Source organism: Xenopus laevis, chromosome 9_10L, assembly GCF_017654675.1.
Source record: "Xenopus laevis strain J_2021 chromosome 9_10L, Xenopus_laevis_v10.1, whole genome shotgun sequence".
NCBI classification, from domain to species: domain Eukaryota; kingdom Metazoa; phylum Chordata; class Amphibia; order Anura; family Pipidae; genus Xenopus; species Xenopus laevis.
Window position 1 is genome coordinate 112,546,001 of NC_054387.1, and position 72,089 is coordinate 112,618,089.

At 38.6% G+C, this 72,089-nt stretch overlaps 1 protein-coding gene across 2 annotated transcripts; it reads left to right on the forward strand.

The window, feature by feature from the left end:
• The first annotated feature begins 18,606 nt into the window (after positions 1-18,606).
• Positions 18,607-47,030, forward strand: LOC108701898 (uromodulin). 2 transcript variants are annotated; one of them, XM_041575895.1, is made up of 18 exons: positions 18,607-18,761; positions 20,514-20,537; positions 22,104-22,277; positions 24,498-24,736; positions 24,841-24,963; positions 26,240-26,414; positions 29,244-29,381; positions 30,263-30,277; positions 32,194-32,988; positions 33,569-33,673; positions 35,698-35,906; positions 37,481-37,635; positions 39,171-39,416; positions 41,162-41,324; positions 42,564-42,642; positions 43,295-43,312; positions 45,572-45,601; positions 46,655-47,030. In XM_041575895.1, the coding sequence occupies exons 1-18, from the start codon at positions 18,680-18,682 to the stop codon at positions 46,729-46,731; spliced, it is 2,847 nt and encodes a 948-aa protein (XP_041431829.1). In that variant the 5' UTR covers positions 18,607-18,679; the 3' UTR covers positions 46,732-47,030. The 2 variants fall into 2 exon arrangements, with proteins under 2 accessions (XP_041431829.1, XP_041431830.1); XM_041575896.1 differs by lacking the exon at positions 43,295-43,312.
• Positions 47,031-72,089: the final 25,059 nt, after the last annotated feature.

Sequence of the window (72,089 nt, forward strand, 5' to 3'; positions counted from 1 at the left end):
TGTGACGATGTTCAGAAATTTGATAAAAACCGTTACGTTCAGCATTGCTTTGCAGTTTGACAGTTTGCAGTAGAAACACTTATTTACCCATATTGGATTCGTCAGAATGTGTACTTTCTGAAAATATATGGTTTTCTGGGGTCTCTGTACTGTTAGGGGGGTCTAATGTCGCATATTACACACACCAGGTGCTTGTATTGCAGCAGCCAGCGCGCATCAGCCGTGAAAATGTATACACCATTGTCATTTGGGGGTCTCTGTGCGCCACATAGTTTGGTAAATCTATGCATATTGGGCATCAAAGTGTTTAGTAGACCCCTGGCGTTCATATTCAGGATGTTTTATGCTGATAAGTTACGAAATGTGGGGCATATAATGGGGTAAAATTCAAGCTTTGTGACGATTTTCAGAAATTTGATAAAAACCGTTATGTTCAGCATTGCTTTGCAGTTTGGCAGTTTGCAGTAGAAACACTTATTTACCCATATTGGATTCGTCAGAATGTGTACTTTCTGAAAATATATGGTTTTCTGGGGTCTCTGTACTGTTAGGTGGTCTAATGTCGCATAATACACACACACCGGGTGGTTATATTGCTGCAGCCAGCGTGTCAGCCGTGAAAATGTCTATACATATTGTCATTTGGGGGTCTCTGTGCGCCACATAGTTTGGTATATCTATGCATATTGGGCATCAAAGTGTTTAGTAGACCCCTGGCGTTCATATTCAGGATGATTTATGCTGATAAGTTACGAAATGTGGGGCATATAATGGGGTAAAATTCAAGCTTTGTGATGATTTTCAGAAATTTGATAAAAACCGTTACGTTCAGCATTGCTTTGCAGTTTGACAGTTTGCAGTAGGAACACATATTTACCCATATTGGATTCGTCAGAATGTGTACTTTCCGAAAATATATGGTTTTCTGGGGTTTCTGTACTGTTAGGGGGGTCTAATGTCGCATATTACACACACCGGGTGCTTATATTGCAGCAGCCAGCGCGCGTCAGCCGTAAAAATGTATACACTATTGTCATTTGGGGGTCTCTGTGCGCCACATAGTTTGGTAAATCTATGCATATTGGGCATCAAAGTGTTTAGTAGACCCCTGGCGTTCATATTCAGGATGTTTTAGGCTGATAAGTTACGAAATGTGGGGCATATAATGGGGTAAAATTCAAGCTTTGTGACGATTTTCAGAAATTTGATAAAAACCGTTATGTTCAGCATTGCTTTGCAGTTTGGCAGTTTGCAGTAGAAACGCTTATTTACCCATATTGGATTCGTCAGAATGTGTTCTTTCGGAAAATATATGGTTTTCTGGGGTCTCTGTACTGTTAGGTGGTCTAATGTCGCATAATACACACACCGGGTGGTTATATTGCAGCAGCCAGCGCGTCAGCCGTGAAAATGTCTATACATATTGTCATTTGGGGGTCTCTGTGCGCCACATAGTTTGGTATATCTATGCACATTGGGCATCAAACTGTTTAGTAGACCCCTATGTTTATATTTAGGATGCTTTATGCTGGTAATGATACATGGACAATACGATGCTGGAAAGTTGAAGCTTTGAGGCAATTTTCAGAATATTTTACCAAAACCGCCAAATTTGGCAAAGCCTTGCGACTCAGTAGTTTGGGGCAGAAAGGCATGGGTACCCATTTTAGATTCTGTATAATGTGTACTTTCCAAAAATATATGGGTTTGGGGGTAAACATATATTTCTGTGTTTTTACCCCACAAAAATGCAGTCAATGTGTTTATTTTTCATTAGCTGAAGTTACCCACAGGACTATTTGTATGCGCTAACTTCATTTTGGGGCCTCTAACTGCCATATACTTTGGTAAACCTATGCACAGTGGGCACCAAACTGTTTGGAGGACCCCTGGCAATCATATTTAGGGTGTTTTTTTTTGGTGCGTAACGATACATGGGTGATATGGTGCTGAGAAGTTGAAGCTTTGAGGCAATTTTCAGATATTTCACCAAAACCGACAATTGTGGGAAAGCCTTGCGACTCAGTAGTTTGGAGCAGAAAGGCATGGGTATCCATTTTAGATTCTGTAGAATGTGTACTTTCCAAAAATATAAGGGTTTGGGGGGTAAACATATATTTCTGTGTTTTTACCCCACAAAAATGCAGTCAATGTGTTGATTTTTCATTAGATGAAGTTACCCACAGGACTATTTGTATGCGCTAACTTCATTTTGAGGCCTCTAAATGCCAGATACTTTGGTAAACCTATGAACAATGGCCACCAAACTGTTTGGAGGAACCCTGGCAATCATATTTAGGGTGCTTTTTCTTGGTGCGTAACGATACATGGGTGATATGAGGCTGAGAAGTTGAAGCTTTGAGGCAATTTTCAGATATTTCACCAAAACCGACAATTGTGGGAAAGCCTTGCGACTCAGTAGTTTGGAGCAGAAAGGCATGGGTACCCATTTTAGATCCGGTAGAATGTGTACTTTCCAAAAATATATGGGTTTTGGGGGGTAAACATATATTTCTGTGTTTTTACCCCACAAAAATGCAGTCAATGTGTTGATTTTTCATTAGCTGATATATTATTCAAATTGCAGGTGAGTGATTGCTCACCAAAGTTAATCACATCTCAAAGGAGATAATTAACTGATTAAAATACAACTGTCACTTAAATTAAAGTGCACTTAAATATGGAGTGTGAGAATTGTCTGAACAGAAACCAGGTCTGGGGATACTGAGCAAAGTACCCCATCTATTGCCCACTGGTCAGCAAATTCTTTCAACCGACCAGTAAACACTGCTTGGGTGTACTCTGCTCGGATGCGGGAACGCACCAGCACTCGGAACAAGACCTCTGCTGGCAGAGGATTCCCACCTTCCAAACATTGCTTTCTAGATTTATGGATGACTAATTTAGCTAAAGCCAGGAGCAAGTTGGAGAGAAGGTCTTTCTCTTTATTGTCCCGGGATACTGGACGTCCAAAAATATAAACATGAGGGGAAAAGTGTAACCAGAACTGCAGGTAAAGCTTCCTCAAAAGAGCCAATAGAGGTTGCAGTCTGGCACACGTAAAATAAGCATGAAACACAGACTCTCCTTTGCCACAGAATGGACAAGCAGCTGGGGAGTCTGTAAAACGAGCTAAATACTCTCCCGTGCTCAATGCACCATGCAGCACTTTCCAACTCAAGTCTCCAGTTGGTCTAGGCACCAAACTGGAATAAAGAGCTTGCCACTGAGGTCTTTCACCCTCATTAAGCACACGTCTCCAGATGGTATCATATCGGGAGATGAGGGCAAGGAAGTGTACAGTGTGAAGCATTAGAGAGTACAACAGCTTTCTTGTTATATCATGAAAGCATGTCAATGGAAAATTCTCCAACTGGCTCAAGTTGGGGGAAGGAGGTGCTTGGGGGGATTGACGGGTTTTAGGTGCTATTATTATGTCTGGAGGTGAGGAGTTCCAAGGTGGACGTGGCTCTCCAGCATGTAAAACTCCATCAATGAAGGTGTGAGAATCAGGAGAGATTGTGTCCTTGATTTCCTTGAGAAGACGGTGTGGAACCCTAGTGGTGAGGAATCCCATGCGTTGCATAACTGCTTGACAGTCCACCCAATCTGATTTCTCAAAATCCAGGAGATCTCCAACTCTGGTTAACCGAGCCTGGCAAAGGCGACGTCGGATGCTGATTGATTCTAACATCCTAGTCTTAAAAGATGGATTGTAAAGTAGGGGCTCATTTAGGATGTCTTCCCCTTCAATGGCTCCTTGCCTTAACATGGATACCATGCTCCAGGTTTTTAGCGTGTCTTGGTAGTAAGCCGGCAGGGTTGAAATGTTTCTTAGGAAACCCTCAGGTTCAATTATAAACAATTGCCGGTCATATCCCATATTTCGTACCTGGCGATAAAAACTCGATGCTAGAGAACACCACTGTGGAGAAGGATCTGCATACAAGTATCTCTGTATTTGCTGGAGACGGAAGGTGTGCACTTGAGAACGTATACACACGACTCCCTGCCCTCCCTCTTTCAACGGGAGGCTTGAGACACCTGCAGAAACCCAATGCTTTCCTATCCAGAGAAAGTCCAGTAACCTTCTCTGGATCTTAGCAATGAATTCTTGGGTTGGGCTAAGACATATCAGCCGGTACCAGATCTGAGAGGCCACCAGCTGATTAATCACCAAAGCTCTCCCCCTCATAGAAAGTACTTTAGCAAAACCCTTCCACTTTCCAAGGCGCGTTAGAACACACTCCTCAAGTTCAATGAAATTCTGTGAGACAGGATACTCCTCAGCTGATAGGTAGACGCCTAAATATTTAATGATTTTACTCTCCCACGAGATGTCACGAAAAGCAGGAGGCAGGAAATCTACCTTTAGAGAACCCTCCAGAAGGCCTGAGCTCTTGGACCAGTTGATCCGGGCAGATGAGGCAGCAGCGTAGACTTCTTGACACTCTTGTGCCCGCTCAAGATCAACTAGGTCCTGGGCCACAAGAATTACATCATCAGCGTAGGCTGAGAGAACCACCCTCATGTCAGGTTCTTTGAGCACCAGTCCCGTGAGCCTTTTCCTTAAGAGACACAGGAAGGGCTCAATGGCCAGCGAGTACAGTTGTCCCGACAAGGGGCATCCTTGCCGAACTCCTCGTCTAAAGGCCAGAGGTGCAGTCAGAGACCAGTGGATTTTAACTAAACACTCTGCAGAGGCATACATTGTTTTCAGGTAGCCCACAAACTGTGGGCCAAAGCTATAGGCTTGCAGAGTGCCTATAAGATATTGGTGATCCACCCTGTCAAATGCCTTCTCTTGATCCAGAGAGAGAAAAGCAAGAGATAGACCAGTCCTTCTCGCAAAATGTAGTAAGTCTCGGATTAAAAAGACATTATCAAAAATTGTCTGACCGGGGACTGTATAGGACTGGTCAGGATGAATCACCTCTGCCAGCACAGATTTGAGCCTAAGTGAGATAGCTTTGGCCACGATCTTATAGTCTGTGCTAAGCAGTGAGACTGGTCTCCAGTTCTTAATAAGACGGAGATCCCCCTTCTTAGGAAGTAGTGATAACACTGCTCGACGACACGAAAGTAGCAACTCACCTTTCTTGAAGGCCTCAGTTAGGACCCTATGGAAATCAGGGCCCAGAGTATCCCAAAAGAACTGGAAGAACTCTATGGTCAGTCCGTCAAGCCCAGGAGATTTATTGTGGGGCATTAAACGGAGTGCTTGAGAGAGTTCATCTAGAGTGATTGGTGTTTCCAACCTCTCTTTTCTCCTCTCACTGACCACTGGAAGCCTATCCCATAGCTCCTCACAGGCATCTGGAGAGATGGGATCTGGAGAAAAAAGGTTTTGATAGAAGGACCGGGCTCTGTCCCGGATAGCCTCCGAATCCTCAAGGGGGGTTCCATCCTCCGCAAAAAGGCATGTAATTTGTTTTCGGTTCCCCTTCTTCTTCTCCAGAGCATAGAAGAATCGGGAACGGCGATCCATATCACAAAGTAACTGCATCCGGCTTCGCACAAAGGCACCACGAGCCTGTCGTTGTTCCATGTTACGCAGCGCTTCTTTCTTTTCTAGATATTCACACTGAAGGGCTTGGTCTTCAGAGCCTGATAGCCTTTGCTCAAGATCAAGCACCTCCCCATTCAGTGCCTCAATCTCTGCATTGCGCTGCCCGCTCACACTTTTGGTATACTCTTGACACAAGAGCTTTAGGTGAACCTTGCCTACATCCCACCACTGGTTCAATGTGGCAAATTCATCCTGAAAGGCCCTCCAGCCTCTCCATGTATCCCGGACTGACTTTGCAAAACCCTCATCTTCTAATAAACTGTTGTTAAAGTGCCAGTAAGCAGCTTTTGGCAGAGATGGTGCGATTGACATTCTCAGGGATACACAATTGTGGTCTGAGAATGGTGCCAATCTAATGGTGCTCGACTGGGCTCGTGACATGAGATGGCTCGATATATATATCCTATCAATCCGGGATTGAGAAACATGACCATCTCTCACCCTGACATAGGTAAAAGCAACCGTCTCTGGGTTCTGTTCTCTCCAGACATCAACCAAGGAGAAATGAGCAATTAGTTCTCGCAAAACGGACTCAGACGAGTCTCTTTTCTTGGGTACATTGCGATCTCGAGCATCAAGGGTGTAATTAAAATCACCCCCTATAATCAAGGCTTCATCAGAGTCAATTGTCTCCATGTAGGCTGACAAACTTTCAAAGAACCGTGCCCTCTCTGGTCCGGTAGTAGGAGCATACACATTCATTAGATTATATGTTCTACCTGACTCCCGGACCCGAAGATGCAATAGACGGCCAGGGATGACAGAGGTAGCATTCAGGACCTCTGGCTGGAAGGAATCTGAGAAAAGGGTCACCACCCCGCATGATGTCCAAGTGAGGTGATTAAAAAAGACCCTTCCCTTCCACTCCAGATTCCAGCTTGCTTCAAGCTCTGGAGTGGTGTGGGTCTCTTGGAGGAAACTCACAGAGTACCCTCCTTGACGAAGAAAGGAGAGTACCTGAAACATTCGGAAAGGATTCCGACAGCCATTAGTATTAAGTGTGCTTATACTCAAGGCCATTACTGAGTCTTAGGAAGTGCTTTAACCTTCATCAAGGTCTGATGAGACAAACATTTTTTGTGAAACTTCATTATACGGAGATATTCCGCTGTTCCATAGTTCTTGGCCTCTTTTATGACCTTAATGTATTGTCTCACAGAATTGATAACTAAAGGCAAATCATGCCACTTCTCCAGAGCCATGTGCATCTTCTTCTCTAATTTAACACCAAGGGTGCTCTCAAGAAACTTTTTGAGTTCCTCAGCAGGGATGATTGGGGTAGAAGGATTTGCCACTCCTATGTCAACCTCCTCTTCGATGTTCCCCTCATCCATGAGCTCTTCCTGGCTAAGGGATTGATAATCTCCCCTCTCCACTAGAGCTTTGAGAATCTCTCCACAAGTTGTTACAGGAAAAGTATCAGAATCACTTTTCTGGAGACCCTGCAATGGCTCAGGTGTTCCCTCAACTTCACTTGAAACACATTTGGAAGTGTTTGACACAGGAGCAACAGAACTAATTAGCTCCCCAGCAACAGGTAGAGCTTTGGAGGCTCGATGGTTAGCCTCTGCCCTCTCTACTACCTCCTGTGCTTTCTGGATGGCAATAACATTTGGGTCAGTTGAAGACAAGGGAGGAGAGATTTTAGCATGAACAGTAGAGGTTGTCTGGCTACCCTCCACCATATTTACAACTCCACCCTCACCATCCTTCCCAGCAGTTTTATCTGCAGGGTCCTGTATGGGGGTTAGCCCAATATTCTCCCCCACCTGGAGTGAAATACCCTGAGGCACTAAAAACTGAGGCTGGTTGCAGTTGCCAAATCTCAGCACCTCAGGAACACTGACTGCCCACTCTGCAGGAGTCTCATTAGGTGTCTCTTTACACTCCAAGGGAAGATCTTCCAAATGATTTTGAGGCAGATACTGCACCCCTGACTCTGTGGGGAAACCAACACTGCCATGTTCAAGGCCATGCAGACCATTAACCTCATTATTCCCCACCTGGTCTGGAGGCAAGAGTGCATGGTCTGACACCGGTTGATCGTGACCAACAGTTGGGCCAGACAATGTCACCACATGAGGAGCAGAAGTCTTGCTGCCCTTTTTACCCTTGGATGGGGGTGCCCCATCATTAACCACTGATGCCCATTCCTCAGGTACCAGCCAGTTTGATTTAAATTTCCTCTTTTTCTTGGCATCTGAAGAGGAAAGGCCACTATCTGCCCCAACCCCAACAGGTGTTGCAATCATGGGTACCCCCACACCTTCAGGGGTGCCCATAACAGGGGTACACTTTTTTGTGGTAGGAACAACTGTGACCCTGGGGGAAGCTTTGACATGTTTTCCCCCCTTCTCTTTTGCCACAATTGTAAGACATGCTGCAGCCTTAGATGTCTTCAGCGAAGAAGGAGGAGGTTTGGATGTTGTAGAGGTGGGTTGTGTAACAGCCACCTTGAGGTTCTTTAGTGAAGGAGATATCCCCTTTGAGGACCCTGCTGAAATAGTCCCAGCAGGATAAGATGTTTTATTTGAGGCACTGGGAGCAGGAACAGGGGCTGTGGTCTTAATTTGCCCTTTGGGGCAACTCTGGCGAGTGTGCCCCAGGTTCTTGCAAAGGAAGCACCTCACTTCCTCTGTGCTGTAAAAAATTTTATACAGCACCCCTTCAAACGGAACCCCGAAAGACCCCTCAATAGTGTCTTGCCCCCGAGGTAAAAGTAGTTGCACCTGCCTTTTAAAGGAAAGGACGTGCCTCAGTCTGCTCTCCTTACATCCCAGGGGAATTCTAGACATATTTGATTTTAACTCCCCAAGGGCTTGCAGGTGGGGGTACAATAAGTGGTCTTGCAGGAAGGGGGGCACATTAGATAAAACCACCCTTGTGCCCAATCCTTCTAGGGGTTCTACAGGGACATAACTCCCTCCCACTGTGATACCCCTCTGTACCAGAGTATGCACTGCAGTTAGAGTACGGGCAAAGATTATGGCTTTCCCATACATTTTACTTGCTGCCACTACTGCAGAGTGGCCCACCACTTCAGCTGCAGCCTTTATATAAGCCTCTATGCCATGAGTGCTTGACATTAGGCATCTGACCCCATGCTTCCTTGTAAGCTTCTCTACCCCAGCAGTGACTTGGCTAGGGTTGCTGCCAGTAGCTACCGCGTGTGCAAATGTTTTAGCAGGGGTCACATTGGCTGCAGCAGCAGAAGTAGAGGCAATGGGGCTTTTTGACATGGGCTCTGACTGGTGTTTCCTTGCAGAGCTACAGCTGGGTTTTTCAGGTCCTTTTGCTTTAGAACCAAGAGATGTTTTTTTATAACTTTCCTTTTTATTCCCTCCCATTATTTTACACAACACCACACAAAAAGAAAGCTTTATACTATTGATTAACAAAAAAGTAAGTTTTAAGTTGAGAAGCTGTGGCAGGGAGAGGGTTAATGTGAGCAGGTGCCTGGGAGCTGCACTGCTGCTGCTGGAAAAGATTTTATATTTATACTTATATTAAATCCTTCTCCCTTTAGCTTTCTCTCCTCACAGAACTGAGTGCAAAATCAAAATATCCACTCAATCTGTACAAAAATTAAACAATTTGTGCTGAAACAAGAGAAAAATGCAAATGAAACTGACACCCAGGTGCGGGGGAGGGGTAGGGGATCTAACAGTGAGTTTGTAGCCCAGAGCAAGTGAAAGGAACTGGGCTAGGAATCACTCACCTTCAGGGTCAAAAGAAAAATCGATTTTTAGTAAAGAAAATCAACTCAAAACTTCCCAAATTTCACCCACCAAGTGGACAACACATTCACACACCAAGTGATAACAAAAAATCCTGTCTCAAACAGGAATTTCAATGCTTAATTCAGCACTAAACAGAGAGCTTTCTCCTGTGTGTTGATCTTTCATTAGCTGAAGTTACACACTGGACTTTTTGTATGCACTAACTTCATTTTGGGGCCTCTAACTGCCATATACTTTGGTAAACCTATGCACAGTGGGCACCAAACTGTTTGGAGGACCCCTGGCAATCATATTTAGGGTGTTTTTTTTTGGTGCGTAACGATACATGGGTGATATGGTGCTGAGAATTTGAAGCTTTGAGGCAATTTTCAGATATTTCACCAAAACCGACAATTGTGGGAAAGCCTTGCGACTCAGTAGTTTGGAGCAGAAAGGCATGGGTATCCATTTTAGATTCTGTAGAATGTGTACTTTCCAAAAATATATGAGTTTGGGGGGTAAACATATATTTCTGTGTTTTTACCCCACAAAAATGCAGTCAAAGTGTTGATTTTTCATTAGATGAAGTTACCCACAGGACTATTTGTATGCGCTAACTTCATTTTGAGGCCTCTAACTGCCAGATACTTTGGTAAACCTATGAACAATGGCCCCCAAACTGTTTGGAGGAACCCTGGCAATCATATTTAGGGTGTTTTTTCTTGGTGCGTAACGATACATGGGTGATATGGTGCTGAGAAGTTGAAGCTTTGAGGCAATTTTCAGATATTTCACCAAAACCGACAATTGTGGGAAAGCCTTGCGACTCAGTAGTTTGGAGCAGAAAGGCATGGGTACCCATTTTAGATTCAGTAGAATGTGTACTTTCCAAAAATATATGGGTTTTGGGGGGTAAACATATATTTCTGTGTTTTTACCCCACAAAAATGCAGTCAATGTGTTGATTTTTCATTAGCTGAAGTTACCCACGGGACTGTTTGTATGCGCTAACTTCATTTTGGGGCCTCTAAATGCCAGATAATTTGGTAAACTTATGAACAATGGCCACCAAAATGTTCAGAGGAACCCTGGCAATCATATTTAGGGTGCTTTTTCTTAGTACGTAATGATACATGGGTGATATGGTGCTGGGAAGTTGAAGCTTTGAGGCAATTTTCAGATATTTCACCAAAACCGACAATTTTGGGAAAGCCTTGCGACTCAGTAGTTTGGAGCAGAAAGGCATGGGTACCCATTTTAGATTCTGTAGAATGTGTTCTTTCCAAAAATATATGGGTTTGGGGGGTAAACATATATTTCTGTGTTTTTACCCCACAAAAATGCAGTCAATGTGTTGATTTCTCATTAGATGAAGTTACCCACAGGACTATTTGTATGCGCTAACTTCATTTTGAGGCCTCTAACTGCCAGATACTTTGGTAAACCTATGAACAATGGCCACCAAAATGTTCAGAGGAACCCTGGCAATCATATTTAGGGTGCTTTTTCTTAGTACGTAATGATACATGGGTGATATGGTGCTGGGAAGTTGAAGCTTTGAGGCAATTTTCAGATATTTCACCAAAACCGACAATTTTGGGAAAGCCTTGCGACTCAGTAGTTTGGAGCAGAAAGGCATGGGTACCCATTTTAGATTCTGTAGAATGTGTTCTTTCCAAAAATATATGGGTTTGGGGGGTAAACATATATTTCTGTGTTTTTACCCCACAAAAAATGCAGTCAATGTTTTGATTTCTCAGTAGCTGAAGTAAAGTCCTGAACAATTTGGATGCGCTAACTTCATATTTGTGTCTCTAAATGCCAGATACTTTGGTAAACCTATGCATAATGGGTATCAAACTGTTCAGTGGACCCCTGGCAATCATATTTCAGGTGCTTTTTCTTGGTACGTAATATAGTTTGGGATATGCGGAGCAGCAAAATAAAACCTTTGAAATGATTTTTCAAAATTTTGAATTTTATTTTGAAAAACCGCTATGTTCAGACAAGCTTTTCTGTTTGGTAGTTGGGAGTAGAGAGACATAGTTACCCATTTTGTAATCGGCAGAATGTGTAATTTTCAAAAATGTATGGTTTTCTGGGGTAAACCTATGGTTTCAGGATTTTTTGCCTTGGAATCTAAAGCATGCCGTTTTCTGCCTTAGTGCTTTCAAAATTCAGTAATATACTGCCGGGAGTTTTTGCTGTACAGAAATCCTAAATCTCCCTAAAACTATACATATCTGGTATTGGCACGTTCGAGAGACATAAGGCTTTCCAAATACGTTGGATTTTCATCTGTAAAATGAAATATTTTTCTGGTATAAATTGATATACGATGAAAAATGGTAATTTTTCATTTTTTTTTGTTATTTAGCACTATAAATTTTTTTGCACAGGTGGAAATACATGAAAACTCAGGCAGATTTAGAAAGCTCAGTTTCTACCGAAAAAAACAATGTATAGTTTTCCTAGGTAAACTATAGGTTTCCCCTCAGAAAATGCCCCTAAAGTGAGAGAGCACAAAATGCTTAAAAACGGCTGGCATTTCGCGTAACCAAAATGTGAAATTCTGCTGGCACTTAAAGGGTTAATCTAACAAATTATTGTTAACATCGATTTCCCTGTAAAGGTTGATAGTAAACACAATTGCAATTATGCTCCTCAGTTTATGAAACATAGTTCACGGAGACCACAGAGAACATAAACGCCACACCTCACTAGAAATAGAAAGAGAACATATAATACTGGAGGTCAACAAAGCAGATTTAGATAAAGCAACAAGAAGTTGCGATGCTTTGTTCTATTGTTGACTGTGGATTCTGATAAAATCATAACAAAAAAATGCCGCAATTTGTGTTTACAATATGTAACAAAACGTACTTTGAAGAGAACTGGTATGAAGCCAGTTGAATGGAGATTTAAGCAGAGTGAACTAGACATGGGATGGGTAGAGGACAACATTGAACATGTGTATAGGGAAAATACTATTCTACTGTAGGTACAGGAAATCCTTTAAAAAAAACACCACATTCCTTCCCAGAAATGCTGTTTCTTTCATTAATATTATTTTTAGAATTATAACTAACTCTGAACTATAAACACATTTCCACAGTTCAGAGTTAGTTCTCTCTTTATAATAAGGAGGTATGCATGAATTCACACTGAAGTTGGTGAGCAAATTCTAACTGGAAAAAAAATTCTACTAAAGCAAATTTTCGTGTTTATTATACATTGTCTTGGGTTCTGATTTATCACCATACAACAGATTGCAGCAATGACATGTGAATAGAGGGCCAAAGGTTCTTAGAAGGGCTGTGGTTTTAATGGACACGCACAAGATTGTGCCTGGTTACAGTAGCTTAAAGGTAAACTGCAGGTATGGGATCTGTCTGGAAACCCGTTAACCAGAAAGCTCCAAATGGAAAGACCATCTCCCATAGACTCCAAAATTCCAACTTCCAAATAATAAATTTTTTTAAAATGACTCCCTTTTCTCTGTAATAATAAAACTTTACCATGTGCTTGATCCAAAGTAAGATATAATTAATCTTTATTTTAAGCAAAAGCAGCCTATTTAATGTTTGCATGATTTTCACTTAGAGGCAGATTTATCAAAAGTCGAGTTGAATTTTCGAAAGAAAAAAATTCGAATTTTGAGCTATTTTTTGTGTACTGCAACTAGGGAATAGTCCAAACTAGATTTGAATTTGAAAAAAAAATCAAAAATTCGAATATCGAAATTTATCATGTACTGTCTCTTTAAAAATTCGACTTTGACCATTCGCCATCTAAAACCTGGCAAATTGCTGTTTTAGCCTATTCAATTGTAATTCAATCGATTGCGCTATTCCTTAGATTTCTACGATTCGAATTCGGGGTGAATACGGACCTATTCGATTGAAAATGGACCTATTCGACCAAAAAAAACTTCGGTTGGTCTTTTTGAATTCGAATTTCAAAGTTTTTTCAATTCAAAATTCGACCCTTGATAAATATGCCCCTTAAGGTATGAAGATCCAAATTACGGAGAGAGTCGTTATCTGGAAAACCCCAAGTCCTGAGCATTCTAGGTAACAGGTCCCATACCTGTATAACAATACTTCATGATAGCCCTGCTTTATTTTTAGCAGTGCAAGTTAAACTGCAACTGCCTGACCCTTTCTTAAAGGGACACTAAACCCAGCTGCACCGCACTGCTCAACCACAATGTTGCTGGACTACAAATGGCAGCATACTTTAAGATATTATATTATTATAGGTTAAGGCATGCTGGGTAGGGATGCACCGAATCCACTTTTTTGGATTCGGCCGAACCCCCGAATCCTTCGTGAAAGATTCGGCCGAATACCGAACCGAATCCGAACCCTAATTTGCATATGCAAATTAGGGGTGGGAAGGGGAAAACATTTTTTACTTCCTTTTTTCTGGCAAAAAGTCATGCAATTTCCCTCCCGCCCCTAATTTGCATATGCAAATTAGGATTCAGATTCGGTTCGGCTGGGCAGAAGGATTCGGCCGAATCTGAATCCTGCTCAAAAAGGCTGAATCCTGGCCGAATCCCGAACCGAATCCTGGATTCGGTGCATCCCTAATGCTGGGAGCTGTAGTCCAGTAACATTAGGGTTGTATTCTTAAAGCAATATTGCACAATAAAACTTTTCCCCAGCTCTCCAGGGCCCATAGCAGCATTTAAATACAAAATGAAAATCCCAACTGGTGGAGCCTGACTTCTCAAACCAGTAAAACATATCTCAATAACACTTCAGGGATATAATAATTATAAGATCAGCTTTCTCATCAAATTGAATTGAGCCCAGTATGTAGTTTAGGGAATAGTTTATAAAGTAAATGTGTGTATTTAAAAAAGACGTAAATCCAGCCATAATGCCGTCCCACAGCACCCCCTAGTTTCCCATAGACGTTGCAGAAATATGTAATTATACAGTAGCTTAAATGAAAGTTGTACTGATCAAAGACTTCATTATAAATGCAAAAGAACTGACCAATGAGAATGCCCATGTCAGGCATCTTGCTGTTATCTTACATAGAGAGATGATTATGTCATTTTTTTCTTCATTGTATTACACTGGAATCAAACCTTTGGATCAAAGACAGACTTGTTCAGTGCTGGGGTGGAGGGCTGTATTGGGCTTGGGGCTGGGGTGAGGGGGCTCCTGAGGCAGCAACCCTGGTTGGCCTTAGACCCCCCAGTCTTATGCTATTTGTGTTACCGTACAGTTCATATAAATTGTGTTTCTAGAGTGTGGAGCTTAATGGAGGAGCACTCAGTTGGGTTAATGGGCTCTCCATTATATATAATCTCAATCTGTAGTCAGAAATATCTTATTTTTGACATTATTATTCGTGTCTTCATTAAGACAATTTGTCCCTTTTTTTGTTGTGCAACTTTTTTTGTCACGCGTCATTTTTGTTTTGCTGTGCAAAGCTAAACGAGCGGTGGGGCAAATCTTTTACACGGTTTTCCAAAAATTTTCACCGTCGACCTAACGCGGAATTTCACTGCGACTCTGTACATGGCAAATGTTTTCTCTCATCACTAGTTAGAACATATAAAACAAAGAAAGCTGGAACCAAGCAGGATAACTGCTTGGTTCCTTCATTTTATATGTGCTAGCCAGTGATAAGTGAGAGAGAGAGAGAGAGAGAGAGACACAGACAGACAGACAGATAATAGATAGATGCCACCCAAATTCCAGCAAGATTTTTAGCGAAATACTACTTCTCTTTCTTTCTTTCTTTCTTTCTTTCTTTCTTTCTTTCTTTCTTTCTTTCTTTCTTTCTTTCTTTCTTTCTTTCTTTCTTTCTTTCTTTCTTTCTTCTTTCTTTCTTTCTTTCTTTCTTTTCTTTCTTTTTCTCATTCGTTCTTTCTTTCTTTTTCTCATTCGTTCTTTCTTTCTTTCTTTTTCTCGTTCTTTCTTTCTTTCTTTTTCTCGTTCTCTTTCTTTCTTTCTTTCTTTTCTTTCTTTTTCTCGTTCGTTCTTTCTTCCTTTTTCTCGTTCTTTCTTTCTTTCTTTCTTTCTTTCTTTCTTTCTTTCTTTCTTTCTATTTTTCTTTCAGCAGTTTCAGATTTCTATCATTTCAACAGAAAAGTACCTTCTTACAAGACCATGAGATGTGCTATGACAAAGCAAAACAAACCTTTGTTTACAAAACATTGCTTCTTTCATACAATAACATGTCAGTCGAGTGAGTATTTATGCACAGCCCATTAGCCGAGAGGAATGGAAAAAATTGTTAAAGAATGTATATAAGCAAAACAATATCCTATGTATAGGGAAATTATTGAAAAAAAACTACTATGTTCCTTACTGGAAATGGTGTTCTCACTGGTGCGCTTGAGCTCTCTCTATAAATGTGTATAAATCTTTCCTCTGTTATTTAAAAAGTAATTATATTAAATTAAATTTAAAAAAATATTAAAATCATACCAAATAAATTGCTTTTTTAAAATAAAGCCCTTACTGCAACTAATCTCTGGATTGCTGTATTAAATTATGAGCCTATGATTATGTATATGAGAGATATGAAACGCTTAAGGAGGTGAGTAGTGATGGGCAAATTTGTGGCGTCTCTCTTAGTCGAAAAATTTGCGAATTTCCAGCGAAATTCGTAAAACTTCGAAAAAATCACGAAACGGCGCTGGCGTCTTGTTTTTGACACCGGCGAAATGGTTCCGGCGTCCAAAAAACCAGACGCTGACGTTTTTTTGGACGCCCATCACTAGCAGTGAGGTTGTATCGCAACACTTCGCCAGGCGTAAATTCGCATGGCCAACGCTAACTCACAAAGATCCGAAGTTGAGCACAGGGTACCGAATGCTTGCGAAATTACGCAGTGAAATTACGCCAGTGAAATTACGCTCAGCAGTTCGAAGTTATGCTACTGTTGGCTAATAATCATACGGCGTGCAGTTAAGTACAATGGCCCTATATGTTGCAGCAAATACATTACACTACACAAGGCCAGGGAACCTTAGTAAAATTATATAAAGTTGTTATAATGCCCTACACATGTGCTCACAGTATAGTTTAGGTGCCATAACTTGGCTAATGTAGGGGGGATGGAGGGTACCCCAAAAAAAAATTACTATCTTTTTCAGTCTATCACCCTTTAAATAGGAAAAAATGCCAGCGGTGGCGAAGGCAAGTCTGGCGATAGAGGTAAAATCAAAAACTTAGTGAATTTGCGTAGTAACGCTCTTTCGCCAGACCGAAAATTCGCCTGGCGTTAGAGTGCGAAGTTGCGCCAGTGTCTATCTCCTTGGGAAAATGACGCCAGCGAATTTATGCCAGCTACCGTAAATCGGCGGAGTGCCAAAATGACGTCACGCTGGCAAATTTTCGCCAGCGTTAGCCACTTTGCCTTTAGTAGATTTCCCCCTATATGTTTTGACAAGCCTGCCTGGAAGACTGGTCTCTGCTAGTTCCTGCCCTTTTTCTTTATACAGTGGTGCTCCCTAAGCTGAGGGTTCAGGGCGGTGCACCTGGACCTCCCTTCATAACCGGTGAGTTCTACAAGCACCTAAGGTTTGTTCTGTATTAAATTAACCTGAAGTTAGAATGTTATTTGTATTCATCATTACAAAAAGTTAATAGTGTGAATCATAGTGCTAAAACAAGTTGAGATTAGACCACATATAGGGGGTTATTTACTAAACTCTGAACGCAAAAATTAATAAAATCAGACTTTTAAAAAAATCACAATTTTTTTGGAATTTATTAAACCCTGAGGAATCCAAATCAGAAAATCCAGCATCTCAGACCTGTCAAAGTTGCAGTCAATAGGAGAAGTCCCAATGATTTTTTGATGTGTGCTGGGTTTCCTTCAATGTCCCAACGTTTTCAGAGTTTAAGGGCAAAAATCTGAGTTTTCAGGTTAAAAATCCATGAAAATTGGATAAAAAAAACGAAAAAAAAATTGAAAATCTGATTTTTTCCCGCAAAGCAAATTTTCAGGAAAATGTAATAATAAATCAGCGTAAAAAACCCGAGCGGATTTGAACGGATTTTGTAGCAGAAAATATTGAGATAAATTCAGACTTTGATAAATAACCCCCATAAAGTGATGCTTTCATTTATTTCTTGATGCAACAGATTAATTAAAAAATACATATCATTAGATTAAAAAAATAAGCAGGAATTGGTACTCCCAAAATGTAACTGCGAAAATTTGCCCAAAAAAAATCGACATTTCGCGAATTTTTCAGCGTTTCACGAATTTCGCTCGAAATGGCGAAAAATTCACGAAACGGCGCATATTTCGTTGAAGCAAAACGGCGCAAATTCGCCCATCACTAGTAGTTAATTCCAATTAAAAAGTCTCGGGCAGATTTACTAAGCTCGAGTGAATAATTAGAATAAAAAAAAAAAATGTGAATTTCGAAATAATTTTTTTGGGTACTTCGACCATCGAATTGGTCAAATTTGATCGAATTCGATTGGATCGAATGATTCAAACGTTTCAAAGTAAAAACCGTTCGACTACTCGACCATTCGATAATCTAAGTACTTCGACTTCATACTTCGCCACTTTAAACCTACCGATGCGCAATGTTAGCCTATGGGGACCTTCCAGAGCACTTTTCTATGTTTTTTTTGATCGAATAAAAATCATTCGAAAAAATCGTTCAAATCGTTCGATTCGAAGGATTTAATCGTTTTTATTCGATTGTTCAATCAAACATTTTGAGCTACAATCCTTCAAATTCAATATTTGAATTCGAAGTATTTTACTTCGAGGGTCGAATTCAAAGGTTTTTTAACCCTCGAAATTTGACCCTTGATAAATCTGCCCCTCTGTGTTGCTGATTAAATTAAACATAGGTTTAAATAGAAGCTAGAAGCACAGAGTGGATGCACATTTACAATGTACTAAAACCCCCAAATGTACCTCAGCGACACCATTTTTTTAGAAAATTATTGCTAATATATTGCAGAAATTGTCTTGCCCCGCGTTTTTGCCAAAGCTTTTTCAAAAGGCCTTTTGGGAATTCATTAACGATAATCAAAATAATTAATAATACATTGTGAATTGTGTCAAATACCAGTGTCTACATGAATGTAAAAATTAACTTAAAGGAGAAAGCCCTCTTTAGTTACACAAACTTGAGGAAGTAAAAGTACCATAAAATGATGCTTAGACTTCAAACATTTCACCCAGTTACTTCCTTCTCTGTTACCTTACTGGAAAATGAAATCACCTTTTGTGCTTTTCACAACAAAATAAGCAAAAAAGAATTCCATTATGACACCTCATAATGGTCCCCTCCTTTAAAAACCCATATAAATGGGCACCTACTCAAGGTGCAGAACACCTGAAAGCTGCTTTGTTATGTGCAACTAACTTGTGTTTTTGTTTCAGGGTAAAAATGTTGATGCATATGTTGCCAGCATTGCTGATTTTATTTTTGGCATCTGATAGGTCCCATGCCCAGACAAGCTATGTTACAGGTAAGTGACCAGCTATAAAACCAACATTTTATATAATTTTTATTTGTCTTCAAACTAATTTGCTCTATTAATAATTTTCGGGGCAGATTTACTAAGGTTCGAGTGAATTTTCGAAGTACAAAAAGTTTGAATTTCTAAGTAATTTTTTGAATACTTCGACCATCGAATAGGATACTACAGGGCAGATTTACTAAGCTCGAATGAAGAAGTAGAATAAAAAAAAATTAGAATTTCAAAGTATTTTTTGGGGTACTTCGACCATTGAATGGGTCAAATTAGATCGAATTGAATGATTCGAAGTAAAAATCGTTCGACTATTCGACCATTCGATAGTCGAAGTACTGTCTCTTTAAAAAATATGTCGACTTCATACTTCTCTACTTTAAACCTACCGAGCTGCAATGTTAGCCTATGGGGACCTTCCCCACCACAAGTTTTTTTTGATCGAATAAAAATCCTTCAATCGATCACTTAAAATCGTTTGAATCAAAAGTATAAAATCCTTCAAATTTGATATTCGAAGGATTTTACTTCGAGGGTCGAATTCGAGGGTTTATTAACCCTCGAAATTCGACCCTTGATAAATCTGCCCCTACGAATTCAAATTTACTTCCACTTCGATTCGAAGTAAAAATCGTTCGACTAGTCAACCATTCGATAATCGAAGTCTCTTTAAAAAAACTTTGACTTCAATACTTCGCCAACGTAAACCTGCCGAAGTGCTATGTTAGTCTATGGGGACCTTCCAGAGCAATTTTCTACGTTTTTTATATCCGAAGGAAAATCGTACGATCGGTACGATAAAATCGTTCGAATCGTACGAAGAATAAAATCCTCCGACTTTGAATTCGAATGTCGGAGGATTCTATTTGATGGTCGAATTTTAAAGTATTTTCCACTTCGAAATTCGACCCTTAATAAATCTTCCCCTTCATATTGATATTTTTATTAAGCAACCATGTCATTAGAATTACATTTTTTTCATTACGCAAAAAACAGTTATTGGTTGAAGATCTTCATGAAGATTACATGAGTATTTGTAGAAGTGACATTTAGGGGCCAATGTATGAATGTTTCTATTTTGTTAATTTCCCCAAATCCAACTTTTTAGCTCTACAAATCATGTATTAGACAAATTACTCAAACCACAAAAAAATTAGAATTTAAGTGTAAAAACCACAACAAAACTCTAATACAAAATTTCGCCATCGCCAGTTGGGAAGGTCATGTAGAATTTAACAGACACTGTCTTTTTGTAATTATAAAATCTTTCTTTGCTTAGAGCCCTTAGAGGTTTACTGGGTTTGTTTCATTTGTAATTGTGAGAAAATGTCTACAACAATGAGGATTTCCAGGTTTTCATGTTTTTATTATGATTCATTGCATGTTTTTGTTTGCTCTTTTCATACTTGAACATTTTAATAAATAAGTAGACATTTGTTTTTTTTTATGTGCGTTTTTTAGTGGATAAACATCTAAAACTACACAAATTTGAATTTTGATAAATAGGTCTCCCTGGGAGAGAGCAGGGGGACATTTTGGGCCTTTTTCAACCAGGCAATGGTTGCAGTGGACCATATGCTGTCCTCACAAGCTAAGCTCCCCCTGTTGCCCCAGACTTCACTATGGTCTTTATCAGTAAATGCTTGCAGTCAATAATATCTAGATCTTTGCGCAGAATACTGCTTGTAAATAATATTAAAAATCCAAATGCCTCTGTAAGGTAAAACTTATATTCTTCTATTTTTTCAGGATATACATCCAAAGTAAGCACAGGTAAGTGCTCAAAGATATTTTAAATACAATCCAATTTCCGATATCAAGGGTGTAATTCAGTAACAGGTTACGATACTGTTGCAGGTCTTGTTATGTACAACCATAGAGAAGTTTGCAAAGAAATAGCACTAAATAGGATGCCGTAAACCAGGGATCCCCAACCTTTAGAACCCATGAGCAACATTCAGAAGTAAAAGGAGTTGGAGAGCAAAACTAGCGTGAAACATGTTCCTGGGGTGCCAAATATGGTTGGCCATTTAGCAGTCCCTATATGGATTGTCAACCTACATTGAGACTCTGTTTGGCAGTGCATCTGGTTCTTATGCAACTAAAACTTGCCTAAGCACCTGCTTTGAGGCCACTGAGGGGTTGGAGAGCAACATGTTGCTCATGAGCCACTGGTTGGGGATCACTGCCGTAAACGTTTCCACGTTTCCTGCTGCAAATAACATACAGATGCTACATGATATGATTTAGTTGTTTTCAGCAGGAATGACATGTTGGGTCGATCCACTAATAACACTTACAAACATAAATATATATATATATATATATATATATATATATATATATATATATAACCGAAGGCCAAGTCGTTTTATAGGACAAGTCCTTCTATTCCCACACAATCCTCCAAAAGACTTAATAGTCTGACTCTTCAACAGGTTGGTGGAGTAGTCATCTCCACTGCAGTAACATGAAGTATAATGGAAACTGGAGAGTCTTCAAATGTGAATAAAGTGGTTTTTTTGACGCACAATTGTGCGTCAATAAAACCCGCTTTATTCACATTTGAAGACTCTCTGGTTTCCATTATACTTCAGGTCATGGAACTCAAAGGTGACTTCTAATATCCTCATATTTTCCAAAAGGGTACTTTATTTATTATAATACACAGGTTTTATTGAGTCATGTAAAAAAAATGACATCACTAAGCTCTGTTTAAAACTGATGATATTACTATTAGCAATTTATAAGGAAATAATTGACAGTATATTCATGGCCTTTGAGTCTAACTAGAGCAAACAAAGGAGGACTTGTACTGAAAATGGATTCTACTTATACATTTCATTTAAAAATATCAATATTCTTATTATAAAACATGCATCACTGTAATCAGGAGAATGTTTTTGAAATAGAGATGAGTTCTGTGTATTCATGTCTGTATCCCTTTAACTACCTTCGTGTTATCCCACAATTGAAGATAAGAACGAGAAAGTTAAGTTAATATACTTTTCACAGTTTGCCCTGTTTATTGCATAGAATAACAAAAGCCACAGCTATTTCGCTACTCATAGAATGTTCAATACAAACTTTAGAAGGTTTTAAAAGGTTGGGTGTTTGTCCTTAAGAGAGATATGTTACACAGAGGGCCGGGACCTTTTTTTCTGCATACCATCTGTCAGTTTCACCATAAACAAATAACAGCACATCGTTTTTTTAGTAATAAATTCACCTTATTTACTAGAACAGTGTAAACCTGCTTAGAAAAACACTGTCCTACAGCTTTGTGCGAGTCTTTGCATATATGGCTAACAATGTAATTCTTGTATTATCTCCTTTTAGGGTCGTCACCATCAGCCATCTCATCCTCTCTGACATATTTAGTGGACACTACAGGGTCAATGTATGATGATCTCCAGCAGTTGAAATTGGTGAATAATTGGCTTCTTGATCGCATAACAGCACGATTCCCATATGGAGTACGCCAGTATACAATGGTTGAGTTTAATGACCCAAGTAAGTTTGTCTTTCTGTTTTCCCTGTATGCAGAATATAATCTATTATTATCATTATTATTGCTATTATTAATAACATGTATTTATAAAGCACCAAAGCATTCTGCAGACTGTACAATAAATAGGTTTATACAATGAACATACAAAATTACAAATATATATATATATATGCACTCCACATACACTACAAAGTCTGTGACTGTAAAGCAAAAGTTAAAGACTGGCGCACTCCGGGTTTGTAAATTATGAAAAAAGGAGATTTTGTGAAATTATTATTAAATAATAAATAAATAACAATAATAATGAATTATTAATAATTATTACTAGTGATGGGTTAATTTGTCCCATTTTGATTCGCCGAATAATTCACGAATTTCCCATGAAATTCGCAAAAAGGTAAAATTTGTTTTTGGACGCTGGCACACATTCATCGTCAAAAATGAGCCACCATAAAAAAAACGCACTCGAATTCGCCGCGAAATCATGCTTTGCCCATCACTAATTATTACCTTTTGCTTTGTGTATATATATATATTTCAAGAAATGCTGTTGCACGCTAGGGACTTTTGCAGTAAAAAAGCTTTTACTGCAAAAGTCCCTAGAGTGCAACAGCATTTCTTGGAAACTATATATAATACTTCTGTTAGCACCAGGGCATTATCTCCTTTTAAGTGTGTGCAGCAGCCTTACGGAATATATATATATATATATATATATATATATATATATATATATATATATATATATATATATATATATATATATAGTGAATAAAGTACCCCCTTTTGTAAAATATAAGGATATTATAAGTTACCGAGATGTTTCATGACCATATAAAACATAAAAAACCTGTTTTTATACAGGTCATGGAACTCCGAGGTAACTACTAATATCCTCCTATTTTATAACTGGGGGTACTTTATTTATTATAATACACACGTTTCAGTGAGTCATGTGACAGAAATGACATCAGAACTCACCGTTTATAACTGATAACATCAGAACTCACCGTTTATAAGGATATAATTTACAAGATATTCATGGCTTTTTTGTATTTTATATATATATATATATTAATCCATCCAACAAGTGATGAGCAAATCTGTCCAGTTTCACTGCCAGAAAATTCACAAAATTTTTTAGTTGCGCTGATTTTACATTGAACTTATTTCCTTTAAAGTGGAATTCGATAAAACCTTTGTGACTGAAGAGAAATGTAAGGTCTTCCCAAACAGTATGCTGCTGGGCTACCATTTTTAGCATACTTTAAAGGGGATGTTAACCTTTCAAAAACTTTTTTTCAGTTTACTTGTTTTGAGCTACATTAGTCGATACATTTCTCAGCTGCATCTCTGGAGTATTAACAACTATTGTATCAATTCTTACAGCTGCCTGTAATGAAACTCAGGGATTCTGTTCAGCAGGGACAAAGATAAGAAATGTATTAAATAATGTATCAATTTAGAACAGTTTACAGCGTTGGCTTCCCATCCTTGCTTTACTCAGTTTTTGCTGGACTACAATCCCAGTGCACTTTAATTTATCATCAAGGTTATGGCATGCTGGGAGCTGTAGCCCAACACCATAAGGGTTGTATTCTTTAGCATTCTTTAGAGCCCCTTTAAATAGATGTAAACCAAGCATACTCCAGCCTGTTTTTATATTATTATAAATCATGCTTGGAACTGTAGTCCATTAGGCTTGTGTTTTTTTTAAAGTGAAGTTTTTTTTATAAAATATTTCCCCTGGGCAAAAAAGAGTCAGAAGATCCTGCCTATGTGATGTAGCTGATTTTTATTCTTTTCTGTAACCTGAGCTGGGGTGTTGTTTTTCTAGTGCCAATCAACTATACAGCACTATGTTAACCCTATCTGTGTTCTGTTTAAATATCAACATGTTCAAACTCTATAGTACTCTTCCTAGATATCAATACTGTATAATGACTGAAACAGCCTTGGAACTGATGATTCTCATCAAAAATTGTGTTTTTTTTATTTTTTTTTAAATCTGTTATTTCATTTTGGGGATTTTTACATTCCCATTTAATGAATGTGTTTAATGCTCTGTTGCAGGGCGAGGGCAGGCACATTTTAAGAAGAGCCAAATTTCTGCTTTACAAAAATGATAGATTTTACAAATGAATGTCTTTCATGTCTTAATGCCAAAATCCAGTGACCCTGTCAAGTTTCCATAAATCGGTTCTTTTTACACTGTTTTGCAGCCTTTGGTCAAGTAAAGGTGACCTATTCAATGGATGAGTTTAAAGCGTTTTTCAATAATCTCTATGCCTACGATGGAGGCGACTGTCCAGAACTTGCAATGAATGGGCTCAAAGTGGCTTTAGAGAATTCCCCACCCAAATCTTTCATTCTGGTGCTCACAGATGCATCTGCCAAAGATTACACAAACACTGCTCTTCTAAACAACATATATTCACTTATTAATACCAAACAGTCACAGGTACAGTACAAGGTCTTGTTATTATACAGTGCATGGTGTTTTTTGAGGCATTAATTATGTCTTCATTTTTTTTATAATAATTGTTTTGATTTTATTTTCCCTAGGTTGTCTTTTTGATTACAGGGCTTTGCTGGGGTTTAGATGATCCAGCATTCCTTATTTACAGGGATATTGCTTCTAAGAGCTCTGGGCATGTCTTCCAAATTGGCCTCTCAGATCTGAACAAAGTAAGTATAGTCCCTGTGGGAGCTGTGTATAAATAAGCTATCTCCTTCAGAGTGTCCAGCGTGCATGTGTCTCATGTGCCCATGGGCCTGTCCCAAAGCACATTGTGTGGCTGTCTTGGAAGGGATAACCTTTACAAACATCAGTAACCAGCTTAAAGGGGAAGGAAAGTCTAAAATAGAATAAGGCTAGAAATGCTGTATTTTGTATACTTAATATAAACATGAAATTACTGCACCACAAGCCTAATCAAACAAATAATTTATGCTTTCAAAGTTGGCTACAGGGGGTCACCATCTTGTAACTTTGTTAAACATCTTTGCAAAACCAAGACTGTGCACATGCTCAGTGTGGTCTGGGCTGCTTAGGGATCGTCATAAATTATCAAAACAGAACAAGTCAAATAATATCTGCCAGAAGCCGATACAGCAAGACTGATTAATAATCAGAATATACAGACTGTACTGGGTCCTGTGTTGTCATGTAATCTAATGTGGATTTTTATAGTTTTTGTATTGTTTAATACAAACTTTTTCCAACTCTGCAGAACCAGGGACTGCAGCAAAATAATCCTCCAAATAGAATCCCAGTTTATCTGTTTAAGTCTGGCTCCATGATCTTTGTCCATGGAGCTGGAATTGGAAACAGTAAAGGCAAAAATAAAATCAAACACAAATTTCTTCACAGTCGCTAACTGCTTTACAGGAAAAAAAACAAAGCTGCTTGAGTTCTGCATGGCTGGGAAGTAAGGCAGGGGCTCCCCCTGCTGTTCATAAGTATGATTGTTTCCCTGCAGAGCAGTTAGGGACCATCTGACAATTCCTATCCACAGCAGTAAATGAAGGGAGAATTTCACTGCATACAGTCAGGTTTCTTATAAAAACAGTACACATTTTTTAACTAAATATATTGGAGATAGGTTTCCTTTTCATTAAAGAAAGTAAAAATGGGATTTTCTTTTTTTTTCTTTACATGCCCTTTAAATCAATTTCTTATAAAATGTATCAATCGGTGTTCATGACCACCTAGTACAGTACTCAGGAAGCCAAACTTGAAATAAGTGTTGACAACTTCTGAAGATGTACAACTACAGAGTTATTTTAAAATCAAAATAGAAGATAAAGAATAAGGGGCTCTATAAAAAGACAAAAATATAAAGTTCTAAGGTAGCCACATGACTTCCATTTGAAAACTTAGTTGAGCTATTTCATTATTTTAAGTTTACAAATGTCTTTTGTCAGTAGAAATGTAACCAGATCTTTAACATTTTCCCCCAAGGTGTTTAATTATCTAGACTTCACGCTATCAAGACCTGCTAACAATACAGAAAGACTTTTGTACAGATACTACAATGGCAGTCATACTGATAACTTTTCCATATCAACTAACTACACTACCTTACTGTTCATCACTGATGGCCCAATTACCTCAATAAGAATTATTGGACCTGACTGTAAGTGCATTATATTCAGTTTAGCTGATATCTCTAAATCTTTCAGGTGACTGTGTATTTATAGCAATTAATTATTTCATAACTATCTAAAAAGAATGTCTGCAAAAGATGGTGTCATCTTTACATACTGGTTACTATAATCAAAATTGTATTGTATGGTTGTATGTATAGGTTACAAGAGGATTTGACATTGTAGATCATTGTAGATCATAATACAGGTTTAGGATCCGTTATCCAGAAACTTCTGAATTATGGAAAGGTTCTGTAATAATAAACAGTACCTTGTACTTGATCCAAACCAATATATAATTAATCCTTTTTAGAAAAAAAAATCAGCCTATTGGGCTTATTTAATGTTTACATGATTTTCTAGTAGTGGTATGGTATGAAGATCCAAATTATGGAAAGATCCATTATTCAGAAAACCCAAGGTCCCCGGCATTCTGGATAACAGGTCCCATACCTGTATTATGAGTTAGACTGAAAGGTACAAAAAAATGATCTTGATGTGAAAAGCATTCTGATCTGACCTATGAACATGGATACTGAAATGTATTGTAACATTGGTTTAATAGTGTTTTATGTACAGAACATAAAAGGAGAACTAAAGCTCAACTTAAGAAGTAGAATAGAAACGTAGTACATTATGTTTTTGGTTCTGTATCAGGCCAAGGAAACCACAGGCTATTAGCAGCAAAGATCTGTGTCTCCAAAGATGCCCCAGTAGCTCCTCATCTTCTTTTCTGCTGATTCACTGCACATGCTCTGTGCTGCTGTCACTTACTGAGCTTATTACAGTACACATAGAATAGAAATGTCGCAATACAAGGCTGATTAGCAATTAATACAGATAATTACTACATGGCAGCACAGAAACCAGTGCAACTAGCATCAGAATTTAATAATCAGCCCTGTAGCATCAGCTTATATTACAGGCCAACCTCATTTTCTGCTGGATAGTTAGTGATGACCCCTAAGCTTAGCTTCTCAACAGCTGCTCAGAGCCCACTGAGAATGTGAGTGCAGCATTTTTAGCCATATTAATTTTTAGGGTTAAGTTGTTGTTTTAAATCTGAATTTTCCTAAATAAGGCCAATGTGCTCTTTTTCTATCCCTAAGATAGAGACCAGTTTATTGCATTTGATAAACATGCTCTATTTTTCATAAACCAAGAAACACAAATGCTGTTATCATATGGGTCTGCAAATCCAGTTTACTATTTTATTTAAATAAATAAAAGAAACACATTCTCTAAAACAGCTGCTTATAAAAAGAGAATATTTTGTAACATTGACTTGCCCAGATCTAAGCGTCTACTGCAACTGGCGTTTTCCCGGCATGCTGTCTATATACCACATGCATATTGTTTATCTGTAGGAGGATCACAGTTTGCAACACACTTGTCATTGTGGAATGCAGCATATCGGTGGCACCAAACTGAATTACAAATATGAGCAGAGTTGAATTTAGGCATTCAAATGGTAGAACAATGCACCATTTGCGCTGTTCCACCTAAAGACACACAAGCAACTCGTTACTCATTAAAACCTGTGAAAAATTTCATCTTTACTTTTGGGTGTGTAGTAGTCATTGAAGTTACCTGTACATGGGCTTCTGTTTCCCTTGATCTAATATTCAGTCTATTGGCCTGTTTATGTGAACAATATGACAACCCTTGACTTTACATAAACTCCTTGTGACACAATCATGGTACAATATAGACTTTCAAGGGGATCTCACCTTGCATTGTCTGATTTAATAAGAATGTGAATCTGATTTAATTTAACACATGTTCTCCCCTACCTATATCTTTTCAGTACATTAAGGGAAATCACCTTGACAAACTTTCGCACCTACAAATGACAACTTGAAAATTTTCTAAACTCTACAAATCTGTTGCTAGGAAAAACTAGTTTGAAGTAAATAGGTAGAGAATGTTCTTCAAGACATTTTAAAGGTGCTCAGTGCAAGAATATGGGGGTTATTTATCAAGGTCGGAATTTATCTCAGTATTTCTAATATCAAACTTTGAGCAACTCTGAATTCCCGAATGGACCTTATGTATGAAGAAAAAAAGCCAGAAAACAAGGGTCCGGCAAACTTCGGAGCTTTCCCCGAAAACTCAGAATTGTTCAGAGTTTTCCATAAAAATGAAGATTTTTTCAGAATTTTCTGAGTTTTTTGTGCCGAAACCCCAAAATCATCGGATATCAGTACAGACATCAGTGCAGACCCTGGAACCTTCCTCATTGACTTATACAGGACCTCCAGAGCATTTAGATGCCGGGGTTTTGGATTCAGAGTTTTTAGACCATCAAACTTTAATAAATCTCGAAAAATGTGTAGTTTTTTTTTTGCTCCAAAAACTATGAATTATTCGAGGTTCTGATATTAGGACCTTAATAAATAACCCCCTACGTGTTCTACCAATGCAGGGACACAAGGGAAAAAATGGTCCATAAAAGGGAAGATGTGTCCACTTGATGAATTGCTTGATCTGATCACAATACTAGTGGGATTTGTTAATTGGACACCTGCCAACAGACCACAAAATCACACAGACTCAGCAGCCATGGACTACATCCATGCCTCAGCAGTTCTTGGTCCATTGAACTATCAGGCCTTACCAAATTATATCTAAATTAGCCCCAGTTAGATGGAAACCATACACGCATACACATGCTAACAGGCTGCTAATTGGGTAAGCTGTCAACCGGTAGCTAAAGCTATATGCTAGTTAGTTGTTATAGTTGTTATAAGTTACTAAAATAACAAATTCATTCTTCTTCATGTATTGCAATAAGATGTTTATATATTTTCTTCTTATAGTGAAGGACTCAAATCCAAAGGCAATTGTGTCTGAAACCTGGGGTTCAATGTATCAGGTTAACAACCCTGCCAAAGGGAAATGGACCATATCTGTAAATTCAAGCAGTCCTCATGCTATACAGGTGGATGGATTAACAGGTACAGAATAAAGAACATGTGATAATAAAGTGATACGTTTACACCAATGTAGGAATTACCTGTTTATTAAACTTTATATCTGGTTACCTTCCCATTGTTCTGTTGTTAGGCTGCTGGGGAGGGGGGGGGTAAAGGGAGGGGGTGATATCACTCAAATTTGCAGTACAGCAGTAAAGAGTGATTGAAGTTCATCAGAGCACAAGTCACATGACTGAGGGCTCCTCGGAAACTGACAATGTGTCTAGGCACATGTCAGATTTCAAAATTAAATAAAAAAAATCAGTTTGCTTTTTTGAAAAACAGATTTCAGTGCAGAATTCTGCTGGAGCAGCAATATTAACTGATGCATTTTGTAAAGAAACATATTCTTTCCATGACAGAATAAATCCCAAAAAAACTTTTATAAAGAGTACGCTGCATGATTTTCTAATGGAGGCATATTCTAGGATTTGGATTTGGTTCGGCTGGGCAGAAGGATTCGGCCGAATCCGAATCCTGCTGAAAAAGGCAGAATCCTGGTCAGGGGCGATCCTGGCCCCTCCGCTGCCTGAGGCAGCAGTAGTTGCTGCTGCCCCCCCTCCCCTGGAAATTTGCTCTTAAAGTACCAGGAGCAGCATTTTTGCTGCCCCTGGTACCTAGTGGGGCGCTGCTGCCTGAGGCGACGGCCTCAACTTGCCTCATTGGCGAAGCACCCCTGATCCTGGTTGAATCCCGAACCGAATCCTGGATTCGGTGCATCCCTTGTCCTAGTTTATTGCAGATCACATAATTTTATTATAATACTAAAGACTCATAATAGATAGGTAGACATAAGGCTTTTTTACTGTTTTGTTTGAGTGTATTTTAAATATTTTTAATTATGATTTTTTTCTCTCTTTCAGTTACCAACACATCATGTAAGTTGCTTTTCTTTAACATTATCTAAACAGATCAACAAAGCATGGTTTTAAATGTGTGTTAATATTTACTTATATATGAAAAGGGAAGGTTTTTATTTAAACTGTTTTTAATCAAACTGTCCATATAAATTCTGCATCTGCTTAAATCTGCATTAAGCATAGGGGAGTAAATATGTTGGAACAGTTGTAATGTATCACATGAACTATTCATTTTTAATTAGTCTTCAAAATTTGGATTTTTGTTTGGAAACTTGGATTTTGAATATACACCTACATAAGTTTGCCAGCTTTTAGCTGCCAATCTTATTAATTCAATACCCTGAAGTTTTCAGAGTTTTCGGGCAAAAAAACATAAGAAATCGTGTTGTCGGGTAAAAAAATCCGAATTTTTTTTTTTGAAAATCAGATTTTTTCCCACAGAGCAAATTTTCGGGAAAATGTTATAATAAATAAGCATAAAAAACTAGCAGATTTGATTGGAGTTTGTAGCAGAAAATGTTGAGATAAAATCGGACATTGATAAATAACGCCCTATAAGTGCATTAATGGTGCAGTTTTAACCGAATGACGGTATTAAACAGCTGAAAAAGTGCTCTAAACATGAGCTATCCAAAACCAAAACCACAATATTTTACAAAATGTAAGTAAAGTGCACTTGGTTGCTAGGGACTTAACCCAGAAACATGGTTGTTATGGATAGCAAACCAGCAACCGAGTTGCTAGGGAACCAACAAATGAAACATTCAAAATGTGTTAAATCTTCTCTATTTAAACTAAATTGATGTTTAAAAAAGAATTATATAAATATGTCTGGTGCTGAAATGATCAATCCATGAACTCATACAAAAATACCTATAAAATATTTTTTGTAATAAAACATTTGGATCAAAACATAATTATTATTGCAACAAATAGTCATATTTAATTAAAAGCAGCTAAATCAAGTGCCCTATTGAGATCACAAGGTGTTAAAGACCCTAACCGTAAAAATCCAAAATGTTTCCTGCTTCAGCAATTGTAGGAAGCTACTGAATCTCCCCCTACATATTATTGACAGTAAATACAGTAACTCCTTATGGCTGTTCATGTCATTGTACCGCACTGTACAATATGGGGCAGATTTATCAAGAGTTGAATTTCGAATTTAAAAAACTTCGAAATTCGAATTAAAAAAAAACAACCGAAATGTATTAAAAAAAATAAAAGTTTTTTTTGCTGGTAGTCTGTATTTGTTCAAATTTGTCCAAATTCAAATCGTATGAATCGAAGTAATAGTGAAATTCAATTGTTTTTCCTCAAAAAAAACTTTGATTTTTAAAAGTTTAACAATTTACTCCAAATGGGTTCTAGGAGGTCCCCCATAGGCTAAAACAGCAATTCGAGAGGTTTTAGATGTCGAATGGTGGAAGTCAAATTTTTAAAGAGACAGTACATGATAAATTTCATTATTAAAATTTTTGATTTTCTTTCAAATTTGCTCGAAATTTGGTTTTTTTTAATTTCAATTTTCACTTCGATCTTTGATAAATCTGTCCCTATGTGTTCTGAGTGCTGTATGGGTAACCCCACTGCACTTCACTGCAGCCAAGCAACTATTTGTGTAGTTACTCTTGCAGCATCTGTGCAAACAGAAGGCAACAATATTTATATCAATACCAGTCAATTGACTATAGCTATAGGAGTCTCAGAATTTCCAGCCATAGCTCCAGTTGCCCCATCACAAGCCAGCTCAGTGAGTATATTGGGTATAGAATGTTATGTTTATGCCCCATGCTTCTTGCTTTCCATCCTTACTGTCAGATTGCAGTTTCATTCCCACGCTTGAGATCATATTCAGTTACTACTGTCTTTTACAAATAAAAAAATTGCAAACTTTTTAATCAATGTCTGCTTATTTTGCTTGTCTATTCTAGTGACTGCACGCTGTTCCAACTGTCATCCCAATGCTACATGTGAAGCATATCTTGGCCTATTTCAGTGTAGCTGTAAGGATGGATACATTGGAGATGGCTTCTCATGTTTAGATATTGATGAATGTGCCTATTCCTGGTTAAACAACTGTACTTATGGATATTGTGTAAATACAATTGGCTCCTATGACTGTGTGTGTCCTGTCGGATACACAAAAGGAGCAGGAAATACTTGTGTTGACATTAATGAATGTTCTAGTCCAGACCTGAATAAATGCCACCCATTAGCCACCTGCTTTAATAATGTTGGATCATATTCATGTGTGTGTCCACCTGGAGTTCTTGGTAATGGATTTTATTGTGAAATTGATCAATGTGCCAGAGGTGTGTGTGGGAGTAATTTGGATTGCATTAAAAATGGTGGCAGCTACTATTGCTCTGATCCATGTGGCAATCACACTGTTCTTAATGAACCCTGGAGAAGCACGGCCAATGCACAATATGTGGACGTCAAATGTGACTATGACAAAGTGGGCTGGTATCGTTTCATTGGAAATGGAGGAATACGCATGCCGGAATCCTGTGTTCCAATGTTGAGGTGTAACACACATGCACCTATGTGGTTAGATGGATCACATCCCATTCCAACTGATGGTATTGTCAGTCGCCAAGCCTGTGCCCATTGGTCTGGAGACTGTTGCCTTTGGTCATCAACTGTACAGATTAAGGCTTGTCCTGGTGGATACCATGTCTATAAACTGAATAGAACCCAAGGCTGCTCCTTATCATATTGCACAGGTACATTTCTACACTTGCTAATAACATATGGAAGAATGTGATCAAAGAGAAAGAAAAAAATATGAGTGATGTGTTTTATTTTGTGAAGTCCATGAAAGTATTAAACAACACAGGTTCTGTATTACAACAGTACCAGTCAAGCATTTGCAAAGATTTTCTAACATACATTAGTCTGACCAACGCTTACTAATAATTGGCTGCAATTGGTAGATGCAGTGTCGGATTGGCCCGCTGGGATACCAGGAGAACTCTCAGTGGGCCCAGGTGTCAGTGGGCCCTCCTGCTTCTAAATATTTGGCTTTTTTCATGTCCATTCCTGATTTTTATGAGAGCAAAGAGTCTAAATAGATGGATTAATAGATTATAGTTTGTAAAGAAAAGAGACTAGGAGAATTGAGGTTGAGTGAGGAGAGGAAGAAAATAGTACAGAGAGTGGGCCCCTAGTTTAAAGTTTTTTGGTGGGTCTAAGGTTTTTTGGTAGGCCCCTGGTGTCCCAGTCCGACACTGGTCATTGCACTGGTTTAATATAGCACCCATGTAAATCAGATTTTTATTCCATCTCAATTCTTAATCTCATTAGATCCCACTTCACTCAATGATGCATGCTTATGCACTGACGATGAGGAATGCAGATTTGTATCTGGATCCTATGGGTGCTACTGCAAGGAAAATCGGACTATAACTGGTAAGTACAATTTATACATTTTCAAAAAACACATTCTAAAGAAATTTGGGCTTATTTGCAAAAGTAGCACAAAATGTAACTATGCATAAATCAACCTATTCAGCTCTATTTTATTCTGTGTGCCTCTGCATACAGTACCTGTAGAGTCTGTTGTAAGTAATATGGCAACCTAAGCATTTTGTTCATCCTCAATATGCTTCAACTATATAGTACTATCCTCATTCCTCTTTCTGAATTAGATTAAAATAGTAAAGTGGGTGCAACCACAGATAAAAAAATGAAACAAAAAGATGTTTATGGATCATCAGTGTAATGTCTCCTTCAGTTACAAAACTGCCCATAGCTTTGGAATTAATTGAACCTATTGACTTTGCTACCAAGGAGTCTCCAGGAATCCTGATGAGTTTAGGGGGGGGGGTTATTTACTAAACTCTGAATGCAAAAATCACAAAAAAAATCGTGATTTTTGTAATATAAAATTGTACTTTTAAAAAATCGTAAATTTTTTCGGAATTTATTAAACCCCGAGGATAGAAATTCAGAATCAGAAAATCCGGCATCTCAGACCTGTCGAAGGTTACATTTAAGTCAATGGGAGAATTCCCAATGATTTTTTGATATGCGCTGGGTTTTGTGCAATACCCCAAAGTTTTTGGGCAAAAAAACATAAGATGTGAGTTTTCTGGTGAAAAATCCATAAAAATCATGAAAATCGTATTACAAATCCGAAAAAAATGTGAAAATCATATTGTTCACGTTTTTTTCTGATTTTTTTCTTGCAAACAAAATTTTTGGAAAAGTGTATTAATAAATAAGCCAAAAAAAACCCATGCGGATTTGGCCTGACTTTTTCTCAGAAAATATTGAAATGAATTCGGACTTAAATAGGGGATAAATAACCCCTAGGTGTCAATGAGCTGTGAAGTACTGAATGCATTTTGTTGACCATTTAAAAATCTTGCCTTGTGGATCCCTGTTTATTACATCCTTGTGCACCAAGGCATCACATGGACACTTGTTTCACAGTGTGTGTCTTTTGGACAGACATATCTCTTATGTATTTTATATATATATATGTGTGTATATATATATATATATATATATATATGTGTGTGTGTGTGTGTGTGTGTGGACAGACATATCTCTTATGTATTTTATATATATATATATATATATATATATATATATATATATATATATATATATATATATATATACACACACATAAAGCGTCCATGTTGGGCCCGCACTACTCGTAAAAAAGGTGTTTGGTGCCTGGGTGCTATCAGCAAAGTAAGTAAGAAACCCTGGAAAGAGGCGAGCACTCACAGGTCTTAAGATGCTAAAAATCTGTGAAATGTATTAAAAATAAATAACTGACGTTTCGGCTAATCCTATATCCTGTTGCACTTTGAGAAACGTCAGTTATTGATTTTCAATAAATTTCACAGATTTTTTTGCACCTTAAGACCTGTGAGTGCTCGCCTCTTTCCAGGATATATATATATATCTATATATATATCTATATATATATCTATATATATATATATATATATATATATATATATATATATATATATATATATATATACAGCGCTATTTAAATAAATGATGATGATGATGATATATATTTCTAATATATACTGTATATACATGTACAAAGACATTTAGTCCATTTTATTCCTTGTGCTTTTACTGTTTATGTATTATGTGACATGGAATAACTTTGCTAAACCACTATGAGTTGCAATTTATAATATTCAGGCTGACCTAATTTGCTTGCTAGAGACATTTACAAACTGGCCACAAGTAAAAGTGTAATGGACTGTGTTAGTCCCTTTTAACCTTTAAATTAACTTTATGGATGTCTTAGACTGGTTTAGTCCCTTTTAGCCATCACTGACTGACTATACACAGTAAATACAACAAGCAGGGTTCCATGTTCCATGTGTGGTTAATAATTAATGGTGGGAAGAAAAGATTTTAACGTACGTGCACTTATAATTTATTGTTGCTCTTTAAAGCTCTCTCAGACTTAAGGCCAACTGTGAACTGTGGAACGCAAAAATTGAAAACAACTTTCCGAAAATGTCAGCTGAGGGCTCTGAAAGTTGACGTCAAGGATATAATACTCGCAGACAGTTCTTGCTTTGATGTCCTGAATGATAATAATACCAACACATATTCAGTTCTGTCCCCTCTGCAAGCAGGGAACTGTGGGATGAAATTGAAAGTAAGTTTTGCTCACACTGTCAACAATCTATTGCTTTACGGTGCCTTAGGAGATGCCATTTTAAATTTCTAGGCTGACTTGAGTCACTAAACCACATTTACAATCTGGTCACAAGTCCAAGTGATACCAGTGAATGGGTGGGTCACTGGTTACTGAAGCGTTTTGCTTCAAGCAACAATATAGGCCACAATATCAGCCTAAGGGGTAGATTCACTAATGGGTGACTTTTCACCAGCATTCGCTTCGCACATCTCGCACCAGTTCGTCAGACACAAATGTGCTACGACTACACCAATTCACTAATATGCGGAGTTTCATCCTGGGCGTCGAGCGATGGGGACTTTTCACTAGCGTTACTTCGGCAGTGCGAGCATTTCTTAGCGAAGATGCGCTAGCGTTCGTTTGTGCCTAGTAAAAAATCGCTAGTGATCTTGCGCTTAGGTCAATTTGCATAGGCCGGGTAATTTAAAGTTGTATGGACGTCTTTATTATAAGGGGCCGATTCACTAAGGGTCGAATATCGAGGGTTAATTAACCCTCGATATTCGACTAGGAATTAAAATCCTTCGACTTCGAATATCGAAGTTGAAGGATTTAGCGCAGATAGTTCGATCGAATGATCGAAGGATAATTCCTTCGATCGAACGATAAAATCCTTTGAATCGAACGATTCGAAGAATTTTAATCCAACGATCGAAGGAATATCCTTCGATCAAAAAAAGTTAGCCAAGCCTATGGGGACCTTCCCTATAGGCTAACATTGACTTCGGTAGCTTTTAGATGGCGAACTAGGGGGTCGAAGTTTTTTTTAAAGAAACGAACGATTTTTACTACAAATCCTTTGTCGTAGTCGAAGGTCGAAGTAGCTCATTCGATGGTCGAAGCAGCCCAAAAAAAACTTCGTAATTCGAAGTTTTTTACCTTCGAATCCTTCACTCGAAGTTAGTGAATCGGCCCCCTAAATGTTGGTGCAAATGCTTGAAGTTACCACTTTTTATTACAAATGTCCAGGGAACCTTAATAAAGACAAGAGAGTTAATATAATGTCCTACACCTGAGCCCACTGTAAAATTAATGTTCCATAAGTTATAAAATGTCTGGAGAAAACCGGTTACCCAAAAAAAATTTGTTAGGACTTTTACAGGCAATCCCGCTTCAATCAAGGAAAAGTCGCCAGTGTTTTTTGAACTTTAATGCATTTTCAGCACACAGGATATGATGTAAGTAATAGAAGATTGAGGAAGATCTAGCTGCTTTTTAGCACTTCACCTGGTCTGAGGTGGCGAAGTCAACTCTGGCGAAAGAGGTAACGTTCAGTAAAATCCGCACTTTACTGAATTTGCGAAGTAACGACCTTTTGCCAGAGCGCAAAGTTGCCTGGTGATAGAGTGAAAACGAACGCTAGCGACGGCCTCTTTCATAGCGAATTGGCGCCTGCTCCTGTTAGTGAATTGGTAAAGTCTCTGCAGGTGGCAAAGCTTATTTGGGGATATGGTTCACAAAAAAAGCCATTGGAGCTGTTTATTTAGACAGCTATTATATTCTTTTAAAATATTTGTTGTTTTTTCCTTCAGACCAATAGCACCCATGCCTTTTATACAAAGAGTTTTGACTTCACCTTTCTACTTAATGGTATGATTATTAGAGATAAGCTGACAACGACTTCAACCTGTATTTACCCGCTTGATATGAGACTAAGTCTTAACGCTGCCCTCAATCCCATTATCAGGTAAATGTATTATGTATGTCTGCCATTGTTTCTGTGTTTAAAATACTTTACAGTCATTTTAGGATTTAACAACTTATTTTCTGTACTGAAACTATTGATTCCAGCATCAATAAAATAATTGTACTGGTATTTATCTCCCCACGTAATGGGCCAGATTCAATTCAGTGAGAGAAAGGTTTATTGTGAAAACTTGTCGACGAGATTCAATTTGAGATGCAATTCAATTCAGAAAAACTGAAAACTCTATAAAAGTCTATTGGAAACAACTGGAACTGAATAAGGAGAAACGTTTTTCTCCTTGAATTGAATCTCGTCCATGAGTGTTCACATGATAAACCTTGAGATAATTTTTTCTCAATTGAATCTGGGCCATTATGGGATTTGGGGAGCATGGATTCTGACAGGTCACAGGACTCAGCAGAAAGAATATGTTAATAATAATAGTTTTGATGAATCATAAATCAGATAAAACTGCTGGTAATCCTTTTATTGTATTGTTAAAATACACAGATTTATCAAGGGTTGAAGTGAATTCGAGGGAATTTTCAAAGTAAAAAAATTAAGTAAAAAAAAGTAATTTTTGGATACTTCGAACATCGAATAGGATACTACGACTTCAAATTTACTTCGAATTCGATTCTAAGTAAAAATACTTAGAATATTCGACCATTCGATAATCAAATCTCTTTAAAAAAACTTTGACTTATACTTCGCCAAATGAAACCTGCCGAAGCGCTATGTTAGCCTATGGGGACCTTCTACAGCAAGTTTTTGAAGTTGAAGTAAAAATCGTTCAATCGTACGATAAAATCATTCAAATCGTTTGATTCGAAGGATTTAATCGTTCGTTCAAATTTACTTCGACTGCAGAATAGCCAAATTCAATGAAAAAAATTTTGAATTCGATATTTGAATTCAAAGTATTTTAATTCGATGGTCGAATTTCGAAGTATTTTTTAACTTCGAAATTCGACCCTTGATAAATCTGCCCCACAGTATTACATTCTTGGCTACATCCCAATTTATTCCCAGCCATGCTCGTAGTCCAGTGCAGACCTCAAGTAAACCCAAAGGCTGTCAGGGGTTGAACTTGATGGATTTTGGTCTTTTTTCAACTCTACTTAACTGTGTAATTATGTAAAGGCAAGAAAGAGAAACGACTCCATTATTTTACTTTGGGGAACACTGCCTTAAAAACCAAATGTGGAAGACAGAAGTGATAGAAAAAGACCAGTACCAGGTATAGAAATGTGTAGCTGCCATTTTGAAAGATTAAATTCACTTTACAGAGGGCTATTGTGCTTAGAACAGTATAGTTTACCAACAACGTATATATTTATTAAAAAGTTTTTTCCTCCATGTTTGCATAATGAGTTGTCACTGCTGATATGTCAAGAGGAGGCTGAAGAATTCATCTAGAGTTATTTATTTAGAGTATTTTTATGGAGTTCCTTTTTTTCGCTTTGTTTTGCATTGTTGATGATTGTAATGATATATTTATTTTAACTCATTTGCTGTTTTCTTGCAATTTATAGCACCACATATATTAACACTACTGACACAGGAAATTTTACTGCTCACATGTCAGTTTACAACAGCAGCAGCTATACGTATCCATACCAAGGAGTATCTGTTGACATATTAACCAAAACGTTGATTTATATTGGAGTGTTCCTTGATGGGCCAGATCCATCCCTGTATGCCTTGGTACTGAAAAACTGCTACGCTACTCCATCAAGCAATCCAGATGATCCCATGAAATATTATATCATCCAAAACAGGTATGTTATTAAGATACAAGGATTTGGATGGTGTATAGGGTTTTTTTCATGGATTGCTAAACTAAATGGTGTTTTCTAGTGAAGAAGGACATGTGCTAGGTGAGCCCTATGCCAGAACACACAAACCACAGTAATAATACTTAGATTAAACTATGAAACAAAGCTATTGTCTGTTTTGGTCTGTTTTTCAGTAAATAGGAGCTTAGTTTTGTGAACACATTTTGTTAAGTGTTCTATCCTTAAATGGGCCCTAAACTCATTAAAGGGTCATAGATATCTTAGCAGAATGATATAACCATGAAACTACAATATTTTTCCTCTATCCATAACTTGAGTTTGAAGTAAGGTAAAGCTTTCCCAAATGATGGACATCACAGAATGCTTTATGCAAGGCTGCCACCCCTGCTTGCCCCCATACCCCTAGCCTTACTTAAATCTACTACAGCAGCAAGCCCAGGTTGGAGGGTTGTAGGCTGTTTTAACTAGTGCAGAAAATGCTAAAATGACATTTCTCTAATGTTGCTGAGTTAATGTACCTTCTGTTGGTTATTTTCCACCATTCCAAGAGAGACTTACTTTGGTCATTAGAAGGAAAGCCCAGAATTGGAAATGAGATTTACATATAGTATTTAAACAACATCCTGGTATCTTGAGGCTTCTCTAAAAATGCACAATATGGCTTTTGATGCATATTACAAATATATGACACAGATCTATCCAAGGTGTCATTTATGAATAAAATGCTGTGTGCAAAGTGCAATATTCTGGTGCAAATCACCATGTTTTTTTGCCCATAATTCAACATTTCCATCATAATTCTGGCATAAGTGTAGCCATGCTCATAGTTGCATGTGCCATCTGAAGAGCAAGGATGGACCTGTTAGCAACCATATGCATGCATGGGTGTCTTTGGATGCAAGTACAGGTATGGGATACATTATCAGGAAACCCCTTATCCAGAAAGCTCCGAATTTTAGAAGGGCTGTATCCCATAGACTCAATTGTATCCAAATAAACCCAATTTTTAAAATGATTTACTTTTTTTCCCGACTAAGATATAATTAATCCTTACTGGAAGCAAAACCAGCCTATTGGGTTTATTTTATGTTTATATGACTTTCTTTCTAGTAGATTTAAGGTATGAAGACCCAAATTACAGAAAAATCTAGGGATGCACCGAATCCAGGATTCGGTTCAGGATTCAACCTTTTTCAGCAGGATTCGGATTTGGCCGAATCCTTCTGCTCAGCCGAACCGAATGTTAATTTGCATATGCAAATTAAGGGCGGGAAGGAAAATTTCGTGACTTTTTGAAACAAAACAAGGAAGTAAAAATGTTTTCCCCTTCCCAACCCTAATTTGCATATGCAAATTAGGATTCGGATTTGGTTCGGTATTCGGCCGAATCTTTCACAAAAGATTCGGGGGTTCGTCCGAATCCAAAATAGTGGATTCGGTGCATCCCTAGAAAAATCCATTATCCAGAATGCCCCAGGACCCAAGCATTCTTTATAACAGGTCCCACACCTGTACTGTGATTTTTTTCCAAAGGAGATCATCGGCCATGGGCTAAAACTGACATACCGTCCATAGAACCCTAGTGAATTAGCCTTTCCTTATTCTTTAAAAATAAATCCTCCTGGACTTCCACAATACTATAAATAATGCTATTTCACTAATGCATTTTATTAATCATTCTGTATGAATCACTGCCATTTCTCATTATACTCGTTTCTGTTTAACAGCTGCCCCAGCAAGAGAGATGGCACCGTCAGTGTAGCAGAAAATGGCTTGTCTAGCCAAGCGAAATTCTCTTTACAAATGTTCGCATTTGCAGGGAATTATAACCAAGTCTATATGCACTGTGAGATCTATGCGTGTGACACCAGCACCACGATTTGCGCACCTGTGAGTACAAGCAGCTATAAAACATTTTCTACAAAGTTGAAGTGGGAAAGATATTCATGCAACTATAGACATTCATGAATTGAAATGGCAGTACATCTGACCATGGTTATTCATCCTTTGCCATGCCCAGTTATACCCATACTATCTATTTTCTAAGTAGCCCCAATACGCAGGCTGATTTCAGACCTACTGTAGGCAGTAGCTTCCTCTCTCTCTCACATTGAAGAAGCTTGGCTCGAACAGACTTAAGTGATTTTGGAGAAGAACTGCGAGTCTCTGCATTTTGAGCCCAAATCTGCTGAAGCCAATTCAATGCGGAAAAGAGAGGAGGCTACTACCCACGGTAGGGCTGAAATTAGCCAACATATTTCAGCAGTGGCCTTAGCCTTATCCCAGGTCCCGAGCATACTGGGTAACAGGTCCCATACTTACAATGACGAAGACAAGAGGTCCTCTGCACATAACCCATTATCAATATATTAAGGACATTGAGACATTTTGTGGCTTAAGCTACTAAAAATGACCCTTTAAATAAAACAGGGATTGTGTTTTCATATATTGCAATATATTTAAGCTGGCCAACTACACCAAGCTACAAGTCATCCCCGGTATGGCCGGTCCGACACTCAACTTTCATCCGATTCATTAAGAATTCTATTTCTTCATTTTACACAAGTTTTACCTGCAACTTACTTGCTGCTTTCAAGGTTAAACATCCCAAACATGGTTCCCCTTTTCACTGGGATCACCTGACTATAGTTTGAAGGGTGGGAGCTACAACATGGAGCTGCCCACTGGTCCCATACTTATATATAAATTCAGCACAGAAAGTGTGTATTTAACAGGAAATAATCCTAAAAGGACAGTACAAAAAGCTTGCTGTATTTTTTTGCCAAAAAAGGGCACTTAAAGGGTAATAACAAAAATACTCTATGCCAACTTTAAAGAAGGCCTTAAAAGTGCACTGTGTTGTATAACAAAGAATATTACATTGCAACACAATTTTTTTTTCCTGTTGATAACTTTTCTTATATTTCCCCTTAATGTATTTAAAAGTGCAAGATCTGTAGCAAGCCATTAAATAAGCTTTCAAACAAGTCACCAGTAAATTCCCCTTTCGGTTGATAGATGACTAGACCTATATTTTTTTTTATCACATTACCCCATTAATTCCTTCCCTCTAAATATTGTTACACTGAATCAGGCAAAAACTAAACATGTTCTCTTTATGTATTGCAGTCATGCTCAGGGTCCCGTGCCTTGGATGTCACCACACAGACTACCTATAGTGTGAAACTAGGACCATTCACCAAACTAGGTAAGTAAAGATATAGTTGTTATAAACATAAAAAAGCCAATTATAAGGCCTCCTCTCTGCTGCTTCTTCTACCTGATTTGTGTAGGTAGAAGAGGGGTAGTCCTCTTCCCTTCTAGAGGCTTGAAATAATAAGAGCCATGTAGGTAATACCTGCCAGAGCTCTATTCATAAGAGGACACAGTTCTTTGCAGTGCATTCTGGAAGCTCTGGAAACTCAAAGCAACTCAGCACTAAATACATACAAGAAGGTGGGGTTGTAATATTTGTCTTTTTAAATTCTAAATGAACCAGCTTATTAAACGACCCATTGTGTTTGGACAACCCATGGGGCCTCACACTTGTTTCTTACAGTTTGCACCCTACTGCCCTTATATTAACTGAGGCTTTTCTTTTTTTTTTAATATGTACCAGTGTTGTGGATTAGGGATGGGCGAATTTGACCCGTTTCGTTTCGCCAAAAATTTGTCGCCGGCGAAATGTTGCAGATGCCCATTAAAGTCTATGGGCGTCAAAAAAATGTTGTCGCGTGGCGAAAGTGTTTTGACGCGCGCCGCCATACAAGTCTATGGGTGTCATTTTTTTGGCGAAACGAGAAATTCACCCATCCCTATTGTGGACTATTAAATCTAATAAACGTTCTTTTGCTTTTCAGATCCAGCTGCCGCTTATGGTAAAAAACTTCCCTTGTCTTTTAATTTACTGTTAATAACCATGTCCAGCAAATTCTTTTTCTAGTGATCAGTATCACCAAAAATTATATATATATATATATATACATTGACCTCACAAATAATTTCTTTCCCTCCTGTGCTGTGTTCAGGTTGTTCACCTTTGAGTTAATGTTTAGTATGATGTAGAGAGTGATAGTCTGAGACAATCATCTGAGATTTTCATCTTTTATTATTTTTGGTTTTTGGGTTGTTTAGCTTTATATTCAGCAACTCTCCAGTTTAAAATTCTAACAATCTGGTTGCTACAGTCCAAATTACCCTAGTGACTATGCACTGATTTGAATATGGATAGGAGAAGCTTGAACAGAAAGCTGAGCAATAAATGTAGCTACAACAATACATGTGTAGCTGGGGTCAGTGACCCCTATCTGAAAGCTGGAAAGAGGCAAAAGATCAAGGCAAATAACGCAAACACTCTAAAATATAAATAATGAAGACCAATTGCAGAATTGCTGCGAGTTGGTCATACTATAACATAGTAAAAGTCACCTTAAAGGTGAACCACTCCTTTAATCTCCTAAACAAAGCCACATCTGATCTTTTTTTATTTAATAGCACCTAAGAGAATGTACAGTCATGAACTGCATTAAAAATAGAAACTACATGTAGTTTTAAAGAGGATATAAAATGGTTTGGTTGCAGCATACAAGAGAAAGCAGGTTGATTGATGCCAATGTCACAATAAATGAACATTGATTTAAATACTTTGTCTAAATAATTGACACCACATTAAGTAGCCAGTGATTATTTGCTATTGAGCCTAAGTGCATATAGCACAATGGTGTAGCATTCTCCAGAATATTATCAGGTGTGGTAGAGAGTTGTGATGCCACATGAAGAGGCGAGACAAGGCTGCACAGAATCATTGACAAATAGACAAAGGTCAAAGCAGGTGCACATGGTTGTGTCATAGTAATTTGCTGGAGGTTCAGATGTCGGAAAATAGGCCTAGCACAAACAAGAACTGCAGCAATGAGGCTGATGAGGGCTTGTGTCAGAACAGCAAATTATTCAACTCTGCAAGACAGGGGAAGGTCAGGCGGTCTGCCTAGGCTAGCCACCAGCCCCCCCACCCGTACCCCACGCGCATGTGCACCCGAAAAAGGAGAGAGTGATGGAGGAGGAGAATGCAACAGAGGGGGGGGAGTAGGAGAGGAGAATACGATGGAGGAAAGGGAGGAGAACGAGACGTGCCTCTTCTGCCTACCCCTAGTTCCGGCACTGCTGCAAGAACATACAAGGTCATACCTGGGCATTCGGCAAACTATAAACACACACATGAATAAGAGTGACCAGAAACCCTGTGGCCTTACACAGAAATCTTCAAGGGCTCTTCTTGCATAGTGAAAGAAAAAGTAATTCTTCACAACGATCACATTTCCATTAATAACAATTTTTAAAAGGTATTAAGGTTATTTGTAAATGGTAGCCATTGAAAACAGTGCATTTACGCCCTTCTGTTCTCTGAATATGACAGTTTAACATGAGTCAGTTATTCTAGATCTGCTAGTGAACTGACTTGCAATATTGTTTTTAGGATTCAGAGCCAGGAGTGCAGAGAATTTAAACAGCAGGTCTGATACAGGATTCAAGTCAAATAACTTTAAAACTACTTTAAATATTGAATTAGTATCTTCTTTTACTACAACACAAACTATTTTCAGGTAGAGGCCCCTTTAAAGGGATAATAAACCCCGCTGCACTACATTGCTCAACCAAACGTTACTCAGTATTTGATTCACTACAAATCCCAGAATATAGGATAATAATGGCATGTGGGAAGCAGTAGTCCAGCAACACCAGGGTTGTATTCTTAAACAGTGTCGGACTGGCCCACAGGGATACCAGGAAAACTCCCGGTAGGCCCAGGTGTCAGTGGGCCCTCCTGCTTCAAAACATTTGGCCTATTTCATGGCCATTCCCTATTTCTATGAGAACAAATATGTACCAGTGTTGTGGATTAGGGATGGGCGAATTTGACCCGTTTCGTTTCGCCAAAAATTTTTTGCCGGCGAAATGTCGCAGACGCCCATTAAAGTCTATGGGCGTCAAAAAAATGTTGTCGCGTGGCGAAAGTGTTTTGACGCGCGCCGCCATACAAGTCTATGGGTGTCATTTTTTTGGCGAAACGAGACGAAAAAATTCACCCATCCCTATTGTGGACTAATAAATCTAATAAACGTTCTTTTGCTTTTCAGATCCAGCTCCTTCTGTAGCTGCCGCTTATGGTAAAAAACTTCCCTTGTCTTTTAATTTACTGTTAATAACCATGTTCAGCAAATTCTTTTCCTAGTGATCAGTATCACCAAAAATGATAAATATATATATACATTGACCTCACAAATAATTTATTTCCCTCCTGTGCTGTGTTCAGGTTGTTCACCATTGAGTTAATGTTAAGTATGATGTAGAGAGTGATAGTCTGAGACAATCATCTGAGATTTTCATCTTTTATTATTTTTGGTTTTTGGGTTGTTTTAGCTTTATATTCAGCAACTCTCCAGTTTAAAATTCTAACAATCTGGTTGCTACAGTCCAAATTACCCTAGTGACTATGCACTGATTTGAATATGGATAGGAGAAGCCTGAACAGAAAGCTGAGCAATAAAAGTAGCTACAACAATACATGTGTAGCTGGGGTCAGTGACCCCTATCTGAAAGCTGGAAAGAGGCAAAAGATCAAGGCAAATAACGCAAACACTCTAAAATATAAATAATGAAGACCAATTGCAGAATTGCTGCGAGTTGGTCATACTATAACATAGTAAAAGTCACCTTAAAGGTGAACCACTCCTTTAATCTCCTAAACAAAGCCACATCTGATCTTTTTTTATTTAATAGCACCTAAGAGAATGCATAGTCATGAACTGCATTAAAAATAGAAACTACATGTAGTTTTAAAGAGGATATAAAATATATTTCAGCTTTGGTTGCAGCATAAGAGAAAGCAGGCATGTTGATGCCAATGTCACAATAAATGAACATTGATTTAAATACTTTGTCTAAATAATTGAGACCACATTAAGTAGCCAGTGATTATTTGCTATTGAGCCTAAGTGCATATAGCACAATGGTGCAGCATTCTCCAGAATATTATCAGGTGTGACGTCAGAATGGGAGCTGTAGATTGTTGAACCTACACTGAAAAATAAAACTTCCTCCATGGCCATTGTCCCAACTGATTTGAAAATATCCTTCAAGGAGAATCCAATGAATAGTCACTAATTCAAATTTCCTATATAAATTTGCATATTTCATCCTTACATTTTTCTTTACCCCAGGCACACGTGCATCTTGGATGGTTACTGGAACAATGCTAATGTTCTTGTCAATAGTCTTCGTGTCTGGAAAGCAATAATCTTCTGCACTGGATTTCTGGAGCCTGCACAACAAGCAGTATAAATATATAATGTATTTATAGATACCCCTGAAATCTAGTCTCGGTGTTTGTATACTGAACATATTATATAGAAATACAATGGTGAGTGGTGATTAATATGGTTTCTACCTTTATGAGATTGCACATATCACTTCATGGGACGGCTCACTGCCATGTCTACATATTCATGCGTGTTTACCGGTTTTTAATTAACTTGTACTGAGTATGTATTCACTATTTCTTGTTTGTTTCTCTTTAAAATAAATGACAGAAAAATATATGGTTAAAATGTTGCTGGTGTGATGTGTTTCAAAAACAAAAAATGTTTTATTTTTATACGTGAATTCCATTACAGGGCCTAAAGCACTGTAAATAGTTAACCTTATTTCATGGCATTATTTTTGTGGTGTAATGCATTTTAGCCAATGGGACAAATTCAGGCAATAATATTCTGTAGAAAATCTTTCACAGACTACCTCATCAGGTAGGCCATAAAGGTAGGCCATAAACGCAATCCACTTCCTTACAGTGTCGGACTGGACCGGCGGGAAACCGGGAAAAAACCCGGTGGGCCCCAACCCCCATGGGCCCCGCAGGCCCAGACAGGATCGATAGACGGCGCTCCTCCCCTTCCCCTGCCTGATCATGTAAGAAAGGCCGGGTGCAATACCTGAAGCAAGTACGCGCCGGCTGGGAGGGACAGAGGGAGCCTGGCGGGGGCCCTGCCGCTGGGATGGCGGACCGGCGGGGGACGTGGCGGGGGGACGTGGCAGGGGGCCCTTATGTGTCAGCCCTGGTGGGCTCCTCTGACCCCCCGCAGTCCGACCCTGGGCCCAGCTCTGCTAGCCAGCGCTCTGTCCTGACCTCCCTGCCACATCGCGTAAATTAGCAGATATGCACCGGCAGGGGGAGGGGGAGTCCGGAGACTGTGGCAGAGAGGGTCCCTGACACTGGGGAGAAGCGGTGGGGGCCTGGCTACGGGGGGGGGGGCAGGGCCCTGATGTGTCAGCCCCGGTGGGCCCTGAGCCCCCCAGTCCGACCCTGCTTCCTTAATTCAGTTGTGCACAGTTCTAATTGCCTTGAGTTGAGCTTCATCAAGGGGAAATAAATTCTAGCTCCAAGAATAGGTGAATAACAACTTTGTAGGGAAGAGTCTACAGAAATGTTTTAAATATCTATCATCACATTTTGAAGGAGGAAAAAGCTTCTTGATCTTAAAATGGTTTCTGAAGGTGATGTAGAGTATGGATCAGAACAGTACATATGAGAAAGGGCGTCTGCCAGGTTGATAGGTAATGAGAAATGAAAACATAGCCCAGTGGACCTGCCTGGCCCTCAGATGCTAATCTGAGTGGATTTATTCCAGATTACCACAATCAGTGTATATGAGAAATCGATGATTAGCACCTTAAAAAAATCTAATCTCAAATCTAATTTATTAGCCAATAATTCTGTATTGAAAAGAAAGCAGCAGAATATAAAACCAATGCTTTGAGAAAGAACAGCTGCCACAGCATAGCCCGATTGTCACGAATGGCAAGCCCAAACCCCAGGGGAGTGACTGGATTCCTGTATAGGTGTGCTCCTCTACTTATAACAGCCATCTTTGGCTTTGGGCCTGGCCCTCAGCTACTTAGGTGCCACCAGGATTTACCGCACGAGAATCCAGTCCTCCCACAGGGGCAGGCAAGGGCACCAAACATATACTCTAGGAAGGAGCTGAACTGTTCAGAATCAGAAAACAGAGGCAGAATTGTGAGGCAAACTCATGGTGAGGAACAAGCTGGGGTCATAACCAGGAAGAAACACAGGGGACAGGAGGAGGTAGCAGGAATCAAGGAACAAACAAGCAGTATTTGGAGCACCTAGGAGCAAGAAAGCTTGACCTATAACGGGCAGTGAGTCAGTGCAGATCAGGAGGTTTTATAAGCAGACTAAAGACTAACACTGAGAACCTGTAGCCAGATTAATAGCAGCTGGATCAAGCCACACCTACTAGGATATACAGGGATACCAATAACAATGAACCAGGACCTTAGCTGTCAGCTCATATAGAGCAGAGGAAATGCAGATAGCATTGGAAATACCAGTTCAAGCCCAGGCAGGATGTCACAACAATGCATCCAACTCCAATATAACTGGCAAAGGTGGGAGATGAAGTGAAAACCTTCTTCAAGGATATAAAGTCATCTTATGCATGTGAGGTCCACACAAGCTTTTGAATTTTCAATTGAGTGAGGTCAGAAATGGGTAGAACTATTTTGGAAAAATTGCTTATGAACCACTGACTGGTCAAGGAAGCAGGTCAGTCCAGAATATACAAGAACAACCTACAAGAAAAATTTAAATAGTTCTGGAATAAGGGGAGAGAGGATATTGTTTTACTTATGGTGAAGGTGATCCTTGGTAGAGAGTTTTGATGCCACATGAAGAGGCGAGACAAGGCTGCACAGAATCATTGACAAATAGACAAAGGTCAAAGCAGGTGCACATGGTTGTGGTCATAGTAATTTGCTGGAGGTTCAGATGTTGGAAAATAGGCCTAGCACAAACAAGAACTGCAGCAATGAGGCTGATGAGGGCTTGTGTCAGAACAGCAAATCATTCAACTCTGCAAGATAGGGGAAGGTCAGGCGGTCTGCCTAGGCAAGCCACAAGCCCCCCCACCCGTACCCCACGCAGATGTGCACCCGAAAAAAGAGAGAGTGATGGAGGAGGAGAATGCAACAGAGGGGGGGGGAGTAGGAGAGGAGAATACGATGGAGGAAAGGGAGGAGAACGAGACGTGCCTCTTCTGCCTACCCCTAGTTCCGGCACTGCTGCAAGAACATACAAGGTCATACCTGGGCATTCGGCAAACTATAAACACACACATGAATAAGAGTGACCAGAAACCCTGTGGCCTTACACAGAAATCTTCAAGGGCTCTTCTTGCATAATGAAAGAAAAAGTAATTCTACACAACGATCACATTTCCATTAATAACAATTTTTAAAAAGTATTAAAGTTATTTGTAAATGGTAGCCATTGAAAACAGTGTATTTACGCCCTTCTGTTCTCTGAATATGACAGTTTAACATGAGTCAGTTATTCTAGATCTGCTAATGAACTGACTTGCAATATTGTTTTTAGGAGTCAGAGCCAGGAGTGCAGAGAATTTAAACAGCAGGTCTGATACAGGATTCAAGTCAAATAACTTTAAAACTACTTTAAATATTGAATTATACTACTTTAAATATCGAATTAGTATCTTCTTTTACTACAACACAAACTATTTTCAGGTAGAGGCCCCTTTAAAGGGATAATAAACCCCGCTGCACTACATTGCTCAACCAAACGTTACTCAGTATTTGCTGGACTACAAATCCCAGAATAATGGAACATATAATAAAGGTTGAGGCATGCTGGGAGCAGTAGTCCAGCAACACCAGGGTTGTATTCTTAAACAGTGTTGGACTGGCCCACAGGGATACCAGGAAAACTCCCGGTGGGCCCAGGTGTTAGTGGCCCTCATGCTGCTAAACATTTGGCATATTTCATGGCCATTCCCTATTTCTATGAGAACAAAAAGACTAAATAAATTGAATAATAGATTATAGCATGTAAAGAAAAGAGACTAGGAGAATAGAGGTTGCGTGAGGAGAGGAATTATAATAGTACTGAGAGTGGGCCCCTGATCTAAGGTCTTTTGGGTGGGCCCCTGGTGTCCCAGTCCGACACTGTTCTTAAAGCAATATTGCATGATAAAACTTTCAAAACTTTTCCCCAAATAGCCACAGCTACTGCTTTAAAATTCAAAAAATTGTCCAGTTAGAATCCCAGCTGATCTGTATCAATCTGACTCCCTGTTCTTTGTTCCTGCAATTGGAGTTGGAAGCTTTAAGAACAGTTTACAAACACTGAACTGTCTTTGATCCCCATGTTTGATTCCAGAGTATTATAATAAAGAAAAAATAAATGCCATAATTATCTATATATGTAAAATAACAACAAGATGCCTGACATGGTGCTGGGATTCAACATTCTTATTTGTCAGTTCTTTTGCATTTGCATTTTTGATCAGTAGAATTCTCATTGGTGAATTTTCTTGCATCAATTTTACAGCAACTTCTATAGAAAACTAGGCGGCACTGTGGGACAGCTTTATGGCTGGGTTAACATCTCCTTTAAACTAGCCTATTCAATGTTTTGTATTATTTAACTTTGTTTGGTAGTTTTATGTTAACTTGTTTCACTGTCTGACTTATGCAAGTCCATTCAGATATTTGACATTTCTTTTAAATATTTGTTGGCCCAACATTTTTTGGCATTCCAGAACAAGATGATTACTGGATAGGTCTGTAGAATAGCAACATGTTTTGTCATTAAGAAAACGTCTAGTTTTAGTTACCCGATGCTTGAAGGCTAACCCTCTAACACGACTGAAAAAATCTTTGAAGCAGAACTTATTGTTCCAGATTTAAAAGAGCTGCTACAGCTATTTATATACACTCCCCAAATCACATACATATTTTTATCAGCCACCTGGGAGACCTATAATGGCCACTGGCCAACACTAACTCAATTTCCACCTCTTTGTCTATTTATCTTGACTGGGAGTTACAAACTATTGTTTTCTTTCATTTATAATGAGGTTTTTGATCAGTAGAATTCTCATTGGTGATTATTCTTGAATCAATAATCAATTTTTTTGGAAACTTTTAGGCTAGGACTACACAAAAATGATTCCGGTGCGATCCGACGAAGTGCGCAGCATCTGCATCCAACAGTTATGTTGCCTTCAATCAACGCTGCGACACAAGTGACAATTCTATCTCTTACTTTATTTTTGTCGCATGTGACAAGTCGCACGCGTTTTGTTGCAGTGTGTCGGATCGCGCCAGATTTGTTCGTGTAGTCCTAGCCTTATAGAAAACTAGGGGGCGCTGTGGGACGGTGTTATGGCTGGGTTTACCTGTCCTTTAAATAGGCCCTAATTAGGTCATAATGTAACTAGAATTTATAAACCAATTCCCTGTGTAGGGGGATTGATATATTTTGAGATCAGGTTAAGACTTTCTGAGGCATATTTATCAAATGAACAAAAATGTTAGTAGAACTGAATGTACAAAATGATGAAATTAAGTTATTATACTAGCTTCTATCCCAAAAGTCCAATGAGATCATTAAATGCATTAAACATATTACAATATGTCAATGACGCTCAGAAAAATGGCAACGCTAGGACCCTGTAGCATGCAGCGGGCTTGGGCGCCAAAGAAAGAAATCCGGGCCTGCAAAGCTCTAAAATCTGACCTTTATTAAATAACTTCCTTGATGTTTTCCTAAAGAGGTTCAAGAACATCTCAGGTAAATAGAGAAAAATTATAGTGTCATCTATCTTAATAAACTTGACATGACCAGTGAAAAGATAAAAGGTGTTATGAAGAAATATTGGTATTTTTTGGGGATGCACCGAATCATCTATTTTGGATTTGTCCGAACACCCGAATCCTTCTCAAAATCTGAATCCTAATTTACATATGCAAATTAGGGGTGGAAAGGGGAAACACATATGCAAATTAGGATTCAGATTCGGTTCAGCCATGCAGAAGGATTTGGCAGAATCCGAATCCTGCTGAAAAAGGCCAAATCCTGGCCCAATCCCGAACCAAATCCTGTATTCGGTGCATCTCTAGTATTTTTAGAGATTTGAGCATCATATACAGGTACGCAACCTCTCTCTCTCTCTCTCCATTCTAGTAGGCTGGAGGTATGGAGACACACATTACAGAAAAATCCTTATTCAGAAAAGCATTTGGGATCAAAGATCTCATATAACATATATTTCACCCCCCTCCAATTCAGGCATATTAAGTTTAGAGAAATTAGATATAAGTTAAGGCTGAGATAGGTCAGTGTTTTTTAGTAACATTAGATTGAAAAAAGACACACGTCCATCAAGTTCAACTCTTCAACTATTTTAACCTGCCAACCATGCACCGATTTAAATAAGAGACTGAAACATTAATAGGAGAGGACCTGAATAGAAATATGAATAATAAAAAGTAGCAAAGACCCAAACTAAGATAATTAATCCTTATTGGATGTAAAACAATTCTATTGAGTTTATTTAATGTTTACATGATTTTCTAGTAGATTTAAAGTATGAAGATCCACATTACGGAAAGACCCAGGTCCTGAGCATTCTGGATAATATTTCCTATACCTGTATTTTATATACTGGACATACTGCCCCAGCCTAGATGTTGAGCATGCCTATGATTAGGTGTTTGTAACACGAAACTATTTTTTTACTTTGAACCAATGGCCTGGTGGAAGATTGCCTTTATTGAGTGCCTGCTCCTAAGAAATTTTGGTTTGTCCACTCCCCGTGCTGAGGGCTCAGGACCCTATCCTTTGATTAATTATAGATGTTGAGCATTCCTATAACAGTAATGATCCAGGCCTTCAAAATTGTGCACAAGCACTTGCCATAATGGATTTGTGAGGGTCAGTGACACTGCACATGCTCAGTCTGGGCAGTTGTTCAAAAGCTAAGCTTAGGGGTTGCTGGACATCATCATGCAGAAAATGAGATTTGCCACATAACAGATTATTAGCACATCAGGATTCAAGTAACACTCTTACGACATCTCCCTATTATTCCCTAAGTGGAAAGGGGCGATTAGACAGTAGATTGGCAACAGTCTACCAGTGTAGCGATAATGGGACCAATTTAATTCAGTGAGAAAAATGTATCTCATGGTTTATCACATGAAAAGACATGGATAGAATTCAATTTAAGGAGAAAAAAACTTTTCCCCAAATCAATTTCCATTTTTTTCCAAAGACTTAAATAGAGTTTTCACTTGATAAACCACAAGATAAGTTTTCTGAATTGACTTGTATCCCAAATTGAATCTCGTCCATGACTTTTCACCTAATAAACCTTCTCCTCACTGTATTGAATCCGGCCCTATGTATACAACTAGCTATCGAAACATACAGTATCTGCATGTAGTCTATGGAGCAGATTTACTAAAAGGCAAAGTGGCAAGCGCTGGCAACTCTTCGCCAGCGTTACCGCCCGCGTTACGGGCGCAGGCGTCACTTCACTAGTGAAAGAGATATATGCAAGCAGTGATTTACTTAGGCTAGGGCAATACATTGGAATAGATAGAATACTCTAAATCAGGCATCACATTCATCTTAGTAACCTTCACTTTTCCAAGCCTGAATAGGGGTTGCGTTTGTGTCATATTCAAAATAAACAGTGTGTTGTGAACATGACCCTAAGCTTATACAGCTGACAGCAACCTAGAACATATGTTGTGAATCGGCAAAAAAGAAGATGGGAAACTAATGGGAGCATCTTTCGATACACAGATCTTCCCTGTTAAAGGGCTGTGGTTGCCTTGGGCTGGTACTGAACCCCAAAACATAATGTACAACATTTCTGCCATACTTCATTGATAAACTTTTAGAAAAGTGTATTGTTAGTATAGTAAATTTTTATTGATCTCTGACTTATTTATTGTTATTAATTTCATTTAAATGGCAACTTGTCACATATCCCATATCTTGACATACTGCACAATCTCCAATGTTTTACTAATTAAAGAAATAAAGATGTATTATATGGTGTGGCTGTCAGTTATATTAACAGCATTAAATTGGTGGTAGAGATGACAATCATGGAGGTGTTTCACCAATGCCCTCAGCAGTAGGGTTTGCACAGTATATTAAAGGGGATTCCTCAAAAAAAAAGTATGTACAATTTCGGCCACTTGCAAAACAATGCATCTAAAAATTATATTAGTGCAATAGAAATGCCTAACAATTTGTTAGAAATATAGTCACAATTATGTTGAAAAGAAGCACCCAATGTAATTAAGTTAGAAAAGTGTAAAAGTAAAAAAGCAAAAATTCTGATACTAATGTTAACATAACTATGATCTTACCCATAAATAAATATTGATTTGAGCCTATACGTAAGAAAAAATTTGTTTTTGCTTTAAAATATTTTTAAGAATAGAGATGTATACTAACACTGTCATCACTGTTTGCGTAGGTAGGGAACTGCATAATTACGCTGGGCGTTTACCCTGAGTTTATTAACCAAAACCAGAGTTCACAGTGGAGTATGGAACATAGGAAAAAACATAAATCACCCAATAGAATAATGTATACTCACAGTACCAAATATAGAATGATTCCCTGCAGAGCAGAGAATACACAGCAGAGAGTTATGCAGCTTGTGAGAAGGTATTTCCCAATCTTCAGGATCACCTTAAGTGGAACTCAGAAGACTACGTACTTCCCTGAGTCTAACACTTAGTCCCTACTATGGGTCACTAATACCCGGGATCTTAATCCCTCTAATATCCTCGTTGGAACTTTGAGCTGCTCAACTACATACCCTATCTATCACTCTTAGAGTGTTAGCAGACACAATCTCCACATTGTGCTCCACATTTCTGCTGGATTTTGAAATTTGTCTCTCTTTTATACAATCCTACAGTAGCCATATACAGTATGGGCAGTAATGTTTGCTAATGCATTTTTTGACGTTCTTAATTACCCCTGTCTGATGTAGATTTGAACCTTTTATCTTTTGTCTTTTCTAGTGACTGGACTCTGCTCAGACTGTCACTCTAATGCTACATGTGAAGCGTATCTTGACCACATACAATGTACCTGTAAGTAGGGATGTAGCGAACTGTTCGCCCGCGAACTAGTTCGCGCGAACTTCGACCGTTCGCGTCCGCCGAATGTTCGCGAACGTTTGGGAACGTTCGCAGTTTGAGTTCGCGTTCGATCGTTCGACCATTCGACCATTCGAATTCCTTCAACCGCTAAAAATCGAACGATTTCCATTCGTTCGAACGATTGTAAGCATTCGATCCAATGAAAAGCATTCGATCGAATGGCTTCGATCTTCGATTCGAATGAAAATCCTTCGATCGAACGATTAAAATCCTTCGATCGTTCGAATCAAACGATTTTAGCGGTGTTCGAAGTTTGCGAACTGTTCGCGAACGTTCACATTTTTTGCCGGTGTTCGCGAACGGCGTTCGCGAACACCAAATCGGCAGTTCGCTACATCCCTACCTGTAAGGAAGGATTCATTGGAGATGGCTTCTCATGCTCAGATGTTGATGAATGTGCCTACTCCTGGTTAAACAACTGTACTTCTGGATATTGTGTAAATATTATTGGCTCCCATGACTAGGGATGTCGCGGACTGTTCGCCGGCGAACTTGTTCGCGCGAACATCGGCTGTTCGCGTCCGCCGCAAGTTCGCGAACGTCGCGCGACGTTCGCCAATAGGCGTTCGCGTCAAAATCGTTCGACCATTCGACCATTCGATCGCTAAAATCGAAGGATTTTCGTTCGAATCGAACGATCGAAGCCATTGGATTGAATGAAATCATTCGATCGATTAAAATCCTTCGATCGTTCGAATCGAACGATTTTCGGATGTTCGAAGTTCGCGAACTGTTCGCGAACTGTTCGCATTTTTTGCCGGTGTTCGCGAACGGCGTTCGCGAACACATTATCGGCGGTTCGCTACATCCCTACCCATGACTGCTTGTGTCCTGTTGGCTACACAAAAAGAGAAGAATGCACATGTGTTATTAATGAGTGTTCTAGCCCAGAGCTAAATTAATGTCATCCATTGGCAAATTGCATTAAATATGTTGGAACTTACACATGTGTGTGTCCACCTGGAGTTATTGGTAATGGATTTTACTGTGAAATTGATCAATGTGCCAGAGGTGTGTGTGGGAGTAGTGTGGTCTGCATTCCCAATAGTGGCAGCTACTCTTGTTCTGATCCATGTGTCGATCACACTATTCTAGAGGAACCCTGGAGAAGCATGGCCAATGCACAATATGTGGACATCAAATATGACTATGACAAAGTGGGCTGGTATTGTTTCATTGGAAATGGAGGACTACTCATGCCGGAATCCTGTGTTCCAATGTTGAGGTGTAACACACATGCACCTATGTGGTTAAATGGATCACATCCCATTCCAACTGATGGTATTGTCAGTCGCCAAGCCTGTGCCCATTGGTCTGGAGACTGTTGCCTGTGATCATCAACTGTACAGATTAAGGCTTGTCCTGGTGGATACCAGAATATAACCCCAGCCTGCTCCTTAACATATTGCACAGGTACTTACTAAAAGCATTCAGTAGAATGTAATAAAAGTGCAAAGATTTTTTACTATTAATGTATTTAAACTTAATGTAGATTTTGCAAGTTTACAAAAGTAAATCTATAGTCACCCCTCAGTGCAAAGATCACTGCACATTTTATAGATTGCACCAGTGGGTGCTACATACAATACTATTTTCTTACTGGCACACACAAATGACACCTTTAATATGACTTTAAAAATGTGCTACATGTAAATGCCTTAATTGGATATAATATAGGTGCTAAATTGCACAAGTACCAATTGAGTAGTGGCATTCATATTCTAACGTACAGTAGTCTCATTCAAGCTGAGAGCTGATTTGTTGTTTCCAGTAACTATTCTGGTTCAATTTATACAGTGCCCCATTAGGAAGATCAGAGAAATTATGCTATTATGTTTTGAGTATTTATAGAAAAGAAAAAAGAAAGATATGTTATTTCCATACAGGGTGATCCATAGAACTTCCCTTTTAAGTCAGCAAGAAGCAATTTCACTGTGGGCATTAAGAGTTACAACTAGCAGTAATTGCCCTTAAACTGTACTTATAAAAACACACAAACCTTGGTTTCACAAAAATGAAAGAAAAAGTGTGGACCGCACCTCCTTTGAAAAAAAGTTTCTCCTTTATTGTTTTGCTATTAGAAAAAGATTACATAAAAGCATGTAACCGATTCAATAAAAATTAAATAAAAATGAATTACATAAAAGCATGTAACGCGTTTCGAACTTCAACGTTCCTTAATCATAGGCTTAATAATAGGTTCATAGCAAAACAATAAAGGAGAAACATTTTTCAAAGGAGGTGCGGCCCACACTTTTTCTTTAATCTTCAATTACGTAACTTTATTGAGACCTGCACTCCTGTACAACAGCACCAATAAACTATAGAGGGGACGTGACTATGTGCAGCAAGGCTGGAGCGGTCTATTTTCAAGTGTATCTTGGTTTCACAAACCCTGATTTTACGTTTTCCCACATTTTACACTGTTTTTTTTTTTTTACTGTAGTGTAATGTATTGGACTTCCAAAGAGAGAATTACAACGACATCACCCTATTTTAAGATGCCAATAAGACATTTTACAGAGAAAAAATAATCTCATATAATCTTGATTCTTGATCTCATTAGATCCCAGTTCACTTAATGAAGCATGCTTATGCACTGATGATGAGGAATGTTGATCTGTGTCTGGATCAGATGGGTGCTACTGCAAGGACAATCAGACTATTTCTGGTATGTACAATATACAATATACAGTACATGATCAAAAGACAAATTCTAAAGGCATTTACAAAAGAAGTGCAAAGGGGGCGTGGCTTGGACGTTGATGCGTGCGGACGTGTTCTAAGGAGCTCCGTGTTTGGAATTGGACTTAAACCTGCTACAAACAGCCCAAACTCTCTCTCTCCCCTTTTGGAGTTGGATACAGCTCAATGGCAGCTAAAAACAGCAAGAAGAACCCGCAGATGGATTTAACTTCGTTCCTTGCTAAATCGAAGACTCCGATCCCCAAGCCGCCGGATGACGCATTTCGGCCTGACTCTGCAGAACGCCCTAATAGAGACGCTACTTCGCCTTCATTTGCGGCTACGGACTCGGACTCTCTACCGGTCACGGTGAGCATTCTTAAAACTTTACTAGGGGATCTGCAAATCTCAATACACTCGGACTTTAAAGAAAGTATTGACGCCTTACGCTCTGATATACAGCAAATTGGTGGTAGGGTTGATGGGCTCGAACTTAAAGTGGACGAGCTCCGCCATACTCAAAACCAATACACAGAGTGTTTGGAACTGTTTAATACTCAAATTATCTCTTTGAAGGACAAAATGGCTGATCTAGAAGATCGATCACGTCGTAACAATGTCCGAATTCGAGGAATTCCTGAAGTGATTTCTTTAGGGGAATTGGATGAATACTTTCACAAAATGTTGGAGATTCTCTTGCCACAAATGGATGTTATTGAGCTGGAAGTAGATAGGATTCATAGGATCCCTAAGCCTAAAAATCTTCCAATGGATGTACCACGTGACGCCATTGCTCGGTTCCACTTTTTCAAGACTAAAGGCTTATTCCTGCAGGCCTTCAAGGACGCTGCGCAGATCCCTGAGCAATACAAAAATGTGCATGTTTATGCAGATCTCTCAGCTCATACTTTAGCTCGTAGGAGAGAGTTCGCCTCGGTTACAGAGACTCTGCGGAAACAGGGTACTCTCTACAAGTGGGGTTTTCCGGTGCGTTTAATTGTTTTTAGAGATGGAACGCAATCTACATTTTCTACTCCTAAGGTAGCGATGTCTGCTATGACAAAATGGGGGCTGCCGGATACGTTAATGGATACTACTACTCCAAAGATCCCAAAGAAGCGCCCTCTAGATTGGTCTACGGTTTCTCCACGCAAAGAAAAACAACCCCAGCGTTCTGATACAGCTTGAAGACGGGAAGAGAGTTTGCTTCTCACTGCATTTATTTTTCTCTTTGCACCTGCAAATTCCAGTTCCACTTTTGGCCAATGTCCGTTTTTGCTCTCCAGCTGGTTATTGTTTTTTTTTCCTATATAGGGGTCGCTAATCGGGCGATCTTGTTTTTTCCCCCCCAATGGCTGGATAGTGCGGCTATTAGTTGCAGTACGGTTTTTACTGCTCATATCACCCTGGCAAGCTCTCAGTGCTGCCTATGGGTTTTTTTGATTTTTCTTTTTATCTATTTTTGTGTGTTTTTTTATTGTCTTTTTTCTGATGTTTTTTTTTCCTTACTTATCTTATGTTTTTTCCTGCGTTACTGTTTTTTTCTTTTTTTTTTTTTTTTGATGCTGACCACCATTCTACAGATACCTCAGCAGTGTGATTGCACGTGTTCTAATCTCATTGTTTCCTTTTATATCTCCTGTATACCTGTTGCAATGTATAAGCAATTTATAACAGTGCATACTAATTTTGATAATTATGTATTTACATGTCCTTTCGGTGAATGTCAAAGGTCTTAACAACCCAGTTAAAAGGAAAACTGTTTTGGAATGGGCCAGAAACTCTAAAATTGATATATTATGTTTGGAGACGCATTTTAAAATGGGCTCTCATCCATCTTTGCAAAATTCTTACTACAAGGAGGTATTTTACGCAAATGCCCCGGTTAAGAAAAATGGTGTGGCTATTTTAGTTAAAAGTTCTTTGCAAATCGAAAATGTGCATTGTATTGCGGATACTCATGGGAGATACATAATTCTTAGATGTAAGATTGCTTGTAAAAATTACACTATAATTAATCTTTACGCTCCCAACTCACATCAAAATAAATTTCTTAACAAGTTGCTGTCCCGTGCGCAGGTGGGTGAAGGCAACAAACAGAACTACATTTTAGTGGGTGACTTCAATATGGTCATAGATCCTTACTTAGATAAATTGCCGGTTCTACAGGGACCTTCTATGCGAACTTCTATTAATTTAGCCAGGACCTTTCAACATTCTTTGAAACGATATGATCTGTATGATGCATGGAGAGCATGGCACCCGACTGAACGTGATTATACTTATTTTTCAACAGCTCATTTGTCACATTCACGTATTGACTATATTTTGACAGACAAAACTCTGTTGCAATTGATTAAGAAAACGTATATTGGGGTAGTTCCTTGGTCGGACCATGCCTCGGTTGGTATGGTGATTAAGATGAACTCTTGCTCGGTTCCGATTCCTGCTTGGAAGCTAAATAACTCGGTTCTCGCGCATAGTGAACATCTTGATCATCTTATTAATCTTACGTCTGAATTTAGAGAATTTAATGTTACCCCAGATGTCAAACCAGACACGGTATGGTGTACGTACAAAGCATTTTTGAGAGGGCATATTATAGCTTTGACCTCTAGATTAAACAAACTGAGAACTAAAACCTTGTTAGATTTGAACCTGCAATTAATTCAGGAAACGGATAATTTGAAGAAAGCTCCAACCGAGGCAGGTTCCCACAAGGTATCAGCTCTAAAACAGCAAATTTCCTCGATTCAACTAGAAAGGGTTACTTTCCAGACTCTCATGCTTAAACAAAGATATTATGCACAGGGTAATAAAGCTGGGAAGTTGTTATCGCACAAATTGAAAGAAGCTAAAGCTAAAGCTAGGATATACCAAATTAAAACGTCTGATGGGAAAATCCTTACTAACCCTCACCAAATAGCTGCTGAATTTGGGATTTTTTACTCAAAATTATATAATCTTGATAAAAATAAAGACGTGCACCAACCCACCTCACTGGAGAGAGATACATTTTTAGCCTCTTTAAACCTGCCTACACTATCAGAGGACTAACTTGCTTCTTTAAACCGACCGATCACAAGTGAGGAGATTTTGGCAACTATTAAAACACTTAAACTGAATAAAGCACCTGGACCAGATGGGTTTTCCAACAACTTCTATAAATCAATGGCCCAGAGTATTAGCCCACTGCTATTGTCCCTTTTTAATAACTTGGCATCCCAAACTACTTGGCATCCCAAACTACTCAGAGGGAGGAACTTTTTCAGGCCACCATAACTACTATTCCGAAATCTGGTAAGGACCCTAATTTGGTAGCAAATTATCGACCAATTTCATTACTTAATTCGGATATAAAAATTTATGCAAAGATTCTGGCACTTAGGCTTAATCCTATTATTAAAACTCTGATTCATAATGATCAAGTAGGCTTTGTGGCAAGTAGGGAAGCCCCAGACAATACCAGAAAACTAATTAATGTAGCACTTCATGCCAATTTATACAAATCTCCATGTCTCTTGCTTTCACTGGATGCGGAGAAAGCTTTTGATCGGATAGCCTGGCCCTTTTTAAAAGCTGTCTTAGTGAAATTTGGTTTCTCTGGTCTCTCATTAGCACTTTACAATAACCTGTCTGCTAGAATATGTGCTAATGGATATTACTCCTCGTATTTTCGATTGACAAACGGAACTAGACAAGGATGCCCTTTGTCTCCGCTGATTTTTGCTTTGTTAATGGAGCCTTTGGCGGAAATGATTCGATCTACGCCCTTAATAACAGGTTATAAAATAGGAAAGCAAGAATACAAGATCTCGCTATTCGCAGATGATGTTATAGTTTCCCTATCGAATCCTGACAAATCAATCCCAATCCTTTTTGAGGTGCTTTCTCAGTTCTCTCGGGTTTCATACTATAAAATTAATACTTCTAAAACAGATGCTCTTCCCATCTGGATTGACACTGTGCATCTTTTACAACTAAAATCGCAGTATTTGTTTGAATGGCAACGAACGTCGATAAAATATCTCGGTATTAAGTTAGCTATGTCTGTTAAAGAATTGTATAAACAGAACTTCGCCCCCCTAATTAGTAATTTCCGCAAACTTTTAGAGGATTGGATGTATAAAGACATCTCTTGGCTAGGTAGAATTGCAGCTATTAAAGCTCATGTATTCCCAAAGCTTCTTTATCTATTTTGGACCATTCCCATTAGGCTCCCCAGTAAATTTTTTCAGGCTATTCAGGCCTTATTTGTAAAATTTGTTTGGAAAAACTCTAGGCCTAGGACATCTGTTAAGGTTTTAACGAAACATAAAACAAAAGGGGGCCTAGGTTTCCCACAAATCAAAGCATATTATCAGGCAACGCATTTAAACTATCTCCAGAGGTTTTTGGACTCTGATAACCAACCCCAATGGGTCCAACAGGAGATAGCTATTTCCAGATATCCATTTGGACAAACTTCATACTTGATATGGACGCATCCTAGACTCCGTCCGAAGACTGTGAAACTTTTCCCAACGACAAGTGCAACTTTTAAAGTTTGGGACGTAATCCAATATTCAGATAACTTGACAGTAGGTTTACATCCATTATATCCTATTGATGCATTTCGACATGTTATTCCACAAATTGATTTACTGCCTTGGATTAGTTCGGGGTTAACAAAATTTGAGGATCTTTTTCATCAAACGGTTTTTCAATCCTTTGGCCAATTGCAATCACGGTTTGGTTTTCCCATGACGACATTTTTTGTCTATTTACAAATTAATAGCTATTTGAAATCCCATTCGATTGATAAGATTAAACAATTGTCTTTGACGCAATTTAAATTAACTCAAATGCTTGTCAAACAAGCTCGGATTTCACAATACTATTTAACTTTGATGGAGCCAAATTCTCAGACTCCGGACCTATATCAATCTAAATGGGAAATAGAACTGAAATCCCCAATTGACTATAGTGATTGGAATACCGCTTTTCTATTGTTAACCTCGACCACACAGTCAGTTCGTTTGTTGGAAACTAGCATTAAACTAATGTACAGATGGCATTTGGTTCCGACCAGGTTATTCGCTATATATCCTAATACTGCAACAAATGTATGCTGGAGAAAATGTGGATGTGTGGGTTCATTCCTACATATATGGTGGAATTGCCCAAAAATTTTACAGTTTTGGCAATATGTATTTGAAATTCTTACACTGATTGTGAATGTACCAATAACCCCTTCACCGCAGCTGGCACTTTTGAACCTTGAATTGGACAATGTCCCTTGGAAAGCTAAACGTTTGACGACTCACATACTGGCAACGGCCCGCCTAATTATTGCAAGAAATTGGAAATCACCATGCCCGCCGGATACCAAAGAGTTTATTGGGTCAATGAATGAATCCTGCAAATTGGAATATTATGTTGCAAAAAATAAGCAGTCTCTACATTTGTATTATGATAATTGGTCTCCTTGGAACAATAGTTCCTTTTCAGAGGATTTTTTGACTTCTGTTTAGCATATTGGGCTGACGAACCTGCTCTATCTTGATATCTGTTTTGTTACTTGCTGTTTCATGCTCTACTGGTGTGAGAATTTGATGGACGTTTGTGGCATTTAGTCAATGGTGTCAGTAAAAAAAAAATTTTATTTTCATCTGGTGTATGTTTTTTGTTTTGTATTTTATGTTTTATGTTTTTGTTTTCTGGTTCTTGTGAATGACTTTGGATAACAGTGTACCTTTTATGATATCTGCATAAATTTACATCTGCTGCAGACTCATGTGCTACTTACTGTGATTTACACTGTGTACCTACTGAGCTGCTTTCGCTCATTGTACAGGTCTGTAATGTTTATCCTTTTGTCAATAAAAAAACTGTTGGAAATTAAAAGAAGTGCAAAGCACAAAATAGTGCAAATCCTCTTTTGTATTTACCCACAATGCAGCATATTGTATAAAGAAAAATGTATGCACGATTGGTAAAACTGGGGCTAGTTTTGGCAGTATCAGTGTGGTTGCATCAGAATGTGTGGCAACAATAACATTTGTGTGCAAGTCAGCTGGTGCAAGGAGATTACCTATCGGGTCATCAGCAAAGGAAACTCTAGAATTACATTTAATCAAAGTATAAAGAATGTACTGTACTGAAACCTACCCACACAGACCAGTACCTGCTGCTTGACTCCCACCATCCCCTAGATCACTAACGGGGGGTCATCAAAACTCTACATCACAATGCAGACAAGATCTCCACCAGCACAAAGGCTAAGTTGAAAGAGAGGGAACATCTCAGAGGAGCCCTGAAGACATGTAGGTATCCAGATGGGCTTTTGTGAAAACCGGTAGAAAAAGAAACAATAACACCAAGACTACCGGTAAAGGTGGAAAACTGAACAGGTCCTCCCAGATGTAGCTGGGGTGTCAGAAAAACTTAGAAGGATTTTTAATAAACACCACATCCCTATCTGATTTAAACCCAGCAACACACTGAGGCGGCAACTAGTTCACCCAAAAGACCCAACCCCAAAGCACAAGACGAGTAACATTGTGTATGCAGTGCAGTGCAGTGAGGAGTGCTCTGATTTGTATGTGGGGGGAAACCAAACAACAGTTACACCAGCGTATGGCACAGCACAGAAGAGCCAGCTCCTCTGGTCAGAAAAGAAAAAGGACACACGTTTGAAGACCAGTCCAGATTCTAGACCGGTAGAGCAACTGGTTCAAAAGAGGTGAAAAGAAGCCATATATGTAAAAACTGAAAAATCAAGTATGAATAGAGGTGTGTGTGGGGGGGTGCGATATCTATTGTCTGCCAGATACAATGCTGTTTTGGCACCTCTCCCTGGAAGGTTCAATATCACATGAAAGCTCCAATCTTGCTAATACAATCAACACCTAACATAATGACATTATTGTGGATTATGATAAACAGATTATTCTGACTGGAGCAACATTCCAGAAGATATATAGCAAAGCAAGATCCTATGTACAAGTTATTCTGAATTGAGAAAGCCAATTTGATGACTGGTGAAAAGTCTTCAAGAAAAACACAGCAAGTCCAGTTGATTTGACTTATTTCTATAGATATACTGTGTGGACTGGTATTGTGCACTGATATTGGTCCCTAGGGTAGTGCCCTGTGTTGCAACTGAGACTTAAACTTTGGTCAAAGCCTTTCCTTTAAATCAATCTCAACAAAAAAATCCTTTCTGCCACAGGTTGAGATGAAACAAACTGATACATTATTATTGATAGTTTTAAAGGTGAGAGAGAGGAGTTTACATTTGATATGAGAATTTATAAATAGTCAGTGCAGAGATTTGCAGAAAGGTGCAGCTGAAGTGGTTTTGTGGGTGAGATGGGTGATAGTGATGTTAGGGTTGACTAAAAACCCAAGGTGACCACTGGTAGGGGGGGGGGGGTCAGGTTGAAATTTGGCTAACCAATGTGGGTTAGGGGTGCTGGTCATAAAGGAGAAGTACACTCCTCAATTGCACCCTCTTGGAACTAGAGGTGCACACAGAAGTATCATAGAGATCAATGTAACAAGAGATTGGATGTGAGAAATAAATGTGAGTGCAGAGTCAAGTATGACTTGTAGGCACCAAACCTACATACTATAATGAATGAGGGGACAGGTCTGTGTGGGAATACAATTATTTCTGTTTTCTCCAAGTTTTAGAAAATGAGGAGACATCCAAAAGGATATAGCAGAGAGGCAGTTGGACACTTGTCATATGACAGAGAAGGAAAGATCAGGACAATAGATATAGATTTGGGTATCATCAGTTTGTAGATGATATTGAAACCTTATAATGTATTATTGCTGTTTAAAGCTTTAAAAGACTTAACGCCAGTTGTAAGCTGTGGAGCACAAAGCATGAAAACAACTTCAACTCCACAAATGTCAGCTGAGGGCTCTGAAAATTGACGTCAAGGATATCATACTTGCAGAAAGCTCCTGCTTCACTGTCCTGAATGATCATAATACCAACACATATTTAGTTCTGTCCCCTCTGCAAGCTGGAAACTGTGGGATGACGTTGACTGTAAGTGATGCTCACAATGTTTGCCTATATATTTCTTCTTTGTGTACTCACAGAAAATGTACAAACTGTAGAATATTAGGTCTCCCTTGCTGAACCCTTATTTAGATTTCTAGGCTGCGCTACTTTGTTTCAAGAACATAAGAACACTGAGACATTTTTAAAAAATCTACAAGCCCAAGCCTGAAGGTTATTGGTTACTTGTACATCTTGAAAGTAAGACTTGTGCTCTAAGCCATCATACTGACCACTTGAGTTTAATCTTAAACCAGCTGATGCAAGACAATCCCCCCAATTGCCTTCCCAAGATTAAATGTTTCCCATGATTCAGTTATCCAAACTCCAGGTCACTAAACAGTAGCATCAGTTTATAATAAACCATTATTGGAACATCACTATACATTTGCTTGATATGTTTTCCATGCATCTTAGCATTTTACATAACCTCATACACACAGCCATGTCGCCAAGTAGTGATGGGCGAATTTATGCGATTCGCCGCCAGCGAATAAAATCGTGAAATGCCCGCAAAAATTTGCGTAAAAAACGAGACGCCGGCGCCGTTTCGCAAATTCGCCCATCACTACTCCCAAGCAAAGATAAATATGATAGGTACAAAGGAAAAGTCAGGCGTGGAAGAGCAGATGTGATGAAATAATAAACAGCAGTAAAGGAACAGATATACAGAGAGAGACAGTCTAAGATTAATTTCAAGCATAGCTATATTTTGCTGCTATTTATGACTGACTTAAATAGGTGTACAAATAGTTAGTGCCCTAGGGCATTACAGCTTGCGTTTGTTTGTTAAAACATCTTTCTCTACATAATGATTTTACATTGCTGCAATGCCAAAAGTTGACTAAGGATTTTTAAATGAATATATATTTAGAGGTGTTGTTTAAAGAAGTTTTTAAAGGAGTGGGAGTTAATTCTTGATGGCTGTATTGATATAATTACAATAATTCTTTCACCACTTTTTTTGTAATTTGTAGCACTTCTTTCATTGAAACCAATGACACTGGAAATTTTATTGCTCACATGGCAGTTTACAACAACAGTGACTATAAATATCCGTACCAAGGAGCACAAATTGATCTATACACCAAAACAGTGATTTATATTGGAGTGTTCTTTGATGGGCCTGATCCTTCCCAGTATTCCATGGTACTGAGAAACTGCTACGCTACTCCATCAAGCAATCCTGATGATTCAACTAGATATTATATCGTCCAAAACAGGTATGGGATTAGGGTGCAAAGAAATTGTGGAGCCATTTGTTTAATATATAGGAATATAGATGATATATAGACTGATATAGATAATATATAGCTTGATTTACTTTCCATTTACAAATGACAAAACACTGTTATAAATACTCTAATAAATATTCTTCCAAAACCAGCCCTCGTGCTGTGCAACCTGGGTATAAAATGAAGGGGTGCACCAGAATAGTTTGTTATACACACTTAAGACATAGAAACTACAGTTTAATGGACAATATTTATAATATCCCCCTAAGGGGGATATAGGAAGCTTTGGCCTCCTATTCAAGTAGGCGGTACATCCGGGGAACAATATAAATGATAGACCGTGGTTAAAGGGGTGGTTCTCATTTGAGATAACTTTTAATATGTTATAGAATGTACTGGAAAAGTTGAATTTTAAAAAACTTTTCAATTGGTCTTAATTATTTATTTTTTGTAGTTTTTTTTAATTATTTGCCATTTTCTCCAGACTCTTTCCAGCTTCCAAATGGGGGTCACTGACCCTATCTAAAAACAAATGCTCTGTAAGGCTACAAATGTATTGTTATTGCTACTTTATATTACTCATCTTTCTAGTCAGGCCTCTCCTATTCATATTGAAGTCTCTCATTCAAGTCAATGCGTGGTGGTTAGGGAAATTTGCATCCTAGCAACCAGATTGCTGAAATTGCAAACTGGAGAGCTGCTGAATAAAAAATTGTTTCAGAATATCACTCTCTTCATCACGCTAAAAGTTAACTCAAAGGTGAACAACTCCTTTAGGAATCACATGTGTAATACAGGTTCTAGTGCAGAGGTCCTACATATTCTTCGTCATAGACCGTTCATTAAAATATACTATATGAGTCATTTATGCAGCTGCCACAACCAGGCTTTTCTTGCATTTTGCACACTGCCTTGTTTGTGCACTAGTTATCTGAGATAAAGTGTCAATGTTAAAAATAAATCCTACTGAATTTCCAAAATACTGGGAATAATAATTATAATTTTCTAATACAAATGCATTTTATTAAAGGAGAAATTCAGTTTAACTAAAGAAGTAGCTAGACATTTTGTAAATTACTGTATGTTTTAGGTTTCTGTACCAGCCCAAGGAAACTTCAACAAGATCCATGTCTCCAAAGATGCCCCAGTAGCTCCCCATCTTCTTTTATGCTGATTCACTGCACATGCTCTGTGCTGCTGTCATTCACTGAGCTTAGGGACCCACTCACAATATACAGTACACATAGAACAGAAATGACTCAGTTTAAGGCTGATTAGTAATTAATACAGATAATTACTACAGGGCAGCACAGAAACCAGTGCAATTAGCATCAGAATTTAATAATCAGCCCTGTAGCATCATCTTATATTACAGACCAACCTCATTTTCTGCTGGATAATTAGTGACGACCCCCTAAGCTTAGCTTCTCAACAGCTGCTCAGAGCCCACTGAGCATGTGAGTGTCACAGACACTTTCCAAGATCGTGACCCCCTGTGACAAGTTTGAAGTCCTGGATCATTGCTGCTATTGACAAGCTGACATTTCAGGCTTAAATAAAGTTCAGTATATAAAATATAGCAATTTTAGCCATATTGTTTACACCTAAGTAAAATAGGTGCTGGAAATTTTTATTTTTATGGTTAACTTTAAATTAAACATGCCCACTATTTGCCCTGGATGTAAAGATGTGGAACATCCACAATCATCCATATATTGGTGAACCCTGGGAGGCAGTTCTCGTCTTCGTCAGGTCAGGTATTCATTTTTAAGGTTTAATTCTCCTTTAAACATTCTATACCAACCACTGCCATTTCTCATTATACAGGTATAGGATCCCTTATCCGGAAACCCGATATCCAGAAAGCTCCAAATTACGGAATGGCCGTCTCCCATAGACTCCATTTTATCCAAATAATCCAAATTTTTAAAATGATTTCCTTTTTCTCTGTAATAATAAAACAGTAGCTTGTACTTGATCCCAACTAAGATATAATTAATCCTTAATGGAAGCAAACTCAGCCTATTGGGTTTATTTAATGTTTAAATTAATTTCTAGTAGACTTAAGGCATGAAGACCCAAATTATGGAAAGATCCGTTATCCAGAAAACCCCAGGTCCCGAGCATTCTGGATAACAGGTCCCATACCTGTACTGGTTTCTGTCTTCTACAGGTGCCCTAGCAAAAGGGACGGCACGGTCAATGTAGTAGAAAATGGCTTGTCGAGCCAAGCCCGATTCTCTTTCCAAATGTTCGCTACACTGGTACAGACAAATGTGAAAAATATCCTCTTAATTATTTATTACTAACAATGTATATTTATATATTACAGGCATGCTCTGGGTCACGTGTCTTGGATGTAACCACACAGACTACCTATAATCTGAGAATAGGACCATTTAACAGGCTAGGTGGGTAGAGATGTACATATAACTGATGAGGCTACTCTTCTTCTTCCTTTAAAATGTACCAGTGTTGTGGGATATTAAATGCAATAAACTTTCTTTTATTTTTCAGATTCAGCTCCTTCTCTTATTTCTAAGCCTGAGTCTGCAGCCTATGGTAAAACCATGCTTTTTAGTTGTACTGTTAAAGTGGTGGTGTGGCTCACCTTTAAGTTAACTTTTAGTATGTTATGGAGTAACTAATTCTAAGCAACTTTTCAGTTGGATTTTTTTTACAGTCTTTAAATTATTTGGCTTTTTATGTTGACTCCTTCCAAAACCCACCCAAAAACAAATGCTCTGTAAGGCTACACATTTGGTGTTATTGCTATTGGAGAATCCAATGAACAGTCACTAATTGTATTTCATCCTTATTTTTTTTCTTTACCCCCAGGCACATGTGCATCTTGGACAGTTACTGGAACAATGTTAATGTTCTTGTCAATAGTCTTTATATCTGGAAAGCAATAATATTCTATACCGGGCTTCTGGAGCCTGAAGACCAATGCAATGCAGTAATATATATCTAACATCAAATGATGATTATATTTTATCAATTAATACAATGGTGAATGGTGTTTAACATGGTGTCCACCTTTGTGGGATTGCACATATCGTTATATTGCAGCTCATGTCTATACATACATAAAAATTAAGTCTCCATATATTTATAAATTCTTATGCAATTGTCAAAAATTAATGATTTTCACTTGAAATGTTGTATTAAAAATAGCTATAGGTGAATAAATGAGGCAGGTGCGAATTTGAGGCAAAGTTCCGCATTTTGGAGCCAGCGAAGAAATTCGAGAAACTGCGGTGAAAATTCGCTGCCGACAAAACTGCCGCGGTTAAAAAAATGTAGGACCCCCATTGACTTTAATTCGGAAAATAGCCGTGCATATAAAAATCATTTTGACGCCCATTGACTTTTGAATTTTCCACTGTTTTTTTTCCAGCAAAGTGAAACGGGACAAATTCGACAATCACTAATTAAAAATAAAGTTTATGTTCTCACCAATCTTCTCTAGTTGCCCCTCTTTTCCCTGCAGCTCAGTCTGAAAGAAGGCAGTTTAAATTAATAATTTTCATCTTAAATTTGGGTAGTAAACCCTGCTCCACTTCACTGATCAACCAAACATTACCCATTAGCCGCTGGACTACAAATTCCAGAATAATGTGACATATAATAAAGGTTGAAGCTGGCCCTGTAGTCCATCAGCAACATCAGGGTTGTATTCTTAAAGCAATAATGCACAATAAAACATTTCTTCTAATCTCCACAGCTAATGACTGCTTTAAGATGCAAAAAAACCTCGAAAATTCCATCTGATCTGTATCACTCTGGTTCTCTATTCTTTGTTACTGCAATTGCTGTTGGAAGCTTTAAAGGGCACCTGTTGTAAAAAAATATCCCCAACCAAAGGTGCGGGCTAATAGAGCTCTGAAGAGGTGCTGGGATTAAACATGTCAGTTCTTTTGCATTTATAATGACGTTTTTGGTCAGTAGAATTCTCACTGGTGACTTTTCTTGCATCCATAATTATGTTTTTCTGCGACTTCTATAGAAAACTCTGGAATGCCATTAAAGGGTATGTAAAGGCCAAAAAAATAAAATCCCATTTTTACTTTCTTTAATAAAAAAGAAAACTATCTCCATTATACTTTAATTAAAAAATGTGTACAGTTTTATAAGAAACCTGACTGTTTGCAGTGAAATTCTCCCTTCATTTACTGCTGTGGATAGGAATTGTCAGATGGTCCCTAACTGCTCTGCAAGGAAACAGTCATACTTATGAACAGCAGGGGGAGCCCCTTACGTCCCAGCCATGCAGAACTCAAGCAGCTTTGTTTGTTTCCCGGTAGAGCAGTCGGCAACTGTGTAAAGATTTGTATTGGATTTTACTTTTGCCTTTACATCCCCTTTACTGTTTCCAACTCCTGCTGCAGGGACAAAGATCATGGAGCCAGATTTAAACTGGGACTCAATTTGGAGGATTATTTTGCTGCAGCCACTGGTTCTGCAGAGTTGGAGAAAGTTTGCATTAAACAATACAAAAACGATAAAATCCACATTAGATTACATGACAACACAGGACTCGGTGCAGCCTGCCTATTCTGATTATTAATCAGTCTTGCTGTATTGGCTTCTGGCTGATATTAATTGACT

Excerpts from the sequence above, each read along its gene's own strand:
- LOC108701898 (XM_041575895.1), top strand. The coding sequence starts at position 18,680 with ATGTTGATGCATATGTTGCCAGCATTGCTGATTTTATTTTTGGCATCT. Across the intron at positions 20,538-22,103 it reads TACATCCAAAGTAAGCACAG|GGTCGTCACCATCAGCCATC; the intron begins GTAAGTGCTCAA and ends ATCTCCTTTTAG. Across the intron at positions 35,907-37,480 it reads ACTGTGGGATGAAATTGAAA|ACCAATAGCACCCATGCCTT; the intron begins GTAAGTTTTGCT and ends TTTTTCCTTCAG.